Source organism: Lampetra fluviatilis, chromosome 4 (assembly GCF_964198595.1).
Source record: "Lampetra fluviatilis chromosome 4, kcLamFluv1.1, whole genome shotgun sequence".
Classification (NCBI taxonomy): Eukaryota; Metazoa; Chordata; class Hyperoartia; order Petromyzontiformes; family Petromyzontidae; genus Lampetra; species Lampetra fluviatilis.
In genome coordinates this window covers 17,996,701-18,057,648 of record NC_136278.1, presented here as the reverse complement: position 1 = coordinate 18,057,648, position 60,948 = coordinate 17,996,701, and the positions used below count along the sequence as shown (strand labels likewise).

The 60,948-nt window shown below is 53.5% G+C and overlaps 2 protein-coding genes and 1 long non-coding RNA gene across 8 annotated transcripts in view; all 3 read left to right on the top strand.

Annotated features, from left to right (window-relative positions):
- The first annotated feature begins 3,228 nt into the window (after positions 1 to 3,228).
- Positions 3,229 to 39,786, top strand: LOC144931617 (protein FAM110B-like). Of its 6 annotated transcripts, XM_078855695.1 has the most exons (5): positions 3,229 to 3,441; positions 5,351 to 5,445; positions 16,989 to 18,429; positions 28,390 to 28,521; positions 29,839 to 39,786. In XM_078855695.1, the coding sequence occupies exons 3-5, from the start codon at positions 17,164 to 17,166 to the stop codon at positions 30,256 to 30,258; spliced, it is 1,818 nt and encodes a 605-aa protein (XP_078711821.1). In that variant the 5' UTR covers positions 3,229 to 3,441; positions 5,351 to 5,445; positions 16,989 to 17,163; the 3' UTR covers positions 30,259 to 39,786. The 6 variants fall into 6 exon arrangements, with proteins under 6 accessions (XP_078711821.1, XP_078711820.1, XP_078711824.1 ...); XM_078855694.1 differs by lacking the exon at positions 5,351 to 5,445; XM_078855698.1 differs by lacking the exons at positions 3,229 to 3,441; positions 5,351 to 5,445 and adding an exon at positions 5,993 to 6,077.
- Positions 39,787 to 48,601: 8,815 nt separating this feature from the next.
- On the top strand, positions 48,602 to 56,258 carry LOC144931616 (uncharacterized). The gene is made up of 3 exons (XR_013636581.1): positions 48,602 to 48,680; positions 54,417 to 55,804; positions 56,012 to 56,258. It is a non-coding gene; the product is annotated as an uncharacterized LOC144931616 (long non-coding RNA).
- Positions 56,259 to 58,856: 2,598 nt separating this feature from the next.
- Positions 58,857 to 60,948, top strand: part of LOC144931393 (uncharacterized) — a 9,522-nt gene continuing 7,430 nt past the window's right edge. The window contains exons 1-3 of the mRNA XM_078855198.1: positions 58,857 to 58,942; positions 59,372 to 59,565; positions 60,663 to 60,760. Of these exons, the coding sequence (XP_078711324.1) occupies positions 58,857 to 58,942; positions 59,372 to 59,565; positions 60,663 to 60,760 (378 nt within the window). The remainder of the gene's footprint in view (positions 58,943 to 59,371; positions 59,566 to 60,662; positions 60,761 to 60,948) is intronic.

The following is a 60,948-nucleotide window of genomic DNA, read 5'->3' as shown; positions in this document are numbered from 1 at the left end:
CTTCAGCTTGTAGAATGCAGCGACCCCGTCCCTCTCAGGGACCCACCTTATATCCTCCCGGGTCGGGGCGGCTCCGCCCTTGGCCCCGCCCACCTCGAGCGTTCTAGCTCTCTCTCAAGAGAGCTCTCCCCGGACAAGTGATCACCCCCTAGCCCCCCACCTGGGGGCCTCTCTGTGGACACTCCGGATCACGTGTCTACGGGGTCAACCAGAGTGCCATGACCCGGGGCAACCCTGGCCCTGGGCTGACACTCTCCAACTCCCCCTTGTGGGAGCCTGCACTACACGCTGTGCGTGGTGCCCGCGCTATCCCAGCGCACACCATGCCCCGCTGGGGCGGGTGCTACACCTGTCTACGGGGTGTACCCGATGACAGTGCATCGCGCACCATGGCCCTCTCGGGCCGGCACCATACAGTGACATCCCTGATGTCACTACAGATGGATAAAAGAACGAATAATGCACTGTAACATGATAACAAATGTATGTTAATAGCTTCAAAAAGTCAGTTTCCACTTGTTCGCCATCATTGTCAACGCATAGCTGGAATCTTCCCCAGGTGGTCTCCAGAGCCTGGAGGCACATTTCTTCTGGTTTTGTTGCAAATTTCTCTGAAGTGTTTCTTTGAAGCATCCTGTATTAGCTAAACATCGCAACACTGCAAACAAAAAAAATGTCCTTGCAAATCGCTCGCCAGGAATCACAGCAGCAATAGCAACCGCAGCATCGCTCTCCGTCACCTACTGCGATGATAACTCGGCAGGACCCTCCTGAGAGGAGAGGAGAGCCTTGACTCCGTGAGCCTTTCCCCGGGGTACACAAAGCGGCGTTCCGCCTGTAGCCGCGGTGGAATCCGCGGTCCGTGCGCGGCTTGTTTTGGTCTGAAAAACTTCTTCGTAAAGGGGATTTGTAAACGCAATACGTTCGTGATACTTGATTGATGTTGGGAGTTCTTGTTGTATGTATGTATGTTGAACTTCTTTCACACCGTACGCAGCCAACCGTGCTAATCGGAGGTGCGGGGACATGGGGGTAGGAGATACGGAGGGGGCATGGGGGCAGGAGATACGGGGACAGGGAGTCTTTCACAAATACAATTATAATTCTCATTCCCCACATCACTTTTATATAGTTGCTGGCCCAAAACGTAATGCGGCCAGCAACAAACAGCACAATAAAAGTTGTAATTGACACGAGTCAACGTGTGTCTTGGGATAAGAAGCGATGAAAGGGAATTCCCCAGTGGAGCAGTGAGGTTCAAGCAGGAAGAGAAGTGAGGTGATCTCCAGTGTGGTGAGTAGGTGAGTGTGTTGTTGTGACCTGCAGTGTGGTGAGTGGGTGGGTGTGTTGTGACCTGCAGTGTGGTGAGTGGGTGGGTGAGTGTTGTTGTGACCTGCAATGTGGTGAGTGGGTGAGTGGGTGGGTGTGTTGTTTTGACCTGCAGTGTGGTGAGTGGGAGGTGAGTTGTTGCGATCTGCAGTGTGGTGAGTGGGAGGTGAGTGTTGTTGCGATCTGCAGTGTGGTGAGTGGGTGAGTTGTTGTGACCTGCAGTGTAGTGAGTGGGTGGGTGAATTGTTGTGACCTGCAGTGTGGTGAGTGGGTGGGTGAGTATTGTTGTGACCTGCATCGTGGTGAGTCGGTGAGCGAGTGTTATTGTGGCCTGCAGAGTGGTGAGTGGTTGGTGAGTTTTTGTGACCTGCAGTGTGGTGAGTGGGTGAGTGAGTGTTGTGATCTGCAGTGTGGTGAGTGGGTGAGTGTGTTGTGAGTATTGTTGTGACCTGCATCGTGGTGAGTCGGTGAGCGAGTGTTGTGACCTGCAGAGTGGTGAATGAGTGGGTAGACCAAGTCCTCAACACGGCTGATGGAATCGACGAGTGATTCCAAGGGAACGGTAATTAACGAGTGATGATCAATTGAAAAACATACCAAGCACCCGGAGAGAACCCACGCGTGAGAGGGAGCTACCTTCTATCCCGTACAAATGGAATAGTGGAGAGATTCGTCCACAATTTGTGCTCCGCCGGCTTCTCCTGGCACGCCAGGGTATGGCTACCTCCTCGATGCTCACACATGGCAGGGAGTTTCACGACATTGCTGTGATCCACCAACCCTCGCTGCTGCCTCCACATCGCTGAACTGCTCCAGTCGCGTGGCCAACACCGCTATTGCTGAGCGGAGGCTGGGCATATTCCCCATGGCGTGAGAGGACTATTTGTCTTCTCGATTTCGGCCTTCAGAAGCGCCAGGCTTGATATGACACGATGGCGTTATTATTTGCCCGAATGCACGAATGAGTGATTAGCTCGAAAGAATGAGTTATTGGCTGGAGTGAACGGGTGACTTCCTGACGTCAATGCTCATTTGTCTGGAACAAATGAGTTGTTTGACACAAGTGAATAAACTAAGCAATGTTTTACTTTACCAGGTAAGGTTCACAAAGCTATGCAGCTCTTGATTCAAAATCTCAACGAAGTGGCTTATCGCGTAGGAATTCATATTAGCCAAATACTGTTTCTAAATGTGGAGGGGGAAACCGGAAGACCCGGAGAAAAATCCACGCGACCACGGGGAGGACACGCAAACTCCAAATACAGGAATTCCTCAATATACGAACATTCGATTTACGAACTTTCAGAGATACGAACAAATCTGGTCCGTATGTCCGGCTGCCTGTTCGGACCGAGAGTTGTAAGCTCATTCGCCGCGCAATAGATGGCGGTGGTGGCATCTACATCTGCAGAATGTGTTGAACCAGTGGCATCTTTCATCTACAGAACATAAATAACCAGTGGCATCCATATCTACTGGTGGTTATACAACTTTTAAAGCCATTCCCCGTGTTTAGTGTTCACGCCGTACAACACGTTGGGAATCGACAGGAGTTCAAAGTTGGACAAATCGACTTACGAACAGACCTCTGGAACCTAACTCGTTCGTAAGTAGAGTCCCTTTCCACAGGCATAATGGTAGGGGTCAAACCCGCGATGTTAATGACACCAGGCGAGGTAGTTCACATCTCTCCCCACCGTAGAGTTAATGCGTTACCGATGCGAATGAATTACGGGAATGACTTCATTACTGGCGGAGAATTAGCGAAGTTCCTTGACATCGTGAAAAAGTTATTGACACGATGGAATAGAAAAATGAACGAGTCACGTGACAGGGCTCGCAAGCCCCGCTCACCGCTCTCAGGCCCCGCCCACCGCTGTCAGGTCCCGCCCCTCCACTCTCGCGCATGCGCAGTCGCGGCGGACGCGGTGCTCGAACCTTTGAGAGGCGAGGGGGATTTGAGACCCCCCCCGCCCGCGTCAGAGGCGAGGGGAGACCCCGGAGAGACCCCCAGCGTGAGAGGAGAGACCCCCAGCGTGAGAGAGAAGACCCCGGCGAGGGAGGAGAGACCCTGGCGAGACCCCAGCGTGAGAGAAGACCCCGCGCCGAGCGGTGAGTACATCCACAGCGAGGCTCTGCGGTGGCGGTGTGGTGGTGGTGTATGTTGTGTGTTGTGGGTGAGTCGTTGTATTGTGCTTGCAGTATGGAGGAGGCTCGTGAAGGACGCTGCTACTGGGGCAGTTTGAGGCAACAATGGAACGCGGAGGAGCAACGCTCACAGCAACGAGCGAAGCTTGCCGAGCGGATAAAATGTGTCAAGTTGACTAAGTAGTGGGGTCCAGCTGGTGTGGATCTGCCGGTCATTTCAGTCGGTCAACCCATGGCACCTGCTGGGTCAGTCCCGAGACCTTCCTGTCAGCGAGTCTTCGATACTTGATGTGGCCTAAAAGTGCACCTGGCCTGGCACAGGCGTCGTGGTGACATCAACGTCAGTTAGTGGCGAATGGCTGTTGTTGTGGTGTGGGGTGTATGGTTGTAGTGTGGTGTGTGTCTGGTTGTAGGGTAGTGGTTGTGTGTGTGGTGAGTGTGGTTGTAGTGTGTTTTAGATAAAAGGGTAAAAACCTATTACTATATTTTGCTACTGATAAAGGAGGTCTCAGTGTAAATGCTTACCCCGAGCTCTCATACTCTGATGGTGCATTGTCTTTGAGTTGTACGCCTTTTGGCGTCATCTGGTCCAACACCAATGGAGAATAGGCTCTAAGAAAAGCTGTCTCGGGTGTGGACCAATCAACTTCAAGTACAGTGCATATCATTATCAGAGTTGTTTATTTTTGTTTGCATTTGACTGCTTATGGATTGGTGTTGAGAGAGTGGAGTAGTTTCCATACCTGACCAACTCCGGTTTGGCAGCGGTCTCCAAAATCAGTCGAGCCGCGTTATCTGTTTGTCAGCTGCGTAACGCTATGTGGAAGCTACCTGGCCTGTCACTCCAATACGAAGCCGCAGGTCTTCTCGGCCAAAGTTTATTCTCTCCCTCTATGCTTGGGAAACGTGGACCCCCCCCCCCTCTGAAGGAACATTTGCCCCGTTTTGGAACATTCAGACTGGCCTGCCAATGATCCTTTCTGGGCTTAACTAGGCTGGAATGTGTGAGGAGCTCGCAGATCCTTAAAAGTTCTGGACGCAGTCCCATCGGTGAGCTCCTCCAGCAGGCGAGGCTGCTTTGGCTGGTGTCACGTAGCCCACATATCCAGCCACCGCATGCCCCCAAGCAGCTTCTGTTTGGCCGGATAGAGGGGGCTGAATTGGCGCGGCACGGGCCATGATGAGGTACCGGAGGATGTGGAGCTGATTGGACTTGGCAATGACTGGTACCAGGGGTGTCAAGATCGGCCTCTATGAAGGAGGCCCGTGAAGGACGCTGCTACTTGGGCAGTTGAGTTGGAGGCAGTCGCCCTCCAACAACAGAGGAGCGATGCTCGCAACGAGCGGAGCGCCATGCGGCTAAAACACTGCTGTTTGTTTATGAGTGAATTAACGCGGGGCGGTGTTGCTGTGAGTGGACACAGAAGGGTAAGGAGTCCAGCTCCTGTTTGACCGTCTCCTGGCGCCTCGCCTCCCTCTGGGTTTGGAGTCTCACGGCCAGAATGTAATTTTCAGCCGGCTCTTTCCAGAAAGTATTTCCACACCCGGCACACCGCATCCTGTAAACTTCGCGATTTGACTCTCCCTAGACGGTGCAAGTCAATTGCGATCTCGCGGTCGACCAGCGACCCGTAAAATATTCAATGAGAAATCCAGGCCGGCTTAAGAGCACGGTGATCTGTGTGTGATCCACCAACCCAGCCTCTCAAGACACCAGGATTGCAAGCATGTGTGTGCCGTCACACCGCTGCCCTCATCCAGCAGCAGATCGACACGATGTACATTTACAGGCAATGCAACGTTTTACCCGCTCAGGAAGAAAGGAGGGTGATACTTTGGTTATAAGCTAAGTCTATTTACTCTGCGTCTCCAGGGAGACCAGGGAGCCCCGCAAATGAGGAGACGTCACTGAACCACCACGAGGTTACCACGATGGAAACCTCCTTGCCGGCACCTCGTCGACCGTAGGTGGGTGCCTTGCTCGCGCTGTGGCTCCTCATCACACGAGCGCGCGCGGAGAGAAAATGGTGCTCTTAAGTCTTTGTTCAGTTTTTCTCCACGATCGCTGCCGGTGGAGAGATCGGCCGCGCCATGTGCACGCGTTCCACCGATGGTTGTCCTATAAGGTAGGCTCGCTCCCGCCACGGGAACTTGGAATTTCAACCGCTGGGTCAGGGCTGTGAACGAGAGAGGAGCGCCGACGCCTCGGCGCTCGTTTGAGCCCGCCGGTGACCGCGGGAGTCGATTTTAACGTTTGGTAATAAAAAAAAAAGCCCGACGTGCTTCAGGGCCCCGCGCCGCGCGTGCTGCTGCCACTGCTGTCACGGATCGTTCATTGACTTTGATTAATCCTCTGCGGCGCATTAACCGCGGCGCGTGATTAATGCCGATAAACAGACTCGCCTGGACTTGCGCTGCTCGTTAAAAGCCGTAGAGCTAACGAGCTGGCGGATACTTGGCGCGGCCGTGAAAAGGCAAGGGCTCTTCGTGGCGCCCTGTAATGCGTGCGCGGTTCAGTTTCCGTGTGACCTTGGCGGCATTGCCCCACCGAGTGGCGTGGTCATCGTCTTCACGTCGCGAACACCCACACCAACAGCGCGGTGAGAGGAACGATGAGGGGAATGGGGAGGGGGGGTGGTGAGGGGGGTAGTGAGGAGGGCGGCGAGGAGGGCGGCAAGGGAGTGGGTGGTTAGGGCGCCGCGGTAATTATATGTTAACTACCTCGCCTGGTATGCAGAAGGTCGTGGGTTTGATGCTGAACCTGACGTCTGTTGTATATTTGGAGTTTGCGTGCTCTCCCCTTGGTCGCGTGGATTTTTCTCCGGTTCCTCCGGTTTTACTCTCGACATTTAGAATCAACATGTGTTTGGAGTATTTTGGTGCTATACATTTCCACATGATAACTCACTTTTTTGAGCGATCATTTGTGGCCAGGTCACTTCTGAAAAATAGCTATCTAGCTCAGTGGGCCTTTCTTGGTAAAATAAAAAAAATAGTTTAGTTTAGAGGAGGGCGGTGAGAGGGACGGTGAGGAAAGCGGTGAGGGGGGCGGTGAGGGTGGCGCTGAGTGGTGTGGGGCACGGTGTCGGGAGTGATGGACGGACCCTGGCTGATGCTCACGATGAGGCTGCTGCTGCTGTTGACTTGGCCGCACGCTACTGTGCGGCCGTGTCGTGGCGGCGCCGCGGCCGTGTCGTGGCGGCGCCGCGCCGTATTCGCTGCGCCCGCTGCCCTCTTGGCTCCCAGGGGGAAACCACGGATGTGAACGTCTCCAGAACTGGACGTACCTCCCGTGGATATCCCTTGATGCACGAGAGCAGCAATAATTATCGCTAATGATAAACACAATGCTAAATAATCGTTGGCACGCCTTGTGGGAGAATGTTAGTCACAAAATAAATGAACCAAGAATCCTCTGCCTTCCCGTGTCTGTCTCTTAAAATACAATTCTCAGAGTAGTATTTTCTCACATCTCCGCGGTAACACGGCATTCCGGGAGTGTGTCTTTTTTTTAAGCAAGTCTAACTCTGGTGATGAGGCACTGAATGTTGAAACTGGTCCACAGTCTGCTTGCATTGAACCCAGTGCTGCTGAGAAGATGTGCTCCCAGAAGACCGTTTGGCTAACGGGATGTGGAACAAAAATATGCCCACGTTGTTTGTGGAGGGACATTTGTGAAGGGGGCGTGCTGTCCACTTGTTTATTTATGATTACTACAAGCGGTAAAGTATGGTCAAACAGCCCATATCTGTGACCAACACGGCTTCGGGGAGGCTGTCTTCCAGCAGTTTAATTGACAAAAGGGCTGTTGATTATTATTGTTAATTAATTATTGTGCATATAGAGCGGATAGCTCAAGTGCTGAGAGAGGGCAGATGATGGGAGATGGAAAGCAAAGCTTGGCTCAAGGCGAGAACAAAGGCACGGCTCCGAGAAGGAGAGGGCGAGAATGAGAGGAGCGAAATCGCAGGCGAGGGAGGAGGCAGATCCATTGACAGCAAAAACAATGAGGGCAGGAGTCGAATGAATGAAGCGATTGCCAGAGACAAAGAAATCCGAGCAAAAGTCGGTGAGCAAGACAGAGTGCAAAACGCTCGTTTCACGAGAGAGACAAAAGGAGAGGATGAGACCGGAGGGCAGATATAAGCGTGGGTCACGTGCCAGAGCTCTGCGGATATCGCAACATTAACGACGTCCACCGAGGAGCTTTGAAATCGATTCACCTGCCGGCGCAAGGTGAATTATTACATCGTGGGATCGCGCGAGGTGGTCGTGCTGGTGGTGCTGGTGGTGGATTGACCGTGGGAGCTGTGATTGGGTACCACGTGGGAGAGGTAGAGCACCGTGGCCTGTGGAGCAGTCGGCGCGATTGTGCTGGGGCCCACAGCCCTGAGGAGCACTGGGGCCCAGCTACGACAAGGGAGGGCAGATTCCACAGTGGATCCCATTTCATTCCTTGCCCTTGGGGCCCTTGCCAAGCACGCTGCTGTGGGTCTGTGCTTTAGAGGGAGTGTGAATTGGAGGCCGTGAGCCTGTGCTGTAGAGGGAGTGTGGATCAGAGGCCGTAGGTCTGTGCTGCAGAGTGAGTGTGATTCGGAGGTCGTGGGTCTGTGCTGTAGAGGGAGTCATTGCACTTTGTGATCTCACAAAGTGCAAAGAAATACAAACATTGTAACACATTTAACAAACATGCCATGTCGATTTTCGTCCCGTTAAGTGAAGGGCGGGTGGGGATGAATCGGTGGCCGAGCGCGCCATTGACCTGGGTTCGATCCCCGCTCACAGGCAAGCGATATTCTCCCTTGCTGATCATTGACCTCGCCCCGTTCTGCTGCATCAGCCCGCACAGACCGGCGCAGTGAAGTACGATCAACAACAGCTGAGAGGCGTGGGTGGGGGGAGGCCTTCGTCCAGCAGGGGGTTGGCATCGGCTGTTTAACAATGCACGGGCAAATCCATCCATCAAGGCCCCGATTGCCCCACTCCTGCCGCGATATAACAGGTTCAGACTTGAATCCATCACGTGCAATTGAGACTCTGCATCAGCAACGCGTTGCCACACGTTTACTGAACGCAGGGGAACCCCTTTCGTGGTGCTCCGTGGACCAGTTCACGGGCGCACGAACAAACCGGCTGGCTCAGTGGTAGAGGGCGAGGGGCTCGCAATCGGAGGATGTGAGCTCAGCCCATGATTCCTCCATCAGGTTAATTAAAAGTCAAAACGCAAGTCTGTGTGCTGCTGCTGCATCCACACCTCACCTCCCGGGGAGCGTGCAGTCATTCCGCTTGCTCCTACATCGAGCCTCCATGATGTTGATGACGATGGTGATGATAACGGTGACAACGATGATGGTCAGTATGACAATGGAAATGACGATGTTGGTGATGATAGTGATGATAATGACGACGATGGTGACGACATTAATGGGGACGGTGATGATAATGGGTACGATCGTGTTGATGATGATGATGATGGCGACGACGATGGTGATGGTGATGACGATGACGGTGGCCTTAGCACTGAGCTGCAGCGCACAACCAGGAATGCCGCGGACGTTTCCCTCCCCCGACTTGTGTCGAGGATGAAAACGGAAGTGAGGAATCGGGGACAGGATTATCGCGGATGTCTCTGGGCACCTGAAAACAGCCGCAGATACCCGAGCGAGCGCCAGGCAGCCATGCCGCAAGACACACGCCGCGGGCGTTGGCGCGGAGCCGGGTTCGGATTTTTGGGCAGGTGCCACTCCCAGAGGAGTCCACAACTCGTCCTCCGACTCGGCCCCTCGCCCCCTGTCGTGCATCACCGTCTTAAAAAACAAGTTAATACCTCAGTGGGCTTTGTCTGGTAAGATGGGGAGGGTTTAGTTGTATTTGTTTGGGTGATTTGCTTACCTTTATTGTACTTTGCACTCTTATAGTGTTTTTGTACTGTTTGTTGTTGTAACGGTCTTGCCCCGTACCCTTACTGGACATCTGTGAGAAAGAGCTTTATAGCTCATCGGATTGCTCCAGTACGACTAAATATTCTGATTCTGAATAAACGCTCGATTCCCGGCTGGTGTCGGGCTTGCGAAAAGCAAACAGCTTCTAGCTCAGCACTTTTTCCCCCCGCGAGGCTGCCTCCAGATCTGGACTTACGTGGCCGCTACCGAGAATACCAATCGTGACGAGCGGAGAGCGGCTCCTCTGCACCCCCCCCCCAGCCTTCCCCCCCTCCCTTCTCCCTTCCCCCTTCCTCGCCTCTTCATTTCTGACTTCATTCACCCCGGCCAGGCTCCTCGGCTGTAGAGTGAGCACCTCGCAGTTTTAAGGTTGCGAGTTCAAATTCTGGTTGGGGGTTGACTTTGGCCAATCGTCCCTCCAGGGTCGGTACAATCAGTACCACTACGTGGTGGGGGGGGGAAGTCAACAGTGGTTGTCCTACGGAGAGACTCGCCCCTACCATAGGAATGTGTAGTTTACGCAGCGAGCTCAGGGCTGTAGGCAGGGGTCGATCACCAACGGCCGCGCCTTGACCTTCACCAACAGTTGACAGCCCGTGTTGACTCCCGAGAGAAGGCTCGACCCCGTGGGAGCCATGTTGGATGTGCGATTTAGTCTTTTTTTTGCTTCAGCGTTGGGGGGGGGGGGGAAGAAGGCGTGAGGAGCAGCTGCAGTCACGCAAAAGACAAACACCCCCCATATAGCCACATAGGCTGTTAGGGCAAGTGCTGTTAGCGAGTAGCGCCTGTGAAGGGTGGGGAGGGGGGTGATGTGGCCAGCACCACGCCCAACCACACCTTTGTCTCTCCTTTGCTGATGTTCACACACCGCATCTGGTGCTGATTTGAGGCTGAGTCGAACTAGCGGAGGCCCCAGATATCCATCAGTGATGTTAGCCATGACCGGGAATCGAACTCGGGTTGCTGGGTTGGTAGTGCGCTGCGATCACGACTGCGCCTCCGTTCCCCGCACAGAAAGACACACGGACAGGCTCACCCACACGGATCACGGTGCCCTAGCGAGTGCGTTTCCATGACTACGCGATGTAAATTTCCCCCCTTGTGTCGCCGTGGCAATGGGCTCGGCCAGAGCTTCAATTCCATCAGGTTCAGTGACCCGGAACATATTTAGGCACCCAGCACACCACGTCCAGGATACCTTTCGTCGCTGCTGCCGTGGTTGTTGTTACCGCGTCCGGCACACTGCATCTATCATACCACTCAATTTGGCCGTGGCTATGGTGGGGGGTGGGGTTTGTAGGTTGCTTGAAGGTGTCGGTGTGCGCTGGCGGTTTTTCTAATGACATCGGTATTTTTGAGCACATTTCAGATCCCGAGATGTCCAGCCTCCCGAGTCAGCAGTCGCGTGGCGTGCCATTATTTGTTGGACAGTTTATTTTCGGATCCGTTGAGCGTTTTATATCTGGGCCGCGATGTGTGCGTGCGCATAACCCACGGTCGTGAGAGTGGCCGTCGCCCGCGGGCTGCACTGTTCACTCCACGCTGGGGACCCCCCTCGCGTCTCCGCGTGGCCACGGCAGGGGAGGTGTCGGCCGCGAGCTCGCGCGCCACGCGGAGAAGGAGAGCCGCCGTTTCCTCACCGATTCGTTCTCTTAGTTCAACAACGGTCATGATAGCATTCATCGCTTAATTTCTTTAGTTATGGGAAGTCGCACGCAGTTGTTCAATCGTGGCAGGGCTGCGTTGTAGCTTTGAAACCTTGTTTGTTATACCAGTGCCCCAATCGATGGTCCCGGAACACTCGACCCAGCCGCCCCCACGAGGTTACCAAGGACACACCACAGAGAGAGGTCACATGTCCACGCCGCTCATCGACACGTTGTTAGTGAGGCACCTGTTTCATGTTGTGTTTTATTGCTTTCCCACCGCAACGTGGCACCGACGTACCCTGCGCACTTTCAACATTTTCCCTGCACAGTATCCACGCTGCAGCCTGCACTCCCCCACCCACGAAAAGACCCTGGGGGATGGGGCTGGGGGTGCATGACCCGCACGTTAACAACCGCTGCGTTAAAATGACACTGAAGCAGCTGGGTTGAGTTGAACGCCGGGCGAATAACGGTGCACACGGACACACGGACAGGGGCGACGGCACCGCGCGGCAACGCATAAGCAACAACGCCATCAAGCTACGCCGTTGCCCGCGGCGTGAGCGAGTTGACCAGACGAGTGACCGGCTCGGAGCCAGCGCCGTAGTCGAGGGGTCCCGGGCTGCGGACGCGCGCTCAGCTGCGCGTCGCTGAGCGGGCCACGCCATTCCCGCCCACGCCGCGATAGCGCTCGGGCGGTGCTTCGCGGAGGCCAAGGACCGTCCGTGACCCCGGGGCGGCACCTGCTCATTCGACCGCTCGTTCTCCGCGGCGCGAGCGGCGCTCGTTGCGTGACGCTGCGTTCTCACGACGCGCCAGCCATCGGCGATTCGACGAGCATGGTTTGGTCTCTCGGTGCGCTGTGCTGCTTGCTGCCGCTGCCGCCGAGGGTAAAAGTAACAGCTTTTTGTTAATCCCATCTGCCGTTCGACGCGCGCCCAATCCCTTGGCCAATGGGGGGCGGCGACGCCGAACCGCTCAATAAACGACGGTTGGAGCCGTTGGAGAGATAAGGCGGCGGAGGAGGCGGCGGCGTGCGAACCGCGACCGTACTGCGCACGGTGAGGGGCGCCATCAGCTGCTGAACACCGTCTACGCGGAGAGGCTGCCACCTCCTCCTCCTCCTCGAAGTGCGAGCCCAACCGCTGCTGCGTTGGGGGCCCCTCGTCCGGCCCTGCCGGTACTATGCGCGCTGCGTCCTCCACGTCGGGCTCCGCCGCCCGGCGGGGGTCCGAGTGGAGCGGCCCCGGCTCGGCCAGGAGGGCAAACGTCGGCACGGGAGCGCGCGGCCGCCGTCGCCGCTGCCCATTGATTCGTTTTTTGTCGAGGCCGAGACACAAAGGCCTCCGCGCCCTGTCGCCGCTCCCCATTGAGCGAGGTTATTGCCTTCGTCGTACGGAAAATTGCGTGGGGATTTAGAGAATGCGTGGGGATGCGAGAGCACGGAGCACACCCCCCCCCCCTCTGTGTTCCATGAGCTTTGTTCGTGGCCGCGCTCGCCACCGGGAAACCGTGCCGGATTTTTTGTTTTTTTTACAGGATAAAAAAAAATCCCTGCTTTTGCGTTGCGCCGGAGCACTCGCAGGAGGCCGCGTCTTATTATAGCGCGCGCCGCCCGCCCTGTACGGCTATAAATACACTGCCGGGCGCAGGCGCACGGCGGCACACCGCGCCGTCTCGCTCCTCTGCTCCGCGCGCTCGCAGCACAGGCGGTGTCAGCGACGGGCGTCGGTGCCGGCGGAACAGCGAGGCCTGGCTGTAAAATGGTGGGTGCGACGGCAGCCTCCCGCAGGTGTCACAGGAGACTGGCGAGAAAGAGAGATTGTTGTCGTGGCGGCGGTGGCGGCGGTGATGGGTGGGTGGGAGGGGAGCGCTTGAATGAGTGGGTTAGTGAGAGTGTGAGCGAGCGAGTGGGTGAGTAGAATGATGGGCGATTGCGTGAGTGGTGCTGTGCGATACGAGGAGGGATTTTGTCTGAAATGGAGGCGTGAGCTGTTGTGATGCAGATTTCCATGGCAGTGGAGAGGGAAGGTGGTTAGATTATGTACAGTGTGGGATCTGCTCCCAGGGTTAAGGGGTCAGGCGTTAAGCATTGCCTGGTTAAGCCAGAATGAGGCTGCTCCTGGCTGAAGCTTCATCGTGTTAATGGAGGTGGCTTTCAAACATGAAATCAACAGCCATGAGCAAGCCACTGCTGGAAGGAGACGTTTCCAAGCATACACCATCTCTTACAGCTGTGCGATGCAGCAGTCCACTTGGCTCCTGCACATGTGCTAATTTTATCGCTCCATCTGCGTTGACACGTTCGCTAAGCAGAGGGTGCCACGGAAAACCAGGAACCAGGGGAGGAAGCGGCTTGGCAGTGGCCTTTGCCTGCCCGTGTCTGGTTCCTCCCGTCCCTGTCGAGGGCGGGGGGGCTGCACAATGGCCTCATCTCTGGAGGTGGGATCCGGTTTCTTATCCGCACGTTGGCCCTGAGTCAGGTGTCTGGTTCACGGGGACGACGCGGGGGGGGGGGGGAGCCCTGCCCCTTGGATCGGCCTGGACCACGTCGCGTTCGCAGTCGTAGAACCCGAGACGCCAGCGCCATGGTGTAACGGTCGGCACACCGATCCCTGCAATGCCGAGGTCACTGGTTCAATCTTCAATCTACCAGGGGCGGCAGTTAAAGCAAATAGTGCCCCTCCAATTAGCATGGCTACGTTACGGTGCGAAAGAAGTTCAATGTACAAGTTTCACAAATCTCCCCCGCTCCTCCCCCGCGCCTCACCTCCACCCAGCAGTGTAAACGGGTAGTTGCTTGGCAGATCACGTGTGGTGGGGGTAAAGTGTGGGTACTCCTTCCACCTCTTCCGAGGCGCCTGGCTGGCGTCCGCTCTGAGGAGGGCTTCCCCGTGGCTCTTTCGAGGCCACTCCAGCCGCAGTGTCGCCTTGCACCCCACGGCATCGCTTTGAGCTGAGGCCGCGAAAGGCAGAGGAGGCGGAGGTGAGAACGCAGAGGGACGCGAGCAGATCACAGCACAGGAGCGGCAGGAGGAGCAGCAGGGTGCGGCAGCGGCAGCATGGGCAGCAGGAGGAGCAGGGAGCAGCAGGGATAGCAGGAGCAACAGTGTCAGCAGGGAGCAGCAGAGGCAGGAAGGGCAGGAGGGAGCAGAAGGGGCATCAGGAGGATGTGATTGTTGCTCCTGTGCCTTGAACCCGGCGACCCGAGCTCAGTTTCCGCTCACGGCCAACATCGGTGATGAATGATATCTGCACCGGTCCTGGGCCTACCCTGGGTCAACTCGGCATTGGACCGGCAAAAGGGCTGTGTGCTTACGTTTGTTGTATTTGACTGCGTGTTGTGGAATGCCCCAGCTCTTACCTGGTGCCTGATGAAATAATTGAGTGTGCTGCCCGGTGTGTGTGTTTACACTTCTGTCGATTATTAACGGCACAGCAAATATTTGAATTACCCTGGCTACAGACACCGCCTTTGTTGTACACAAGGCCCTATGGTTGTAGTGAACCTCTTGCGTCTGTGTGTGTGTCTATGTGCGTGATCTGGTGAATGCTGCTCACTCAGAGGAGGGACTTTGTAGGATGAACGATGAGATTTATAAGGGGCACGGGGGGACCAATAAGGTCTGAATTGGTCTGTAATAAGGCAGGCACTGATAAGAGGTTGACAGGTATGATGTCGTTCGGGAAGCCTTCCAGGACAGTACTGTACTTGAAGAATGTACATCGGGCACAGATACAATGGGAGGCTGATCGATGCCCTGGTGCGGTCTTCGAGGGATGGCTCCCGATTAGTCAACCACGTTCTGTATGCCGACGATCTGGTGATTGCTGCTCACTCAGAGAAGGAGTTGTAGGCGCTGCTGTTGAATCTCGAGTGTGCCACAAAGAGGTGGGGCCTTACCATCAGCCCCACAAAACTAAGCACCTACTTGGGTATTTTGTCCCACCAAACACTCCACCCCCTCAGCTCCCCATTGGTGATGGAGCAGTTGTGGAGAGAGTGGAGAGTTTCCTATTCCTGGGCAGTGTGCTTATGACCGGCTCCGGTTTGACAGCAGAGGTCTCACTCCGAATCAGTCGGGTGGCATTGTTTTTTCATTCGCTGCGTAACGCTGTGTGGAAACTACATGGCCTGTCGCTCTACTATTCTTGTGAAACGTGGACCCCTCGAATGGAACATCTGCGCCGGTTAGAAACATTCATCCTGGCATGCCTACAATCCATCCTGGGTTTAACCAGGCTGAATTGTGAGCTCACAAAGCCTTGAAATATCTGGCTACAATCTGATCAGTGTGCTTCTCCGGCAGGCAAGGCTGCGCTGGCTGGGTCATGTAGCCCGCATGCCGAGCCACTGTATGCCGAAGCAGCTGCTAAATGGGCACTACCTGGGCTGGAGAAGAGATGCACTGATGTGGAGCTGAGTGGACTTGCCGACGACTAGTACCTGCGGTGTCAAGATCGGCGTCTATGGAGGAGGCTTGTGAAGAACGCTACTAGGTAGTTGCAGGCAGTCGCTCTCCAGCAACAGAGGGCAGAGCAGCGATGCTCACAACAACGATCGGAGTGCCAGGTGGCTAAAATACAGAACGTTGGCACAGTAGGGGGTACAGCTGGTGCATCTACCAGTCATTTCAGTCAGTCCCAAGACCTCCTATTAGCGAGCCTTCGACACTTCACATGGCTTTAAAGTGCACCTGGCCTGGCACAGGCGCCATGGTGGCGTCACCATTACTTTGTGGCGAATTGTGGGTATTGGCTTGTGGGGAGCAGAAGTAACGGTTAGCGCGCTGTGCTACGAACCCGGCGACCCGAGTTCGATTCCAGCTCATGGCCAACACCGCTGACGATTATCTGAACCGGTCTTGGGCCTTCCCTAGGTTGACTCAGCTACAAATGAGTACCTGGTGCAGTGTGTAAACATTGCCATTAGGGAGATAAAGGTGGCCGGGCGTGGTGCTGGCCACCCACCCCCTCGTGTGCCGTGCCGAACTTCATAGGTGATCGCTTAACAGCACTTACCCCAACAGTCTGTTAAGGCTATACGGGAGATATTTGTCTTTATTTATGTGTCTGTGTGACTATGAGTGTTTGTGGAGAGCGGTGGTGTCGCGGTTAGCTTGCCGCGCTACAAACCCAACTGCCCGAGTTCCAATTCCCGTTCACGGCCACCAACTCGTGACGATTATCTGAACCAGTTCTGGGCCTCCTCTAGGAGGCGCAGTGGTTATTTCAGCGCATTATGAAGAACCCAGCGACCCGAATTCGATTCCCGCTCATGGCTAACACCGGTTATGAATATCTAGGGCCTCCACTGGGTCGACTCAGCCTCAAATTAGTATCTAGTGGGGTGTGTAAACGTTGCCACTAGGGAGACCAAGGCGGCCGGGCGTCGTGTTGGCCACCCACGCCCTCGTGCGCCTTACCGGCCTTCATAGGTGCTCGCTAACAGCATATTGAGGATCTTTGGTAGTGATGGAATTGGCTGCGTACTCTATTCAAGAGAGAAATAGATAAGCAGACAATGTCTTTTATCTTCGATACATCTCTCCACATAAACATGAAGGGATATCTTACGCAGCCCACCCCCGCCGTCCCCACGGCTTTCTCGGAGTGCATAATGTAAGCAGCGTTGATTCATTATGGGCAAATTCTCTTGAGGTTTTAATAACGCGTTCACATGAGCAACAGTCAGCATGTCAAAGGTCAAAGTGATTTTCTGCTCAAATGAGTAACGATGCGGTGCTCCTGTCGGTGATGGAAATTCCACATTCATGTGGCGGAGGCAACTTAATCCGTTGGACAACCACCGTTTGTTCACATTGTTATACAAACGCCGCAGCACCGTCGCTTTGGTCTCTTGGTGCGACTTGCTGGGGTCTCTGTTTGTGTGACTCGCTGGTCTCTCCGTTGTGCGCAGGCGCTAGAAGCCACTCGCTAATCGCCACCACCGCTCGCGGAGGAGGAGCAGCCGCCCATGGCCGTGATGGCAGCACGGGGAGCGGTGCGGAATTAGCGCCCCCCCCCCACCGGTCACTCAGCGGCCCCTCAACGACACGGAGCCGGAGAAAAACTCGCGCAAGCTCCCAGGCGCCATGGACCCCGCGCTGCCGTTGCGCATTCTTAACAAGGGGCCCGACTACTTCCGGCGTCCGGCCGACGAGCCGAGCAAAGCGCGCGTGAGCGCCGTGGAGCGGCTGGAGGCCGACAAGGCCAAGTACGTGAAGAGCAAGGAGGTGGTGAGCACCAAGCAGCAGCCCATCAAGCCGTGCGCGCCGGCGCGCCCACCGCTCTGCACGGCCGTGCGCCGCACCCATTCGCCGGCCCGCACCGGCGGGCAGGGACCGTCGACGGCGACTGCGTGCGGCGGCGGCCCTTGCGCCCTCGAGGCCCTCAACAATGCGCTCAACGCCGCGCTGCTGCTGCACCACGCCGACGGCGTGGACGGGGTCGGCTCGCGCGATGCCGCGGAGCGCCGCGCCAGGGACCCGGCCGGAGCGCCGACGTCGTTCCACTACAGCATGTGCGACCTGGCGGACGCATCGCGGGCCGGGCCAGGCCTCGCCGGGTTATCCTCGTCGCCGCGAGGGGGGGCGGCCGCCAGCATGATCGACGTGTTCAGCGCGGCGGCGGCGTGCTCCGGCGCCGGCGACGGGGTGAGGTGGGACGCGTCGATCGGCGCGCGGGCGACGGAACTCGGGCCGCGGTCGCAGCCCGGCGCGGGCCACCACCGCGACGGCGCCGTCGCCAGGCCACTGAGCGAGACGGCCTTCATGGGCCACATGGAGTGGCCGCGCGTGCTCTACGGCGGCGGGCAGCAGGATGCCAAGGACAAGGGTGGGCCGGCGACGCAAGCCGGCGCCGTCGGCGCGCAGGTCGGGTGTTCGCAGGCTGCGGCGGTCGCCCCGTCGCAGTGTCGCGTCACCCAGGCGAGGTCGTCCCAGTCGCACGGCACCGGCCTCACGCAGCGGCCACCTCCTCCCGCGCACGCGGGGCACCAGCCGCAGGCCGCCCACGCCGGTTACCCCGGCCACGGGGCGCCGCCCCCACACCCTCCTGCGTTCCCTTCCTACGCCTCCCCATGCCACGCGCCCCACGGCTACGCCGCGCCGGCGTCGCAGTTCGGCCTCGCGCCGGCACCAGAGCTCGCGGCGCCGGGCCCGGTGAATCAAGGCGGCGCCACGGAGAGAGGCGACGGGGCGCTCGGCGCGAAGCTGTGGGCGCGCGCCGGCGCGCTAGAGGCTTACCGCCGCTGGTGCGCCGAGTCGGTGCGCTCGCACCCCAACGGGGAGCAGCGCGGCGGTGGCGGTGGCGGCAGCCCCCTGGGGGGCGGCATCAACGTGGTACGGCGCCTCTTCCAGGTGAGAGCTTCCCCCACACAGAGGTTCGTAGACTCGCATGGAGACCCACAGAGGGTCACAGTGGCTAGGAGATGTTAACTACCTCGCCCGGTATGCAGGAGGTCGTAGGTTGAACCCGACCCTGACGCCTGCTCTATATTTGGAGTTTGCATGTCTCTCTCCCCACGGTTGCGTGGATTTTTCCCCGAGTCCTCCACATTTAGAATCAACATCACGCGTTTAGAGTATTTGTTGAGCGATCATTTGTGGGCAAGTCGTTTCTGAAAAAGAGCTATATTGTTCTGTTGTATCTATGCCCTGTTTTCCGTTATTAATATTAAGAATAATTAAGAAAAAATATATATATTTTTTTATTATATCTATATATACTTTTTTTAAATTAAATAATGAAAACAACCCACTACAAGCACACCAGGAATCTGTGAAACGGCCATTTAACTGGTAAGAAGTCGGTCACAAAAAGGTCATAGACATCCAGATGGACAAAAAGATGTATAGACTGGCCTCCCAAGACATCTGGAGATGTACAGATAAGGTGCAGAGTAAATAACGGTTGAAACTTCGCGTTTTCTTAACGTTTTCCTTACCGAAAAGTAGAAACTTAACAAAGATAATTAACCAACAAACAATAATATTTTTATTATTAGTATATGTTTCCTACCTACACGACCTTCCTAAAAACTAAAGAGTACGAATTCCAGAAATCTTAAGTGGAAACATAGTTACACTTAACCTCAGGACATTAAAATATAACTCAGAATAAAACACCAATCTCTGGAGAACTAAACTTGGCGAAGCCCCAAATTAATAATGTGATGAGGATCATTACGAATATTCATTAAACATAGACGAATGATAACCACGATACTAAGACCGAAGGAACTCATAAAATATAATTCAAGAATAAATGTAACACACAGGACCACATAAATGTATTACAAACATCTCCTCAGCCACCTTTGTCTTCCAGCGGGGTCTGGCAAGCAAGGAGGGAGCAAAAAGGTCACAAGGGGGGGGGGTTTGTGCTGACATTGTTTGTTTTCTCTCGCAAGAGACGCGGAGAGAGGAGAGGGTGCTCACGTTTTGAGTTAGACACGGCCGTCTTTGTCTCCCCGCAGCACAAACAGATGGCCCATGAATGCTTGGAGGGTTAGGAAAGGTCGCGAGGAGGAGTCGCGGGGGTGTCTGCTTCTTCTCGCTCTGTTTTTAGTTGCCCGCTCGCAAGGAATGCGTAGAGGGGAGTCATGTTTTGAGTTAGGCACGGGCGCAGACAGCGAACAGTCAGTCTGGGTTGAGTCGTGCTCAGTCTCGCAACTCGGCTTGCGACGCGGTGTTGCGACGGGGCTCGCAAGAGAGGTGTGGCAGTCGTGCCTCAAGGAGAGATGGGACGACGAGACGTCGTTAAAGTGACAGTCTGAGAGCAGTCTGGGTCGAGTCGTGCTCGGTCTCGCAACTCGGCTTGCGACGCAGCGTTGCGACAGGGCTCGCAAGAGAGCGGGGGCAGATCGTGCCTCGAGAAGTGATGGAACGAGGAGGGGTCGTTCGAGTCGCAGAAGTCTGAGTTCAACCTGGGTCGGGGCTGGGTTTCAGCCGTGCTCCGGCTGGCGGAGCGTCGTGAGGAAACGAAACACCGATGCCGATAGCAGGTGTCGCTTCTCGCAGAACGAAGTTAAGTGCGAGTGAAGCTGGCAGCTGCACGAACAAGGGAAGCACGGAGCAGAGAGAGTGACGAGCGACGACAAGCAATCAACCTGTAAAAGGGCGGAGATCGCCAAGCGTCGACCAAGCGAGCAAAGCAGAGAGCGCGAAGCAGTGGAGAAAGCCTGGTCAAACGGCTGTGAGGAAGAGGACAGCGCCATCGAATGCGCCGTGTGTCTAATACACACCCAGATCAACCAGCATCAACCAAAACCGACTCGTCATCCCGCAGTGGAGAAAGAGAGTCAAAGTCTTCCGAACGGGCGCCACCGGGCGCCACCGAACGCCACCGGGCGCCACCGAGCGCCACCGGGCGCCACCGGGCGCCACCGGGCGCCACCAAGCGCCACCGAGCGCCACCGGGCGCCACCGAGCGCCACGAGCGTCTTCAAGGACAGCATCGTGCCAACTCGTCATCTAGCAGTAGAGGGAGAGAGAGCGCAAGAGCAGCACGACTCGGACGTCACCGGGCGTCACCGAGCGTCGTGCCAACTCGTCATCTAGCAGTAGAGGGAGAGAGAGCGCAAGAGCAGCACGACTCGGACGTCACCGGGCGTCACCGAGCGTCGTGCCAACTCGTCGTCCAGCAGTGGAGAGAGAGAGAGCGCACAAGCCGAGACACGCCGAGCGAGGGAGCAGCAGGAGCAGAGCGGCGGCCACGCCCAACCCAGAGAAAACTTCTGGCCGCTGTTCGTATCCTCCCACACCACACAAGCTAACGACACAACTCCCGGCTCTAAGAATTATTTAATATTACAGGGGGACAACGCACACACAGCACGCACACGAATAAGAAAAAATTGTCATTGCGTTTCAAAAAGGGTTGCCATTTCGAGGTGGTGCGTTCAATATCAACAGATCGTGCAAAGCAGTTGCTGTCGTCGAGTTACATGAATAAGAAATGTTTTAGTCATTCATTTTCGTTAACTGCATAATCACGCCAATGAAGAAGTATTTTTAGTCATAATCTTGTCCATTAATTTATTGACATATACTTGCTTTCGGATAAGAGAGTGTCATGTGCTTGTTTAGAATAAAATTGCTTAACACCAACTGTTCGAGTGCTTCTTTCCAAGTCCATGCAAAACTATCTTATTCTTGATAACTGTATCCTGCGATGAGATATGAAAATGGAGACCTAAAATATCATAACACACACTAAGATAATCGGTAAACGTTTAATCGATGATAATCGTATTATCCTGATTGATATAACAATGGATAAACGAAGCTAAGCCTAATTATCATAACTGCTCACAGTAACATAATCGCAAGCATCCGCATAAATTACTACGCTTATCTCCGCGATTATCATAATTTATGCATATAATTACACACATCATAATTTATGCATGTTAATACACACATTAACATAATTAATGCGATTTGCGCATTTTTCGGAAAATTATTAATTTTTATTATTTTCATCAAAATTTCATAACCCGACATATACAACATAATGGGTGGCGTCGTCCGGGATCTCTCGCAGACAGTGTTTTGCATGGATGATCGAATGAATCACTACGTGTTAACCAGAATATCGGGATCGAACATTGCATGGGATTGTAAACGGGCGTAAAACAAAAAAAAACGCCCTCTAAGGTTAAAACCCAGAATAGCATGTTGAAACAGAGACAGTGGAATTAAGATAATATCGTATCAAACCGATTGCATCCTGTGATAAATGGTGTTAGAGGTACGCACTCTGAATCGGAAAATTACAGAATAGCTCGAGTCAAACTGACCACACTCTGTGAGATAATTGTTTTATATGCACTCTGAAAGGAAAGGTCAAAGTAACTCCTGCCACTTGAGATGATAGGATTAAGAATAATTTTTGAATGGATTACGGAATACTGGGAGCTCGTATTAAAACGTACCAACCGATCTGTTACAAAGCAGTACAGTCAGAGAGACATATGGGAAGGGAGCTGTATCGATAACACGAACACACCTCGGGGGAAACTAATTGACTGGATAAAATGTAACGAAGGCGAACACGATGCAAAAGCTGCAGAGAAGGCAGGACAGGACTCATTTCTTTTCACACAGGCATACAGACAGGGATTGTGGAATGAAGAAAAATTCGGAAAGGAAACAGAAGAGAAATCGTCTCTAATAAACGAGGAAAAATGTCCTCACACCATCGTAAGGGCGGAGAAATCAGTGCTCGCGACACCAGCGAAACTCACAGACGTTGATCCACAGAATAAATATGGAAGTAACAGTAAATCACACTCTTGGGTACGTGGACAGAGTCCAGGGACTGATCGCAAAAAAATTATGGATATCGAACAAAAAATCCTTGACAAAGGGAAACCCTCACAATTCGAGAGAAGGGAGGGAGAGATACATATGCAAACAAAAACATGTGAGACTGACAACTTCACAGATAGATGGAGGCAAAATGTTAAAGTAAAGTCGACTGGACATGCTCCACTAAGGGCAGAGGCAAAAACTGAAGGGAAATGGCAACACGAGCGACACAGCACTGGGCGCGCACACAAAAAATGCACGCCGCTGAAACACGAGCGACACAGCACAGACCAAAGTGACAGATTGCCTGATGATAACTTGTTTTATGATGACGCTGATGGCGATCAACTTTCGGAATACTTATTCAACAGTAAAACCCTTAAATTGATGGACAAGGCTCTAGTCAGAATTCCCGATTTTGACCCACACAATCAGTCTATGGATATACACACACATATCGCAACAGTAGAAGAGGAGGCAATGATTAGAGGGCTGAGGAGACGGGATGAAAAAGCGAGTTTGTTGAAACGGAGCTTACATAAAGAATCTATCCCATGGGTAAATTCACTACCACACAAGGTTAGAAATGATTTTAAACAACTGAGCCTGGCAGTGATTCGGAAGTTTGGAGAATATTCGACACTCACTGAGGGGTTTTATGCTGTAAAATCGATGACCCAGGGCATGGACCAAGACCCACGTGACTACCTTTTACAATTTAAAAGAGCGTATTACGCAGGCGATGTGAATCAATACCACGAAGGAGATAAAATGTTCAAAATTATGTTTTTTGAATCCTTGAGCCCAGAGATTACCGAAAGGGTGAGAATGGTTTTGAATCCAGAAACCGCATCCTTACGCCGCATAGAGAGCAAGGCGTACATGGCATGGTTATACAGAGCTAAGAATCATAATTCGGGTCCAGAACACAGGGAGAGGGATAAGGAACCCAGCCTCTCAGAGAAAAAAAAATTCACCGAGCAGTCCCACAATGCAGGGAGGAGGAGCAAAGACGCACGCACACATGGCAAAATAACCCAGAGAGAGGGGGGCACGAGAATGAGAGCGGTACAAAGGCGAACATTCAGGAGAATCGCAGGGGGAGGTTCAGAGCAGAACCATATCAACACCCCATGCCACGACACACGCAAGGTCGAAATTACACACAAAGATGGCGAGATAACCATCCAGCGAGAAGGTGGTACACAGACTACAGAGGTACGGAGGCGAACATTCAGGAGAATCGCAGAATGTGGAGACCAAGGGCAGAATCATATCAACACCCCATGCCCCGACATACGCAAGGTCAAAATTTCCCACAAAAATGGCAAAGTAACGATCCAGGAAAAATTTGGCACCCAAATGGGAGTAACACTGGGCCAAAAATGTACAAGAATCGCAGGATGGGAGGTCAAACACAATCGGTCCAATTCCGACCAATTTCTCCACCGGCTATACCAGGAGGGAATAGAGGAATAACACAGAATGCGGTCCAAATACGTGATGAACCACCCACAGTGATTGAGAGCGAGCAGCCCATACGCGCCACGCACGCTGAAGTTTTGTTAAATCCTGGCCTCATTGGGAAATACAAGCAGGCTGCAAGTGACAGGGCGGGCAAATACCACCACAACCGGGAAACATCAAATGCATACGATGCGGTAAGAAACGCGGACAGTGCTCCCGTAAATGACGCGCAAATCGAATGCAAGGACAGGGCTAAATTGAAGTGTGATCGGACAGTAGATAACAGACAGCAGAGACAGAGAGGAAAACCAGAGCGCACAGGGAAAACAGTGCCACGCGTCGCAAAAGAGAGCGATAATAGTGCAGGGAGAGGGAACACAGAGACCCACCCTGGGAAGTACAGGCGTGAGCCCCTGAATGGAAAATATCCAAATGAAACAAAAATTAATGTGGATCGGAGTGCTGAAATGGAGACGAATGTCCATGACGTATCGGGAATGGTGTTGAAATCTAACACACTCGTAAAAACAAAGAGGACAACATTACGAGGCACAGAATTAAATCGACACACTGACTCGGCAAATGTGCATGTAATCGCAGAGAGAGCGAATGCCACGAACCAAGTGTCAAAGTGGGTTGTGTGCGCGAAATCTGATTATGTGCAGCACAATTTTTCACCACACACTCCCACGACGCGAGAGAGTGAGAGATGAAACTACAAAAACGAACCCGAAAACCGTGATCGAATTATCAAAGTGATAAGTGGTAAACCAGGCAACATGAGGAAGGTAACGCATAAATGCGTTCGAAACCGCTACCTAGCGTTTCCCAGGATTTAACAAAAACAAAAATTAATATTCGTCGGAGTTATGATATATGAGAACCTATGTAATTGGGGATATCGATGTCTAACGTGTTGTTATTTTCTTTGCTTAATTCAAATGTAACCATGTTAAGCAAAAACAAAAATGAATATTCGTCGGAGTTATGATGTATGAGAACCATGTAACTAGTGATATTGATGTTTAACGTGTTGTTATTTTCTTTGCTTAATTCAAATGTAACCATGTTAAGCAAAAACAAAAATGAATATTCGTCGGAGTTATGATGTATGAGAACCGATGTAAAGCATTATCGATGTTTAACGTGTTGTTATTTTCTTTGCTTATTTCAAATGTAACCAGGTTAAGATCGTAATACGTGCACGCGCGTCGTAAGAAATAACCGCCGAGAGTAAGGGCGGCTGATGGATTTATAACAAAAAAAAACAGGGCAATTACTTTGTTTAAAAATTTGCCAGTGGCCGAATCAACCACTGATAATTTTTAAAAGGGCGGATTGTTATATCTATGCCCTGTTTTCCGTTATTAATATTAAGAATAATTAAAAAAAAATATTATATCTATATATATATATTTTTTTTTTATTAAATAATGAAAACAACCCACTACAAGCACACCAGGAATCTGTGAAACGGCCATTAAACTGGTAAGAAGTCGGTCACAAGAGAGGTCAGAGACATCCAGATGGACAAAGATCGATGACCTGAACTCCCAAAACATCTTGAGATGCACGGAGGGGGTGCAGAGCAGAGTAAAGGATAATAACGGTTGCCACTCGCGTTTTCTTAACGTTTTCCTAACCGAAAAGTAGAAACTTAACAAATAGAATTAACCAACAAACCATAAGTTTTTTTTAGTAATTATCTTATATTACTCGTATTCACCGCATACATATTATTTAGAATTATATGTTTCCTATCTACATGACATTCCGAAAAACTAAAGAGTACGAATTCCAGGAAGCTTAAGTGGAAACATAGTTACATTTAACCTCAGGACATTAAAATATAACTCAGAATAAAACACCAATCTCTGGAGAACTAAACTTGGCGAAGCCCCAAAATAATAATGTGACGAGGATCATTACGAATATTCATTAAACATAGACGAATGATAACCACGATACTAAGACCGAAGGAACTCATAAAATATAATTCAAGAATAAATGTAACACACAGGACCACATAAATGTATTACAAACATCTCCTCAGCCACCTTTGTCTTCCAGCGGGGTCTGGCAAGCAAGGAGGGAGCAAAAAGGTCACAAGGGGGGGGGGGTTTGTGCTGACATTGCTTGTTTTCTCTCGCAAGAGACGCGGAGAGAGGAGAGGGTGCTCACGTTTTGAGTTAAACACGGCCGTCTTTGTCTCCCCGCAGCACAAACAGATGGCCCATGAATGCTTGGAGGGTTAGGAAAGGTCGCGAGGAGGAGTCGCGGGGGTGTCTGCTTTTTCTCGCTTTGTTTGTGTTTTGTTGCCCGCTCGCAAGAAATGCGCAGAGGGGAGTCACGTTTTGAGTTAGGCACGGGCGCACACAGCGAACAGTCAGTCTGGGTCGAGTCGTGCTCGGTCTCGCAACTCGGCTTGCGACGCAGCGTTGCGACAGGGCTCGCAAGAGAGCGGGGGCAGATTGTGCCTCGAGAAGTGATGGAACGAGGAGGGGTCGTTCGAGTCGCAGAAGTCTGAGTTCAACCTGGGTCGGGGCTGGGTTTCAGCCGTGCTCTGGCTGGCGGAGCATCGTGAGGAAACGAAACACCGATGCCGATAGCAGGTGTCGCTTCTCGCAGAACGAAGTTAAGTGCGAGTGAAGCTGGCAGCTGCACGAACAAGGGAAGCACGGAGCAGAGAGAGTGACGAGCGACGACAAGCAATCAACCTGTAAAAGGGCGGAGATCGCCAAGCGTCGACCAAGCGAGCAAAGCAGAGAGCGCAAAGCAGTGGAGAAAGCCTGGTCAAACGGCTGTGAGGAAGAGGACAGCGCCATCGAATGTGCCGTGTGTCTAATACACACCCAGATCAACCAGCATCAACCAAAACCGACTCGTCATCCCGCAGTGGAGAAAGAGAGTCAAAGTCTTCCGAACGAGCGCCACCGAGCGCCACCGGGCGCCACCGGGCGCCACCGAGCGCCACCGGGCGCCACCGAGCGCCACCGAGCGTCGTGCCAACTCGTCATCCAGCAGTGGAGAGAGAGAGAGCGCAAGAGCAGCACGACTCGGACGTCACCGGGCGTCACCGAGCATCGTGCCAACTCGTCATCCAGCAGTGGAGAGAGAGAGCGCAAGAGCAGCACGACTCGGACGTCACCGAGCGTCACCGAGCGTCGTGCCAACTCGTGATCCAGCAGTGGAGAGAGAGAGAGCGCAAGAGCAGCACGACTCGGACGTCACCGGGCGTCACCGAGCGTCGTGCCAACTCGTCATCTAGCAGTAGAGGTAGAGAGAGCGCAAGAGCAGCACGACTCGGACGTCACCGGGCGTCACCGAGCGTCGTGCCAACTCGTCATCCAGCAGTGGAGGGAGAGAGAGCGCACAAGCAGAGACACGCAGGGGCTCGCGGCGGCCACGCCCAACCCAGAGAAAACTTCTGGCCGCTGTTTGTATCCTCCTACACCACACAAGCTAACGACACAATTAATATTACGAGGGGACAACACACACACAGCACGCACACGAATAAGACTTAAAAAAAAAAATTATCTTTGCGTTTCAAAAAGGGTTGCCTTTTCGAGGTGGTGCGTTCAATATCAACTGATCGTGCAAAGCAGTTGCTGCCGTCGAGTTACGTGAATAAGAAATGTTTTAGTCATTCATTTTCGTTAACTGCATAATTTCGCCAATGAAGAAGTATTTTTAGTCATTCATTTTCGTTAATTGCATAATCTTGCCCATTAATTTATTGACGTATACCTGCTTTCGCATAAGAGAGTGTCATGTGCTTGTTTAGAATTAAAATTGCTTAACACCACCTGTTCGAGTGCTTCTTTCCAAGTCCATGCAAAACTATCTTATTCTTGATAACTGTATCCTGCGATGAGATATGAAAATGGAGACCTAAAATATCATAACGCACACTAAGATAATCGGTAAACGTTTAATCGATGATAATCGTATTATCCTGATTGATATAACAATGGATAAACGAAGCTAAGCCTAATTATCATAACTGCTCACAGTAACATAATCGCAAGCATCCGCATAAATTACTACGCTTATCTCCGCGATTATCATAATTTATGCATATAATTACACACATTATCATAATTTATGCATGTTAATACACACATTAACATAATTAATGCGATTTGCGCATTTTTCGGAAAATTATGAATTTTTATTATTTTCATCAAAATTTCATAACCCGACACATACAACAGTTCAGTGGGCCTGGATTTGATTCCTGATCCGGGCGGTTCTCCGTTTGGGTGATCTTTCCCTTTTCCGCGTGGGTTTCCTCCGGGTTTCCTGCTTTTCTCGTATAGATAAAACGAAAAAAATGCAATGCAAGCATCTCATTGGAGCAGGATCCTCCTGAATAATATTTTTCGGGTAAATAAGTAAAATCACCAAAGCCTGCCTTGTCCAATCCCCACCGACTGTGCTCTGCTGCCATTACCACACCGTCACGCGATTGCCGAACCACTGTGACGACGCGCTCGCCCCGTCTGTGACGCGCTCCCCGCGCCCCCCCCACGTCAGATGCTGGAGACCACGGAGCAGCAGATGTCTGCGGCGGCCAGCATGGCGCGCTTCTCGAACGGGGAGCCGCGCTGCGAGGCGGCGCCGCCCGGCGTGTCCCTCGAAGGCCTCCTGTCACCCGACTCCACGCAGGTACGGGGCACAGAACCAAACGTCGGTTATCGTGGTGCCAACCGACGTGTGGCGGCACGAGCCGCGAGCACGTCGCAGAGCTGTGCGCCACGACCCGCGGCAACCTCCCCAGCGGACATTAGACCCTTGTTTCTAAACTATTTAAACTAAACTATTTTATTGTATTTGTTTACTTAAAACTTTCATGACGGCAGGAATTAATATTCTTTGGTTCTTTCGGTAAAGTCACGTAGATATAAAAATAAAAATAAAGTGAATAAAAAAACATTAATATAGAGTGTAGCCTGGTTATTTACCTTGGTGAGTGTACTGGCAGTCTATAATGTAGACTGTAGCCTGGTTTTTAAGCTTGGTATTGGCATTCTATAATGTACATGTAGCAATGGTTATACAACTGAGTGAGTGTACTGCCAGTCTATAATGTAGACTGTAGCCTGGTTCGTAACCTGAGTGAGCATAACGGCAGTCTATAATGTAGACTTATTCTTGGTTCTTTCCGGAATGAAAAATGTAATTAAAGTAATAATGGTAAAATAATAAGGTAAAAAAAACACGACGTTTCGATCACAACACAAGCGACCGTCTTCAGGAGGAAAGAGGGAGATGGTCGCCTAAGGCAACCGCTGATAAAGGTTTCAAAGATGGGCGTGGCACAAGAGCAAAAGCTCCTGAGCTGCAACGAAGTGGGCGGGGCAGACAGCACCAATGTGAAGCACAATTTAATTTTACCAGGTAAGGCCGCACTGAGCTCCGTAGCTGTTTTCATAAAGCGACCTGACTACAAATGATAGCTCAACGAAATTTATACGAGCCAAATACTCTAAACGCACGTTGATTCTAAATATGAAGGGAAAAACCGGGGGACCCCGAGAAAAATCCAGGCGACCGTGGGGAGAACCTATAGACTCCATATATCGAGGCGTCGGGGTCGATCTCGAACCCATGACCTCCTTGATACCAGCTGAGGTAGTTCACGTCGCGCCACCATGGCACCCTCAATCGGGAGCATAAATAATGGTCAAAATTACCTGGATTGGTGAGATTTTCCTGGATGAATGAGCAACATCATTACAGCTGTACCTTACACTGAGCGTGTCGGTGGTGCATCTGTCGGTTAACCTGGGTCTGTTTCGTGCCCTGCCAGTAACGAGCCTTCCACACTTCACGTGAAGGCCTTGAGGTGCGCCTAGCCTGGCACGAGCAGCACTGCGTTGATATCGCCGCCACTTCTTGGCGAATGGCCAGCCGCTGCCACTGTTGTCATCGTTCCTAATTGTTCGTTTCTGTCCCTGCGTGCGTGTGCGCACCGTCGGCCAGGGCGAGCTGGAGATGAGCACCCATAGCTCTCCGCGCAAGGCCTCCGAGGCGGGCAGCAGCGGGAGCGGCTGGCGCCCGGCGCTGCAGCGCTCCAAGTCGGACCTGAGCTCGCGCCTGGCGCGCACCGGCGCCGACATCGAGCGCTTCTTCAACTACTGCGGCCTGGACCCCGCGCTGCTGGAGGGCGATGGCCTGGAGGGGCTGGCGCGCGCGGGCTCCGACATCCTCTCGCTCAACCTGCAGAGCGCCAGCGTGCAGAGCCTCAGCTCGGCGCCGTCGCACCGCAGCAGCCAGGTGGAGGCGGAGGAGCGGCAGCGAGCAGCCTGCGCCATCTCCGTGGTGGAGCGCAATGCCCGCGTCATCAAATGGCTCTACAGCTGCAGGCAGGCGGTGCTGCACCAGAAGGCCAGCGTCGTGTAGGTCGCCGACCGCCCCCCAACGGGCCCCCGTTGGACCCCGACAGTCCAGCCACCCCCTCCCGCCCGCGCGCGTGGAAGCATGCGGAAATACATTTCGCGAGCGAGCCGAGGGAGGGGACGAGAGAGCCGTGCGAATGCGCCGCCACTCGGCAGGCTCGCCGCACGGCTAAGGGAGTCGTCGTCCTTGTTGTTGTTGGCTTCATGCCCAGGCACAAGCGCCTACGTGCAGCGGATATCAGCCGCGTGCGTTTGTCATTGCTCGTAGCTCAGGTGCATGGCTCTCCCTGTGACCTGTGGGGGTGGGGGGGTGCGACTGTGGCTGAGCGGCGTCACCGCGTGAGACGGCGAGGTGCGCTCCTCGCCGGAGCGGCTTTCGGGTGTGCACAGGCGGCGCAACTGTCCCGGAGACCACTGGCCGAAGGGGGGCGCCCAGGGGGTGGAGGCTAATTTAATTCCCTGCGGCATAGCCCATGGCGACCATGCTATGCCCCTGCTACACACCATGGTTTGAGTTTTAATGATTTAAAGGATTTCACGAGGCCAAGGCGACTGAGAATATGTTCTCAGCGTGTTGACGTTACGGAGCGATGCGCTTGCCGTTGGTCTCGTCCGGTGCAGCCCGGGGGCCTGGCTCTGCTGGGTCCAGCACCACGAGCCGGCTCGCGGACTCAGCCCTGCACCGTTCGCCCTCCTGGCTGGTCTGAATTTAAGCAACAACTTAAAACAAATTCGAACTCAGCGTTTTATTTAATTAGATTAAAAAGGGGGATCTCCGCTCCCAGGGGAGGTCGAGGTTTGTTTCGAGAATGTTGAGATACCGCTCTTCACGAGCACCGTGGTCACGGCGCCCCCTCCGTGCCCCCACGTGCGCGTGTGCCGGCCCCGCACGCGTTGCCAGTACTGGGCGGCTGCGTGTGATGAGTGTGTGTGGACTGCGAAGGGGCGCGCCAAGGAGCCGCACCGGTTTGTCCATCGTGATACGGCCTCGTCGCCGGCGTTGCGCGTCATCCCCGCTGCCGCCGTGCAGCTCTTCGCGCTCGCTTGGGCCCAGCTGCTCGCATGCACCAGGAAGCGTTTGCCGTTGCGCAGCCGCTCGGCTCGCTCGGATCTTGACCGACCGATTGAAAGTGGAGCGAGTCGAGCGAAGGCGACTGGGCTTGACGCGTCCGCCGCTCGAATGACGCTCGTGCCTGTTGGCGGTTACCGGGCCGCCGGTGGGAATTCCACATTGCTACGGTGGAGACCGGCGTCTTCCGTAGAAACAATTTGCCGTTGACTTCCCCGTGGTGCTCAACGCCTCCCTTTTTGATCGCAAGCCAAGGATGCCGTGTCGGCGTTCCTGCCCTAGCAGTTGCCGGCACGGTTGAGCGAGCAGGAGGGGTGGGGGGGTGGGCGAGCAGCGGCGAGAGCGGCGCTGCCGAGAGAGGGCGCTGTCATTGTGTGGATATGAGGCGGTGTTTTTTCATGACTCGTGTTCCGTGTTCTCGACCAACACTAACGGATAGCCTTTACATATCAACACGAGCAAAGTTTATGTTTTACAGGGATACCGTGCATCTAAATTGTGAAGCTCAAAACCTTACCCGCGTGATGTCCTCTAACTTATTTTTGTCGAGGAGAAGAATATAATTTGTGACGATATCAATAATGGTAGCTTTTTATTCTGCCACAACAAAGCTTGGCCCGCGTCCTTCCAAGTTAGAGGCCCGGGGTGTGGAGCTGTAGCTCACCACTCGGCGCCGGCTGCGCGGGAGACGGACAGTGTGCTGCGGTGCCTGGCAACATGGGGCACGTGGGGCGACTCGGCAGAGAGGGAGCGAACAACCGTCGGGGAGAGATTCACGGGTACCGCCGTGTCTTGCGTCGTGTTTCAGCAATACAACGCTGCCGCCGCGGCCACTGCTGCTGCACTTGGGTTTGCTGCTGATGCTGAGCCCGCGAATCACTTGAGACACCGGCGCGGTGTGTTTCCTCGGACCACGTGGCCGCATTTACCCTGTGCCGCACGTAACGGGGGAGAAAGTGGGGCTGTCCCAAAGTGCGGAGTGACGCTGCTGTGAGCCGCATCTCCACGCGCCGCCCGCCCCAGTTAGACCACCCCCCCCCCCCCCCCGCTCTACGGCAGCAACTACGGCGGCACTGCTTTGAGCGATCCAGAATTGGCTTGCGATATTCATTGGTCACAGTCAGTGGTGTTATTTTAATTATTGTGTTTGACATTGCTTTTAACGTGTTTTATATTGGTATTAATAAAGAAAAAAAGCAATAGAAGTAACAGAAGCTGTGAATGGGCTGATTATAATCCCCGTGGAAGGCACCAGGTGTAGTGGGGCAACCCGAACCGCGAGGACGCGCTGATTGCAGCGGTGACTCGCGGCAAGGGTCGTGCTCCTCAGGGTCGACGGCTGTGCAGCGCACGCTGCACGCTGCACACTGTCGTCGTGAGCAGCTGATGTGGGAATCGCCGCAACTCGTCGTGACTCGTCGTGACCACACCGTGCTCCCTTGAGGTGGCGTGGGGAGGCGAGGACGAGCTGTGGGCAGTGGGCGCCGATTCGGAATTCGCTGTGCGGAACGAAAGTCGCCCCCTCGGCGTAGACGAGATAAACCGCCAGCGCTCGTTGAAACTTTGCGCGGATTTCTGTTCCGTGCCCGTCTCGCAGCCAGCTGTGTTACCGACCGACAAGGGGTATTAACGATTGATACGTCAAATTGCAATAACGAGGCCATAGGTACGACCGCGACGGTTCTGGAACCGGCTTGAGTAGACGGATGGAGGGACGAAGCGCCGAGTCAACCCCAAACTGGGATTGGAACTCTCGCAACCTTGCGACCGCGAGCCGCTCGCTCCACCGCCGAGCCGCTACCCTCCTCTGCACTTCACGATGGCGGACGGAGCCCGTGCACCGGCAAGAGCTGCGTGTGCGACATGCCAGCACGGCGGCCGTCTGTTGCCAAGCGAATCCACTCGTGTGCAGTAGGCTTGTTGATCGGTCGCGCTTGGAGTGACATCTCGTTTAAACAACAAATTACGTTGCCTAAAGGAATTATCTAAATTAATGTACCAGCCAGTGTCCTCCACAATGAAGGTTATCCGTAAAGTAATTCGATGCAAGAGAAGTATGTGAAAGCCACCTTCTGCTCTCGTAATAAAGAAGTAAATCAAAGTGATAACTTCCTGCGAATCGCAGGAACACGTTCCCCAAGTGCAGAGACGTCTCTCAGACTGCCACCGCTGCTGATTTCAACTCCACAAGCCCGACAACTGGCAGCGCTTGCAGCCCCCGTAGTCTTGCGTCCGCGCTCGCCCCGGTGTGAGCAACGTGGCCGTGGCGAGCGTGCGAGCTGGCTCGCCGACTTTGAGTTACGCACAGAGGGGCACGGCGGCGGCAGCCAGAGACGGGGAGCGCGGCCTGGGTTGGTGTCGCAGCCTCGTCGCGCCAAGGGGTCGGGTGTGCCCCCGGTGGCGCTCCAGTTTAAGCCGCTCGATCGGAGAGGGAACTTTATGACCTCTTGACCTGTGGGGCGAAGCAGAGTGGAGTAGCGACCGCTTGCCTGATGGGCGTTGACACCCCGTGAAGTCGCTGCTGCTCGTGCCTCGCATTGTTCATAAATTGAGTTGTGCAGTAACAGAGTGTACGACGAGCCGAGTGAGTCGCAATGTCCACCCTCCTAGGCCAACCCCTAGGGGGGGTCCCTCCTGGTAAAGTTCCCCCCCTCCCCCCAACGTGATCCCCTTCACTATCCCTGAGTCGTCTTTCTAGCAATTCGTGGCGAACGCTTGCATTGTTAAGAGACAGTCGCGAGGACATTTCACGTTGTGCTTGAGAGGATTTGATATTCGGTTGAACGTTCGTGATGTGCGTCGCAGAGAGTGCGTGGTGTGTCCCCGCGCCCTGCTCTTGAGACCTAACCTTTTCGACATAACCCCATCAAGCCTCGTCCACTGCGCCGGCCAGTCTGAGGCAAAGGTGATCCCTGCTTCCCGCACAATTCACCTTTGCGCCAGGCTGGTCCTTTGTGCCGTGGCTGCGCCGTGTCTCTGTGGTGGCCAACGCTGCTGTGTGGTGGCTGGTACTGCTGTGTGTGCATGCATGTAGAGAGACAAAGGTGGCCGAGCATGGTGCTTGCCACCCACCCCCTCGTGTGCCATACTAGCCTTCATAGGTGCGAATCGCTAACAGCACTTGCTCCAACAGTCTGTTAAGGATATACGGGGTATCTTTGTCTTAGGTGGCTGGCGCTACTGTGTGTGTGTGGTAGTTGTCACTGCTGTCTGTGTGGTGACTAGAGCTGCTGTGTGTGTGGTGGGTGACGCCGCTGTTTGTGTGGTGGCCGGGCCTCCAGTGAGTGTGTGTAGATCGTGGGGGGTCGCTGTACCCTCTCCGTAGCCGTGCACCGCGCGGTGCCGCTGCTGACCCTGTGTGGTCGCACGACGAGAATCTGCGTCGCTCCCTTTCCCTCTGAAGATGTCCGGAGCAAAGAGGGCCCACGTTGGGCTTGTTAAAGAAACTTTTTTTTATTTACCATTGCGTCGGTTAATTTGGGTTTGCGCGCCATTCTCACTATCGAGGCTGTCATCCAGGCAGACGCGCTATGTGTCGCGGACGGGTGCAGCCTGCGGTAGGTTCGCAGGATGCGGCAGTCGTCGCCTCGCGTAATCCCAATCGAAATTTGAAAAACGAACGTCACTGACACCGGCACAACGTGGCCCACGACGCTTTTTAAAATCGAATCGTGGAATCTTTCCGCGTCCACTGTGGAGCAGACAGCCGCGTCACATTCGCCCTCAACACCCCCCCCCCCGGTATTAACCGGGGCGGCCGCGAGGCTCGAACCGCACACCTGTGCAACAGCCGGGAAATGCGCTCCCCACTCGGCCACGTCGCCGCCCTGAAGTTACCAGCAGCGCACGCTGCCGCAGAGCCCAACCGAGCAGGAACGAGGAGGGGCTGCGTGACCGCCGGTAGCCATGCCGGCGTTGCCGGCGTTGGCGGCGCTGGAGTGCGAGGGCCGGGTTGGGCGTGCGAGGGCACGACGATCTGAGGCCACGTCCCGTCTTGGGGGTCGCGCCGCAATTTTTGTTTGGTACGATGTACGACGTTTCGCTCCGCGTGCTGCCGAGAGCTTATTCGGTTCCACGCGTCGAACGTGAGGCCGGAGGGACATGCGGTACGACGCGGGCAGAGAGCCACGCAGCAGCAGCACAACCACGAAGCCGTTCGTTGGTTCACACCCAGCGCTTAATCGTTCTTAATTAACGACAAGATAATTATTTAACGACTAATTAATTAACTTGTCATACATATTTAGTGTCCACTGACAAATCGTATATTTTATAACATCCATCCTGTCCTACCCAGGAAAAGGTCAAATTCAGCGAACGCAGTTCTGTTCGCGCCCAGTCGTATGCACGTGTGTTCATGTTGAACTTCTTTCGCAGTCCCCTACGTGTGAATGCCTGTGACGCACGGACACGTGCACAAGGAGATTCACGATTGAGCTGAAGGTGCCAGGGATTGGTTCTGCAGCGTCGCAGGTGACAATAGGGCAGGGTGCCCGCACCACACTTGCTCGCATCGCAGCATTCAAAAGCAATGCTGCTGGATTTTTGCCACAGAGGTGGCCTGGTTGTTTCGTGCAATGTACGGCCCTTTGTCGATCCACTTCTGGATGAGGGCCTGGTAGGTCGGTGGCGAGATGTTAACTACCTCGCCTGGTATACAATAGGTCGTGGGTTCAATCCCGACCCCGATGCCTGTTGTATATTTGGAGTTTGCGTGTTCTCCCCGTGGTCATGTGGATTTTTCTCCTGGTCCTCCGGCTTTTCCCTCCACATTTCGAATCAACATCACGCGTTTCGAGTATTTGGCTGTTATAAATGTCTACGTGATAAGCCACTTCGTTGAGCTATCATTTGTGGCCAGGTCGCTTGTGAAAAATAACTACTATATAGCTCAGTGGGCCTTACCTGGTAAAATAAAAATAGTTGATCATTTTTGTACTTTACCACGCTGGTCAGTGCAGGTTAGCGAAGGAAGGAGGAGTGGGGGGGGTAACAATGACCGCTTCAGATGTCGCTCGCCATTGACGTTAGCCCTGGTTGGTAAAGGAAGCTCCGGAAGTGGCGCGCGACTCGCCACCGCGCCGCTGCTCCGAGCGGGCGACCATCGATTCGGGGCACGGCTGGAAGTTGCGGCCATGAGTCGCCGGCAGAGTGCAGTCGGTGGCAAGGAACCAGCAATTCCAGCAGCCATAACGAGAAGTATTCTGGACATGGTGTGCCGGGGGAGGGGGGGGGTCAGATTGATTTTCCGTTTCACCGACCCGGCTAAAATTAAGCCATGTGCATAGATATGAATTCATTGCCATCCTTATTATAAAATATCACAAAGGAACAAGGCATAATCGCCATACGCGCGGAGACAAATGCCACTTGTTCATCGGGCTTGTGCATACATTGTTTGCACTTGACGCTGTGAGTCTCTTCTTGCACTTTTGTAAACGCGGTGCCGTAGCTCCGTGGAGGGACGAACCCGTGGCGTCCCGATGGCGACGCTCGCCACACGAGCGCTTCCACAGCGGCACGCACGAGGCCTGGTGCTCCCCTGGGGTCCCGTCCCTCATGGCTGCCTCATCCAGAGCTTGAGCTCTCACCAAGAATATACTGGGTGTGGTGTGCCGCGTGCGGAAACATCTTTCGCGTCGCTGGTGTGGCAGATAATTATTACTGTCGTGCAGTAAGGGGGGGGGCGATGTTGCAGCTGTGTGCAATCCCATTTGAGTAATTTGCAGGTGATTTATTTCAGCATTGGGATGGTTAGCCAATACCAGTTACATTTTTTTTCCGTAGCCACAGAAATCCACAGCCATAGCGGGGGGACACACACCCAGCCGATATTGAACCCGGTTCTTATTCGGCGCTGAGCTCGGCGTCGAACCCCCGCTCTGTCTTTTCCTCTGAGTGTCGTCCCCCGTGGTCATCTCTTGCACCACACTCGTTACGTTTCCTCTTGGCTCTGCCACCAGGCCCCTGCACGTTTTATACACAGAGCCTATAATGTTGCTGTCGCGTCGCAGTTGGCGGTCCGTCGATCGAGTGAGCGCGCTTCTGCAAGGCCCCTCTCCGCCGACCTGAGTTGCCACCGCTGCCCGTCTCGCTGCTCACGTGCCGCCTCGTCGCGTGCGCGTGTGTGGTGGCGTCGTGGCGCAGAGGGGAGAACGGGCCGCGTATCCCCGCCTAGGCGGACCCGGGCTTGAGTTTAGGGGCCGCGCCCTCATGCCGTGGCCGAGTGCCGTGAAGGGGACCGTGGCGCTCCGTTACTCGCGGCCCGCTCGCGCAAGGGCCAGGTCACGGCGTGCGTGACGGCGTCTGGCCTCGCCGTCCATTCTCGCCGCTCCCTGGGCTTCCGTACAACTCTGCGGGAGCGCACGGACAGACGCTGTCTATACCATTACGACAAAAATGCTTCACCAACCCGCACTGACCAGCGTGATGAAGTACGGTCAAAGAATCTCCCGTGACCGACGGGCCTGGGGGGAGGCCTTCGTTCAGTAGTGGATCGACAAAGCGCCGTTAATTATCTCGTGATAATTACAGAAGTCACGACCGCAGATCGCGAATAACGCCACGCCAAAAAACAACTCCGCCGGTGACGTCGTTGAATGCAAAAACCAAGCCGAGCGTAGGATTGTGGAGCGTGGCGACGAAAGCGCCCCCGCCATGCCCCTGCGGAGCGGGGGGGGGCAGCCTCGTGTGTGACCTGTCCCCGAACCCCCCCGGGGCGATTTGTCAGGTGCCCGCCGCCCTCCATAGCAAACGAGTCCGCTCTCAATCAACCAGACTTGACCTGGATAGAACGGAAACTTTATTGTTTCCCCGTGCAGTGTTGGTTTCTCGATTCGGCGCGTGCACGTGGTGTTATTTGTTGGTGAAGGGAGGCGTCCGCCCTTCCCTGCGCCGTGTCCAAGAAATCGGTGTCGTCAGTGGCGGTGTGGTGGTGTAGTGGTTAGCGCGCTTCGCTACGAACCTGGCGACCCGAGTTCGATTTCCGCTCGTGGCCAAAACACCAGTGACGATCACTTGAGCAACCGGTCCTGGGCCTCCCCTCAGTCGACTCGGCCTCAAATGAGTACCTGGTGTGGTGTGTAAACATCGCCACTGGGGAGACAAAGGAGGCTGGGCGTGGTGCTTGCCACCCACCCCCACCGTGTACCGTTCCGGCCTTCATAGGTGCTCGCTAAAAGCACTTGCCCAAACAGTCTGTTAAGGCTACGCGGGGGATCTTTGTCTTTGTTGTTGGCTGCACCCGGACTGCTCTGTAATGCGTTTCCACCCCAGAAGTTTTAACGATCCCAGCGATGTCTCGTTCAGTTTCCATCGCAGCGTCGTCGTTATTATTATTATGGTGATTGTTACTCTGACTTTGCGGTTCTTGTCCTGATGATGCTTGACGGCGTCTCGAGCGAAACGCCGCATACCTCATGGCTGCTACATTTAGTTGTGAGCGTCGATTTTTCAACTCGTCCATGAGTTTAGTAACAAATATTACTACTACTACTACGCTGCTTAACCTTTATTCGGTTGACCCTTCGTGTTTCTGGCTCTGCCATTCGTGCATAATCGTCAAGGTTCTGTGCATTATCATTTAACGCAAAGTGCACCACCGCTGCGTCGATGATGAAGCCCGGCCACAGTTGGCAACGCGACGACCAGGACGGCCGTTTTGCACCGGATTGGCCGAGTAGCGAGAGCGGTCGTCGTACGGGAGGATGTGGAGCGGCACCTTCACTGATAAATGCCGTTGGGCCACCGCGGGTCCAGCCCCGCTCCGTGCCGTGCCGGACGCTGCCCCGTGCCGGACAACATACGCCAGACCTTCCACCCGCAAAAGCATCTCTGGGGTAGTCTGAACACATACTCTTTGGTTTTTTCGATAAAGTCACGTAGTTAAAAAAGAAAAGAAAAATAAATTAAATCACGACGTTTTGGAGGCAACACAAGTTTCCGTCTTCAGGTGGCACCGTCACAGCAAAATTGATACAGTGACTTTACCGAAAAAAACAAAGAGTATGGACCCTTGCAGTCACGAAAACTTCAAATCTAGAAGTCTGAACTCGTAAGTGGCATTTGGAAAGATCCGCACGACGACTCGCACGGTGACCGGAGTAACTTGGAAAATCGTGGGAACGCCAAAGCTTTTTCTTTTGTTCGAGTCGGTCATCAGCTTGAGGCCAGGCCGACTCGGGGTGGCGGGGGGTGGGAGTCTACTCTGGCCGGCGATCTTCTGGTGCGAGCGGCCCCGAGGTGGGACACGCGAGCGGGGTGGCTCCCGCGTCCGAGCGACGCACGCGCAGGTTGAGAGAGGCACGCGCAGGTTGAGAGACACACGCGCGGTTTTCAAAATGTAACTTGTCGTTGTTGCTGCTGCCGCCGCCTTGGGTGGCCGGTACGCAAGAACAAATAATAGAAACTCGACACTGTGCACCGATAACACGCTGCCCTGAGAGCAAAAGTAAAAAAAAACAACATGCGACGTTCTGGCCAGTGGCTCTTCAGAGGAATGGCCCAGCAGAGGCCCCGGTGGTTCCTCCCTCGTGTCTCTGTTGCGGAGGACGGCCATTCATGTTGAGGGCCAGGTGTTCTTGACAAATGGGGTTTTATGTTCGGACGACGTCCTGTAACGTTAATCATAACAGCATGATTACAGCGCCGATTTCAATCTTAAACGTCGTAAAATCGTCGTCGTCTTTGTTTCCCGGCTGTCGCCTGTCGCATCACGAACCGACGAGCGCCCAAGGGCCGTGGTCCTCGATGCGACGCCGGTGGTGGTCGGGACCCCCATGTGGCTCAGGGCGGTGGCGTTTTTGCCAATGGCGCGAGTTGTGCCGAGTGGCATCGCCGCGGTGTATGAAGTCCCACCTTGCTGACGGGACTCAGTCACCGTGGAAGCCAGTGGAAGGTGGCATTGTTTAAACGGAAACTTCGAGAAGCGTGTTCGGAAGATGAAGAAAAAAACCAACCCCCGTAGTTCGATGCTTTAAATGTCATTTAATTTTGCCGATAAAACCGACCCCCCCTGATCGGCTCGCGATCGTGTTCATACTTGACGTGCAATGAGGGTAGGCGCAGCCAAATCTGAAGCGAGGCGGGGGGGGGTGTCGCTGGGAAAGGGGGCGGGGACCCCCGTTACCCCCACCGGGGTCTGGCGCGGCGTGCCAGACCCCAGTGGCTGTCTGCATCGGCCGCATGGGAGGTGTTGCGTGTGTGTGTTGTGTGCGTGTGCTACCCATGGGTACGCGTTGCCAACGGATTTATGGGAAACTTTAGTGTGCATCCAGGAGCGACGTGAGCCTCTGTAAAGCAATGGTGATGAAGCAAAGCGTCGAGCTCGATGAGTGTCTGGGAGACGGCGGTGGTGGCGATGCCTCGGCTGTTGCTGCTACTGCTCGTGAACGCGCCGAGGGCAGCGGATCCCCTCTGCCGGGCTGCCGCACGCTGCTGCCTGTCGCTCGGCTGCCCGTCGCTCTGCCTTTCAGAGCGGTGTGCGCACGCGCGCGTGTGTGAGTATGTGTGCTTGTGCACGTGTGTACGTGTACGTGTGTGTGTGCGTGTGCACATCTTGCACCTATGAAGGCCAGAACTTCACATGAGGAGGTGTTTGACCCACACCACACCCAGCCGCATATTGTCTCCCCAATGTTGATGTGTGAACGCCGCACCATTTAAGGTTGGGTCGACCTAGGGAAGGCCCAGGATCGGTGCAGATATTCGTGAGACCATAATAGGTCGTGAGCAGGATTCGAATGGTGCGGTGTGTAAACATCGTGTGGTCCTGGCCACACAACCCCCTCGTGTGCCATGTTGGCCTTCACAGGTGCTTGTGAACAGCACTTGCCCCAACAGTACGTTTATGCCGCACGGGGGATCTTTGTCTTTGTGCGAGTGCGTGCTCTTTGCGCGTCCTCTGAAATGCGGTTTCCCAGGTCAGGCTGTTTGCGCCGCTTCCCCGTCTCAAGGCTTTCGCCACGCACGACGACTGCGGGCGTGCTGGAGGGTGCTGGGATATGCCCCCCGTGGCCAGTCGCCGCGTGGCGCAAGCCCCAGGGGGAGGTGGCGTGGCTTGGCACCAGTGTCGGATGAAGCTAGTGCGGGGCCTGTAGCGGATGTTATAAAGGGGCCCTAAATGAAAGAACAAACACGTAAATATTAAAACACAAATATTTAACTTGCACAGTAAAGTAATTGTATTTTTTCATTTGCCATACAACCAGATAATACGACAAATCGCTAACCTTAAACACCCAGTCGTTATAGTACTATAGTCATAGAGCAAGTGCAGAATCACTGAACCGGAATTGATAGCTTAAAAGCATTTAGCGCGGGGCCCTTGAAAGTGCGGGGCCCGTAGAATATGTAGCTACCTCTGCTTCTAGGATCATCCGGCACTGCTCGGCATGCAGCCCCGACCTGGGGACGGCGCACTTGGGTCGCCATGCGGACGACGTCCGTCGTTTTACCGAGCGCGGGCTTTGCGAAGGAACTCGATGGAGCTGCTGCTCACTTGAAGAAAAAGGCCGAGGCAACGATGTCAGTACTTGAATTGCTGGTGTTAAAGCAGCAGCCGCACATTCCACAGAACAGAAAACTGACCGGAGGTTTATATAGATTTAAACAAAACAAAAATGGTGAATCGTTGAGCTTTTTTTTGTAACGTTGAAAAACACTGGATGAGCGGCGGATCGGGCTCTCGTGGTTGCGTTTGTACTCGTCGCGTGGAATATTTTGTGACTAGAGAACGTAGAAGCGTTGGTTGAAGGTGGCGTGCGGTGAGCGTGCCGGGGGCATCGGGGTCAGTGGTTGGTGGCCAGCGGTGGCGTCGCTCTCCTCGCTGGACCCGGGGAGTGTAGGCACAGGCGCTGCCATCGGTTCGTGCAGTCGGTGTTCGTGGTTCTGTGATGCAACCCTGCCCAATAAACTCTTCTGCTGTCCGTGAGATCCCGGTGGTGGCGTCGTTCATTTGCAATCCCGCCATTCTCTCTTCTGCCCAGATCCATCTATCCGCGCGCTTGGCTTCGTAACGGTGCGGACGAAGTTCAGCGTACGCACGGCAGGGCGCGGCCGTCGCCGTTGTGGAAAGAAACTAAAGGATGCAATGATTGGATTTTTCAGAAGCAGAATCTTTACTTATCCGGCAGAAATCCGATGAGCTATGAAGCTCTTTTTCACACAGATGTGCAGTAGGGGCACAGGGTCAAAGTTACAACGACAAACACACACACAAAAAAAAGCATTTTCTCTTGCTCCACGTGTAATTCCGGTGGATGAGATCAATGCAGAAGTGGAATCAGCAGGAAGGAATCTTCCCACGTAACCAGGCTGAGATGACGCCCCATGAGGTCACCGAAGTAATTGAAAACAGAAAGTGACGATGACGAACAGCACACGATCCGGAGTGCAAAGTTGAGGAAGGGAAAGCATTTCTCGCGGTGCCACGGCGACGACTCTTGGTGGCACGGAGCGGCCACGGAAGCCGACTGACTCCACAGGAGCCTCCGACTTTGGTCTTGTGGGGGCTGGGCCCCGTGTTGGGGCGCCCCTTCCCGCAAGCTCGTGCCATCCCTCCGCTGTGGGCACCATCAGACGTTGGAGATGCTCACTTGATAAGTGAGCATTGATAAGTGAGCACCTCGGCCAGGTGCCCTGGTGGTTGCCAGTGGCTGCGAAACCCTCGCACAGCGACCTCCGAGAGAGACCTTCGAGTTGACCACTGCTCCAACACGGTAGGGGGCCTGCGGTGTTTCGTCCACGTGGCAGCCAAGCCGATATCTCTTTCATCTCTCGTGCAACGCGTACGCAAGTGATGTTACAGGGCCGCGTTTACTGGCACGGTTTGTGGCAACGCGTACCCATCGGTAGCACACACAAAACACAACACACGACAACTACGACAACCACCATTCGCCACTAAGTGGCGGTGACGTCAACACGACGCTTGTGCCAGGCTAGATGTACGTTGAGGCCACGTGAAGTGTCGAACGCCCGCTGGCAGGTCACGGGGCAGACCCAGGTGTCACGGGTCGACTGAGATGACTGGCTGATGATGCACCACCTGTGCCCCCTACTGTGCTAACTTACTGTGCTTTAGCCACCCGGCGCTCCGCTCGTTTTTGTGAGCGTCCCTCCTCCGCCCTCCGTTGTTGTTGGAGGGCGACTGCCTTCAACTGCCCAGTAGCGTCCTTCATGAGCCTCCTCCACAGAGGCCGATCTTGACACCGCTGGTACCAGTCATCGGCAAGTCCACTCAGCTCCACATCCTCCTGTACCACATCACTCTATCTCTTCTCTTGCCCGTGCTGCGCCCGTTTAGCCCTCTCGATCCGGCCGAACAAAAGCTGTTTAGGCATGCAGTGCCTGGGCATGCAGGCTACATGACCCAGCCAACGCAACCTTGCCTGCCGGAGGAGCTCACCGATGGGACTTTGTCCAGATCTTTCAAAGATATGTGAGCTCCTCACGCAATCCAGCCTGGTTTAAACCAAGATGGATGGTAGGTAGGCCAGCTTAAATGTTTCTAACCGGCGAAGATGTTCCTTTAGGGGGGTCCACGTTTCGCAAGCATAGGGAAGGGAGGGAATGACTGTGGCCGAGAAGACCTGAAGCTTTGTGCGGAGCGACAGACCAAGTAACTTCCACACAGCGTTACGCGACCAATGAAAAGATAATGCCGCTTGACTGATTCGGTTTGAGACCTCTGCTGTCAAACTGGAGCCGGTCATGAGCACACTGCCCAGGTATGGGAATCTCTCCACTCTCCTCAACTGCGCTATCAACAATTGGGAGTTATGGGGGTAGAGTGTCCGATAGTACAAAATACCCAGGCAGGTGCTTAGTTTTGGTGGGGCTGACGGAATGGCCCCACCTCTTAGTGGCAAGCTCTAGTTTCAGCAGCAGCACGTCCAATATCTCTGAGTGAGCAGAAATTACCATATCATCGGCATACATAAGATGTTTAAGCAATAGGGAGCCATCTCTTGACTGCTCCCGGGCATCGATCAGCCTCCCATTGTATCTGTACCCGATGGAAATTACTCCGGTACATCTATTGATGGCTTCACGAACTACGTGATCGAAATAGATGTAAAATAATGTGGGAGCCAGAGGACATCTCTGTCGCACCCCAAAGTGAACAGGGAATGGCTTCAACTCCCAGCCACGTAGTTTTACCCGGGCCCGCTCACCATCATGAAGGTCCTTAAGGATCGTGAGCAGCGGGTCAGGGACTCCGAAAGCACGAAGAAGAACCCAGAGCCCAGGCCTACTGATGGTATCATAGGCCTTGACCAGGTCAATAAAGCAGAGATGTAGGTCTTGTTGGAATTCCCTACACCTCTGCTGTAGCATACGGACAGAAAATATGGCATCTGTGCAGGACCGCCCTTTTCTGAAACCACATTGGGGCTCTGCAAACCTCTCGTCAGCGTGCCTGACAAGGCGATTCCCGGCACACTGAGGAGTGAGATGCCCCTGTAGTTGTTACAGTCTGTGCGATCCCCCTTCTTAAAGAGGGGGACCACCAGGGCATCCTTCCAATCCTGCGGAACCCGTCCAGTGGTCCAGACTGTTGTTATGATGTCATATAGGGCAGTCTGTGCACAAACGCCACCCTCCCTCAGCATTTTGCTTGGGAGATCATCTCTGTCTGCTGCCTTTCCTGGTCTCAGGCTCTGGATCGCCTTCAATACTTCCTCAACAGATGGCACCTCAGCCAGCCACTCACAGGGGGTGACTTCCTCTTCCAATATTTAGATTGGCCTTTCCCTTCATGGCATTTGCAACCACCACAGCGGCCAAATGGGGGCTCTGGACGGGTGTGAGAGGCTGGTAACCCCTCCACCTTCAATTAACTACCACTAAACTACGATGTAAAAAACACACACGACACACAAGACCTCACGTGCGGCCGACGCAGACGGCCGTAGCCGGGATCGCTCGTACGCTGCTCCATTCCCAACGGGGGTCCCCACTCCCTTCCCACTCCCTCCCCCCTGGGCCCTGCTCCAGATTTGGCTGCGCCTACTCTTATTGCACGTCAAGTATGAACACGATCGTGAGCCGATCGGGGGGGGGGGGGGCCGTCGGTTCTATCGCCAAAATTAAATGACATATGAAGCATCGACCTACGGGGGATTGTTGAGTTGTTGTTTTCTTCTTCCGAACACGCTTCTCCAAGTTTTCGTTTAAACAATGCCACCTTCCACTGGCTTGCACGGTAACTGAGTCCCGTCAGCAAGGTGGGACTTCATACACCGCAGCGATGCCACTCGGCACAACTCGCGCCGTTGGCAAAAGCCACCGCCCTGAGCCATGTGGGGGGTCCCGGGACCACAGGTAGACAGTGCCGGATGAAGCTCGCGCGGGGCCTGTAGCATATGGTGTTATAAAGGGGCCCTAAATAAGAAAAAACCTAATTATTAATCGTATTTTTTCATTTGCTATACAGCCAGATAATGCGACAACTCGCTAACCTTAAACACCCAGTCCTTCAAAAAAGTTGAAGGCGGTATAGTACTATACAGAGGCGTAGCTAGGATATTTTGCGCCCGGGGACAAACTATAAAATTGGTGCCCCCCCCCCCCCCCCCCGTTTAATCACATTTTCCTATTACATCGAATAAGGAATAACAATACAAATTTTTACGAAACATCGTAGACTGGTTGAAATAGTTTACAAAAGATACATTTTTCTTGATTTCACTGTCGCAAACTGGTCAATCACGTAATCAAAATCTGTTTTTTCCAATGTTTCTCTTTCAATGCTAAGAAGAGCAAGATCGCTGAGACGATCTTGTCGCATTGAAGCACGCAAATACGACAAAATAAGTTTCAATTTGCTGAACGACCGCTCACAGCTTGCAATTGAAACTGCTATTGTTAATACAATTTGCAGTGAAATTCGCAAATTCGGAAATATGTCGTCTCCATAAAACACAATAAAACCAAGAAGATCCAAAGGAGTTTTTGGTAGAACTTCATTCCGGTTACTGAGCAGCATTTTGCAATCTCCAATTTCCGTGAAAAGTTCGTGGCCATTGATGTCGGTGTCATAGAAATTTCCAAAATCTGTGCAATTTCGACGAATTGCATCGACATCTGTGTCGGATAGAAGAGTTTTGACGTCCAGCAGAAATCCAAATTTTGTGTTCAGGTCTTTTAGTCGTAAAAACCATGTTGACATCTCCTGTTGAAGTCGATAAAATACGCTCTTCATAACGCGCACAATTTCTTCTTCTGCTGAAAGTCCTGCATCTCTTGCCAGTTCTCCTGGCATCTTCCGACGTCGCCTAATTCTTCTGTCCACATCGATCCCCCATGCCGTGCATCTTGTTTTGGCGTTTTCCACAGCAACTTGGCTCAAATCATCACGAAGCTTGAAAAATTCATGCTCCAAAAATTCAAGATCAGTTGCTGCTTCCTTGAAATTCATAGTAGGATCCTGTAAGCGCTTCTGAACACGATCAATTTTTCCAAGAATGACATTCCAGAAATGTAATAAAACTATGAAGTTAAATTTAATACGCATGCCTGTAACTGTTCTGCATCACTTCTGGTTTCAGGTGTCATAGTTACGTCCTCCGATAATTTGTCTAGCAGCCCTACTAGTTCATCCAGTCCTTCATAGATAGTTTTAACAGCTTCTGATCGTGCACTCCAGCGTGTTTCAGACTCCTGCTTTACTGTGATGGGCACAGCTTTTTTAACTCTTCCCAACGAATTGTTGAACGAGAGAAAAACAAATATATACTTTCAACTGTTCCAAAAAATGTGACAAGTGGATCCTGTTTAGCTGAGTGTACTCCTGCTAAGTTTAAGCTGTGGTTGTCACAGTTGACAAACAATGCTCTGTGATTTTTGTCACATATTCGTTGTAAAAGGCCGGATACATGCCCAGTCATCACAGCAGCATTGTCATAACAGTGTGCCCGACAGTCGGCTAAGAGGTATGTTGTCAGATTTATGTCTCTCGACGATGACTCTTTCTAGGCTTGCTGCATCTTTTGCATGTATCTCGATATAACCTAAAAATGATTCTTTGATAGTTACTTTTTTAGTTTGAAAATCCACATCCACAAATCTTATGACCTGAGAAAGCTGTTCCCGATGTCCTAGATCAGGAGTTGAGTCAAGTAAGATACCGTAGTACTTTTTTTCCTGATATCACTCAACAATTGGTTCTTTACAGTCGACGCAAGTATGTGGATAAATTCATTCTGGATTTCCGGTGACAAATAAGAAACTGATCCCGGATTTTCTCCTGCGTGCTGTACGTGTTTTGCTAACAATGGGTCATACTGAGCAACGAGTTTGATCAGCGCGAGAAAGTTTCCAACATTTTTATCCTCATCCGCATTCAAATTTTCCGCGCACCAAAATGTAATTACATGACATGTAGGCGGTGTGTGGCGGGATATATAAACTTTTAGGTTGAGGTGTAGATTTGTGCAGTAGTTTCAGGCTGCCGCGCCCGCCGCAACAAGTTATAATGTAACGTTGTAAGCCTCATTTTGGCGCCCCTTTACCTTGGCGCCCGGGGACACATGTACCCCCCTGCCCCCCCCTAGCTACGCCTCTGGTACTATAGTAATAGAGCAAGTGCAGAATCACTGAACCGGAATTGATCGCTTGACAGCGTTGAGCGCGGGGCCCTTGAAAATGCGAGGCCCGTAGCATTATGCAGCTACTTGTGCTACTGGGATCATCCGGCACTGAGCGGTAGCGAAAAGGCGCCGAGGGCGTCGACTCGCTTCGGCTGCAAGTGCTGTCAGCGAGCGCTACCTATGAAGGCCGGCACGGCACACGAGGGGGTGGGTCGGCTAGCAACCACGCACGGCTGCCTCTGGCGCCCAAGTTGGCCGATGTTTTTTACGCACCGTACCAGGTACTCATTTGAGGCTGAGTCGACCCAGGGGAGGCTCAGGACCGGTTCAGATAATCGTCACCGCTGTTGGCCGTGAGCGAAAATAGAACTCGGGTCGCCAGGTTTGTTGCGCAGCGCGGCGCTAACCACTGCACCACCGCTCCGCCACCAGCGTCACAGCCTCCTGCTGCTGTGGGCGTTGTGATGAACTCGGACAGCTCGCCTTCACCACCCCGCAGCGGGCGTGGTGGAGTATGGTTCAGTAACCCTCACGGCTCGCACGACGTGGTGGGTTGGCGGCGGCATCATCCAGCGGTGGATTGAGCAGGGGGCGCTGTCCGCGTTGCGGGCGCTCAGCGCCCCTGCTGTGCAGACACCCGGGTGGGTGGGGTGATGGGAGCAGAGCGGGGCACGGAGCTCACGGCACGGCACACGTGGGGGGGCCAGCACCACGCCCGCCCGCCGAGTCCACTCCTCCTGAAGCACTGCCTCACTGCGGACCCAGGTGCTCATTACTCATGCGCGGCACGCATCACCGGCTCAGATCTCCCTTCGCGGGCAGTGGGGGTGGGAGGATAGAGGGGGGACGGGGGGAGGATTCAGGCCACGGGGCCTCCCTCAGTACCGGCCTCTGCGTCAAAAAATTTGCGCAGTCTGTGAAGTCACTGCGGCTCCTGCCTGGAGCCACGTGGAGGACAAGGAGGGTGGGAGGGGGAAGGGGGGTTACCGGGGGTGCCACATGGAGGAGGGGGAGCCCGTGGTTCTTTGTCCGACGCCACTAAGCACTGGGCACTCGCAGGTGAACTCCCCTGGTGAAACAAACGCAACCGATGAGCCGGCGTTTCGCTTCCCTCGCCCAACCCGTCCCTCTACGTGAGGGGTGGGGAACGTCCGGCCTGCGGGCCGTATGAGGCCCGCGAAATCATTTGGTGTGGCCCTGCCAAGGCAACCGCAGGCGGGACTCGAGATTCAATAAATCTCGGAGCAAACCTGGAAAAGCAGTTGCGAGTAGCAGCAACATCATCAATACCTTCTAGATTTGAAGCTTTTGTGACTGCAATGATTCATACTCTTAGGTTTTTTCGGAAAAGGCACATAGGTAAAAATGATAATAAAATTAAAATTAATAAAAGTAATAATAAAAATAAAATTATAAATCACGACGTTTCGGAGGCAAAACAAGTCTCCGTCATCAGGTGGGACCGTCACAGCTAGATTTACTGTATCAAGTGATACAGTAAAACACGTGTGCCACTCCCAGCGTGGAGGGCACCGACCTCCATTCTATAATAATTATAACATCGACACACGGCCCTCTGTCGCTCCGCAGCTGGATGAAGGACTCTCCCGCTGTCCAGGTTGTTTGACCATACTTCACCACGTTCAGTTGCGGTAACGCTCCCCAGTGAAGTCATCCGTGGCTGGGAATTGAACCCTGGTGGTTCAAGGGTAGGGGTCGGCAACCAAACATAACAAGGAGAGAGGTTGTTACCTTTTTTGGAATTCGGTAAAATAAAAATAAACCCCTCTCAATATTTCAAGAGGCGCAATCGCATGTGAATGACTTCACGAATCAGCCCTTATAGAGGCACGTGCGGCTACAGAGCCCGCGGGTCGCAGGCGCTCGGGCGAGATTCTCCCCTCCGCAATAATTCGAAAGTATGAATCACTGTAATGTATGTGTGTGTTGTGCGTTAGACACGTGTAGTGGGTTGAATAACTAGAAGATAACTTGAGGCAACACAGTTTTTATTTAAAATTAACACTTAACACGGCTCCTCACACCCGATAACACGCCTCTCACTGGCTAATCTACAAGTCCTCCTTGAGTGAAGCTTGGATCTTCATTGGTATATAAGCAGGAGCCGACCCTTGCCAGGGTTACGGCTCTGCCTTCGGGCTCTTCCCTTCAATCTTCACTGGTATAGCTGAGAGCCGACCCTTGCCAGGGGTACGGCTCTGCCCTCGGGCTCTTCAATCTTTACTGGTATAGCTTAGAGCCGACCCTTGCCAGCGGTACGGCTCTGACCTTGGGGCTCTTCAGTCTACAGGAGGCTTCTTGTCTTCAGCTGGACGACGACTGACTCGGACCGTTCAGGGGTCCGGCTTTTATGCAGGGCCGTGGCTCGCCCCGCCCCAGCCACGCCTTCCTTCCCGAACCTTTGAGAAGGATCTGGGGGTGATGTCATCCCCCAGCCCCCCTCCTGGGGTCTTGGGTCTGTCCCTTTAACATACCGTTCCATAGGGTAACCGTTGGGCCCTATGGCCGATAGTCTCTCAGCACTGGGCTCAGCCCCTCCGTTGCCCCCTATTGGCATGTGGCCGGTACTGCCGGCAACTGCATGGGAATGGCGCATCTAACACCATTACACACGTGTAATGCGAGCAAGGACAGAGTGGGCGCTGCCTCCGCACCACTCACGTGGGCCGGAGTATAGGGGAGGTGGAGCCTGGTCGTCGGGGTGAGTGGGGGCGGAGTCAGGGTCACGTGAGGAGGAGGAGGAGTCAGGGTCACGTGAGGAGGAGGATATAGGGGGAGAACCGGAAGGGGATCGGGAGTCGAGAGAGAGTGAAGATAGGAGAAGCCACGCGGGGTGCTGGCGGAGGAGTGGCACCATTTGCCACGTGGTCGGAGTCACGGCACCGTCGGCCAGCGGTGTACGTGGAGCAGCGGAGTGGCTGCAGAGTGTGCGGGGCACACGGAGCAGCGGAGTGGCTGTAGAGTGTGCGGAGTCACACGGAGCAGAGGGGTGGCTGCAGAGTGTGCGGGGCACACGGGCAGCGGTGTGGCTGCAGAGAGAGCGGAGGACTCGAACGGCGTGCGGGGGCACGCGACGGAAGAGGTACGGGTCCGACCGGGGACATCGCGGGGTGCGAGACAAGAACCCAATAAAGGACAGACGGAGACCTACATCGCCTAAGAGTCCTTTATTACATTGGAGTCAGAAGTGAGACGGCATGTCGAAACAGCTCAGGAAAAAGAACATACCTGCACCATTTTCTGCACCATCTTCTGAAGACGACGACGATCTTTCTCCGGCGGTGGCGCTACCGACGATGGAAGGCGGAGGCGACGCAGGGACGGGCGACGCGCCGGGAGTGCAAGATGCTACCGGCTCAGCAGGACCGTCTGCGTTGGTGGGCGCCGAGGAGGGATGGCGACACGTGGCGGCCCAACTTGAGTCACTGAGGGCTGTTTTGACGCAGTTGTGCACCCTGGTGACGCCGACGACGAGTCCGGGGAGGCCAAGCGGGGAGCATCCGAGTGGGGCCTTGCCGACGCTTCCCGCCCTCTCCAACACGCGGCACGAAGCCGCCATCTTGGGCGTGGTCGGGGAAGAACGGCGGGAAGCCGCCATCTTGCTGCCTCCACTGCGGGAATCCGCCATCTTGGGCGTGGTCGGGGACGAACGACGGGGAGCCGCCATTTTGAACACGTTGCAGAGTGACGCCATCTTGTTGCTGCCGCATGGATCACCATCGGCCGATGACGGCGGCGTGGGGACCCGCAGCCATCGTCTAACGACTGTGAAAGAGTTCTTCATTGGCGGAGATTGGAGCGCATTCGCCTGCCGTTTTCAAGCGGCGGTACGATCCGCAAAATGGACGGATGCGAAAGCCTTGGAGGTCTTGCCAACGCTCCTTGACGACGAGTCTGCCAGGTTCTTCCGCTCCATCAAGGCCGCGAAGAAGACGACGCTAAAGGGGGTGTTTGAAGAAATGGCGGAGGCTTATGAGCCCCCGGACGATGCACATCGCAGGTTCGTGCAGCGGCAACGGGCACCTGAAGAATCGCCGGTGGCATTCCGGGGCGCTGTGATGGAGCTAGCTATGGCCGCGTATCCGGAGACGGAGCCCGACTTGCTGGAGCCCCTGATATTGGCTAAAATGTTGGAGTTAACCAGGGATCTGGGCATCCCCATGCCGGTGTGCGTCCACGATAAGTTGACGTCCTGGATGGCAGCTAAGTGCCTGGATGCCCAATTCAACCTTCGCCGGTGGAAACAGGTGGCGACTTGGACGGGGAGCCCCACCGTCGAAGGCGGTGCAACAGGGTGGGACCTGAAGAAGGCCGTCTATGTTCGGGACGAGAGGGGTCCTGAGGAGTTGACGGTGGCATCGACCCAGTGGCCTGCTCGAGGGGGAGCGGGGTTGCGCTCCGGCCCGCCGGCGCGGGAGCGCCAAGACAGAGGGGGTGCTGCACGGCGAGCTGACTTGGCGTGTTTCCGCTGCGGCCGTAAGGGCCACTTCGCCAGAGAATGTTGGGCTCGCATTCAGCAGCCGCCCCAGCAGGAGGCCTCGGTCACGGACGCGACGCGGCAGGACCACCCACGACAGGCAAGTCGGCAGAGGTGTGGACTCGAGTCATGTGACTTGGACTCGAGTCAGACTCGAGTCATGAATTTGATGACTTCAGACTCGACTCGACAAAATGTACAAAGACTTGAAACTCGACTTGGACTTTAACATCAATGACTCGTGACTTCACTTGGACTTGCGCCTTTTGACTCGAGAAGACTTGCTACTTCCCATGAAAACTGGGGGAAAATTTTTTCACACGGCCGCGCCGCTCTCAGTTTATCTGCATCTGTGAAAAAAATGTGCACCACCTGTATGCATGCAGAGAGCACGCGCGCTGCCTGCACGACATCCAATCACTGTAGTCCCACGTTGTTTTGATTGGACAGCATTTAAGCAGGCACATTGCAAGACAACCAATGAAGCGCAACAAGCAACAACGCGCCAGTTGGCAAAATGATACCGAAGATAGTTTCGTTTGGCTATAAAAATTACGATGTAGTCGACAAAAAACGAGTAACAATTTGCAAAACATGCGGGTCGAAGATTACAGACGGTGCTGCCACAACGTCTAACTTTGTTCGACACCTGAAGTTGCACAAAGAAAGGTAAGTTTTGAACGAATGCTAAGCACCTTATCGGATGTACCGTAACTTACTAGCTGCTGCATATTTACTGTATCAACGAGACAGTAAACGCACGTCTCCCTTGCTGGTTAATGCTTACAAAAATAGGGATTTTTGAACCCCGATTATATGAGGTACATGAGTGTAGCACACTCAGATGGAAAACCTCTTCAACATCATGTCAACGTCCGTTTTAAAGTATCATTTCTACCTTGCTGCTAGACGGATAAACACAAATGTATATCTCAGTCTCTCCAACACACATGAGACAAAAACAGGCTTTCCAGTTTTACTCTTTCAATCGTTCAGTTTCAGAGTGGCTGGTGTGCTGCCTCATTGAGGTCGTTTATGTAATTTTGGCTAATCACAACTAAGCTGAACTGTCGCTGAAGACATAAACTATCACAATTAAACAATGAATGAGGCAGCAGTAGACCTGCAATTGCTGTGTGATGCAGCAAGGCACCATGGAATCTGGTGTGCAGGAGAGAGTGAACTATAAAGCAGGGGTTCCCAAACTTTACCATGACAAGGCCCCCCATATACCAGTAGATTCCAGCCAAGGCCCCCCTGACATGGGCCGTGCCACACTCTTTTTTCTGTGCACCTCCTTTCACAACTCGATGGAGTTGGTGCATCCCTAAACCCATCCAAGTACAACAGGAAACATAGTAAGACATATACACTGTAAAGAGGAAAATGATGACACAGTCACAGAAGATCCACCATTAGCCTTCCCTTTTCATATCATGCCCAAACAGCAGGCAGCGCATGGACATAGCGTGCTACCGTAGTCTAGGTCTGTGAGGCAGCGCACCACTGGGATATATACAGTATATAATAAAATAATAACGATTATAGTAGTAATGTTCAGAGATGCAATAGATTATTATAGTGCAGTTCTTAACTAATGGGGATATTGTTTAGCTTATTTTTGGTTTAATTTGGTTTATTTTACTTATTTAATTTATTCAATTATTTTGTTTTGCTATACTTTTCATGCCAACTTGCCATGGCCCCCCTAGCACCCCCTCGCGGCACCCAGGGGTCCCCGTCCCCACTTTGAAAACCACTGCTATAAAGCATATGACTTCAGTTTCTTGAGGGAAAGGGCTTTCTTATGACTTTTGAAGCAGTGAAAATATTCTTAATATTGCATACACTGAAACTGAAATGTATTATCGTATACCGTAGTGTACAATAGACAATGAATATTAACACAACAACATTGATATGAGTAAAGAGTAGTTTCAAATACAACATGTGTGGCTATAAGGGATTTTCTGACATCTGTTTCATATTCTTTTCTGTTACAGGTATCAAGAATACCAGATGAATAAAAGCATCGTAGATGAACCACAACAGCCTTCAATCTCACAATTCCTGGACACTCGTGTAGGGCGTTACAGCATGAGCCACCCACAGCAGAAGGCCATCTCCAATGCGATACTGTCTGACTTGATTATTGATTGCAATTTTCCTCTATCTATTGTGGAAAATAAGAGCTTTCGTCACTTTCTGGCTGTGCTGGACAGCAAGTATACCCCAGTCTGTCGCCGAACGCTGACCACAAAAACAGAGAGCATTGCTGAGGAGAGACGTTCAAAGTTAAAAACTCAATTGAGCAACACTGACCATGTTTCAGTCACTGTGGACATTTGGTCTGATCGAAAGATGAGGGGATTTCTTGGTGTCACTGTGCACTGGATGGAGAGAGATGCAGAGAGGGTACAGCTAAAGACAAATCTCTTGGCCTGCAACCGCTTCAAAGGCTCTCACACAGCGGAGCGCATCTGTGACCAATTTGAGGCAATATGTGATGAATACAACATCAAAGCTAAATTGGACTATATCATTAGTGACAATGCTGCTAACATGCGCAAGGCATTTACGGTCTGCTTCCCCAGCGAACAGGAGGAAGATGATGATGCTGGAGATAATCTTGATGATCCTGAGCTATGGCATGACTTAACCCTAGAAGACCAGCAAACCGTCGATGCTGCTATGGCAAAGAAACAGCGCCTGCAGTGTTTTGCACACACATTGCAGCTGGTGGTGGGAGACGGTTTGAAAGAAACAAAAGCGGCATGTCCTTCTCTCTCCAAGTTATCAAAACTTAGCTCTCTGCTCCACACAAGCACAACGTTTAAAGACATATTCGATGGTGAATTTGGGGAGCACAGAGGCATCCCTGCTGCAGTGAGCACGAGGTGGAATTCTACACTGCGGCAGGTGAAAGCAGTCCTTCATTGTGATCAGCAAAAGCTCTGCGCAGTTCTTGAGAAGGCCGGGCATAAAGAACTGTCATTCACACTACGAGAGTGGAATCTGCTGAAGGAGTTGGTGGACATCTTGAAACCGTTCGGAGAAGCAACTGATTTGACACAGGGGGAGAAAGTCATTACAATCAGTGCAGTTGTTCCATCCGTCTTGTCCCTCAATCACCATCTTGAGAAGCTGAAGCCTCAAGTTCGTTTCCTGAGCGGCCTGGTCAGAGGTCTGCAGGCATCCCTGGAAAAAATATTTCTTGGGATCTTCATGAATGTGAAAATGGCCCAGTCTCAAGAAGGGATCACTGCCCCCTTTTCAGACACAGTCTACCTGAAAGCAGCTGCCTTGGATCCAGCCTTTTGTCTGCTGTGGATTGAGCCCCATGTGCTGGTCAACCATGACATCAAGGCAGAGGTGGCACAACGAGTTAAAGGTAAATCTTATTGACTTGCAATGCAACTTAAATGCAACGTAAAATAATTTGATCTTAATCTGATCTAGGATCTAATGTGATATTAATCTGACTTTAACAATAATAACAATTTTCAGTCTTGCACAGTATCATCAGCATCAGTAATGGTAATAAGAGCTCTATTGTTTCTGCTGTTGTGACACGTTTTTTTTTAATTGATCCTGAAAGATGCTGCAGAGACGGAGCAACCTGTGCCTGTGCCGGTGCCTGCTGAAGAAGAACTAGAGGACATGGAAGGAGAAGGGCTGTTTGCTGCATACCATAAGAGGCAGAAAAGGGATGTTGGGACCCCACCAGCAGTACAGCTAAGTCACTACATTGACATGGCAGAAGGACAGAATGCCCTTTTGTTCTGGGCACTGAACAGTAAGACTCTTCCTTCACTCTTTCAAGTAGCCATCCGAGTCTTGGCAGTGCCTGCTTCTAATGCTCCAGTGGAGCGAGTTTTCAGCCATGGTGGCATCATTCTGCGTCCCCATCGTGCACAAATGACTGACAGACTTTTGGCCAATTTGATCTTTTGCAAATGCAATGCAGTGTAGGGGCCTCCCTCCACCTGTCCACAGCACGCATGCGCACACACACTCACTCTCTGCTCATCACCTGTCCACACAGCTCTCTCTCTCTCTCTAATACACACCAGTCTCTATGGAGGCATTCCAATTATATTATCAGGTTGGTCCAGTTTTTCAGAAGTGATAATTTTGAGGAGTGAGGATTTTATTGATGACATGTTTAAAAAAGTTTAGGCTAAAAGAACCCATGTCTATTTGAAAGTTAAACTGTTTTGCAATATGAGGTCAATGCAATACAGGACTGAAGCTGCTGTGCATTGTTCTAGTGCAATATGCTGTTGAAATAAGAGCATTTTTTGTGAAAATTAAATTTTCTGTTTTTTACTGTGTTTGATTAATGTCATTGTATAAAAAGAGGTTTAAATAAATACAAATCTTACAGACATACATGATTTGTATAAATTTTATTTCTGTGGTAAGAGAACTTGAAATGACTGGAAACTAAAATGGTAGGACTTTGGACTCGACTTGAGACTTGCAGGCTTTGACTTCTGACTCGACTTGGGACTTGCCTCATCTTTGACTCGACTTGACTCGGGACTCGAGAGCAAAGACTTGAGACTTACTTGTGACTTGCATAACAATGACTTTGTCCCACCTCTGCAAGTCGGTACGCATCAGACACCCGGCAAGGCCTGTCATCTCATGCATCACCATCGCCATGCGGGCCGGGTGACATTACTAACGGGGAGGCGTTCAGTAATCCGCGTCGCTCTCTGATGCAGTGGCGGAAATTGGCACGACGGGTGGTTGCGGCCGCAACTGGGTCGTCGACCGTGCCGGGTTCGATCCAAGGGCTCGACGTACGCATTTTGGTGGACTCGGGTGCGTCCGCGACTATTATCTCCGACGTAATATTCCATCTCTTGTCCATTCCGCCGGGGCGGGTGCGGCCGGTTTATGACTCTTGCATAGCGGCGAACGGGGGTAGTATGGGCATTGTGGGTCAGGTAGATGCCAGTATATCGGTTGGGGGTGTTTCGGCTTCAGGGACCGTGTTGATTTCCAGGTCCCTCGCGGTGCCCTGTTTGTTGGGGACCGATTTCCTGGCCAAGATGCCCATTCAAATAAGGGTGGATCACAATTGTATCGAATTGCCAGGGGGTTGGCAAATTTCATTCTTGCCATCACCCTGGGGCCAGTCAGCTCCTGACCGTCAGGTACAGGCGCTGTCCGAGGTATCGGTGGATATTCTGCCTGGCTCGCAGATGCTTATTCCGCTGCGGTATCGGAAACCGGTGCCTGGAATCGAGGGTGCGGCGGGTGTTTTGTTATCACCGTCCACTGCTATAACGGGTGGGTTGACGCTGGTCGGGGCACAGACGATTGTCCGGCCGGGTCAACCTCCGTTTTTACAAGTGTTGAATGGGAGCGCGGATAATGTTGTTGTACCTGCTGGAACGGTTTTGGCTCACGCTACGACTGCTTTCACGAGCCATGACGATCAGGGCCGCCGGGGCCTTGTAGGGGGGGTATCGGCCTCCATGTCACAGGACGATCGATGGATTGCCGAGTTGTGCCGGGAAAATGCGTCTTTGACTGGGGACCAGCGGTCCGCGCTTCGCGCACTGTTGGGGAGGTATTCCGACGTCTTTAGTGCGGACGATTTCGATTTGGGTCGCACCTCCTTGCTTTCCCACCACATTGATACAGGGGATGCCGTTCCGATTCGGATGAACCCGCATCGGTTGAGTCTGCCGGAGCGGGATCACATTCGCGGCGCAGTCGAGGAGATGCTGGCCGCTGACATCATTTCCCCGTCCAACAGTCAGTGGGGCGCGCCGGTGGTCCTTGTGAAAAAAAAGGATGGGAAGTTGCGGTTTTGTGTTGATTTTCGCAAATTAAATAAGGTGTCGGTTGCGGACGCATACCCCCTACCGCATATGGATGATTCCCTTGATGCCTTGTCTGGGGCGAATTTTTTTTCTATTCTTGATCTCTCATCGGGATTCCGGCAACTTCCCCTGGATGAGTCCTCGAGGGAAAAGACGGCTTTCCGGATGCCGCAGGGATTGTTTCAGTTTAATTGTCTTCCCATGGGCTTGAACGCCGCCCCCACGACATTCCAGCGGTTGATGGAGCTCGTGTTAACGGGTCTGTAGTGGGAGACGTGCTTGATATAATTAGACGATGTCATCGTCTTCAGCCGCACGTTTGAGCAACATCTGCGGAGGTTGGACGCGGTGTTTGCTAGAATGCGTTCCGCCAATTTGAAATTTAAGCCCAAAAAGTATCACCTGTTGCAACAATCCGTGTGCTATTTGGGCCACATTGTCAGTTCGGAAGGGGTCGCCACGGACCCGGAGAAGACGGCGTGCGTCCGTAACTGGCCGACTCCGGCCTCAGTGGGGGACGTGCGTCGGTTCGTTGGGTTCGCTTCATATTACCGCAGGTTCATTCCAAACTTTGCCACGATCGCTAGGCCGTTGCACCTCCTTATGGCTAAAGGCCGGAGATTCAGCTGGGGACCGACGGAAGAGGCGGCGCTACAAGGCCTGCGCGATCGTTTGGCGTCGGCACCGACGTTAGACTATCCAGATTTCACCCGACCTTTTATTCTGGATACTGACGATAGTGACACCGGGATTGGGGCTGTTCTGTCCCAGTCTAGGGATGGCGTCGAACGTGTGGTAGCTTACGGTAGCCGCGTGTTGTCTCCGGCGGAGACCCATTACTGCGTTACTCGCCGCAAACTTTTAGCTATTGTACATTTTCTTCGCCAATATCGGCCGTATTTGTACGGCCGTACGTTTATTGTGCGCACAGACCATGCGGCTTTGCAATATGCCCTGAGAGTTGACCAACCGTCTGGCCAATTGGCACGATGGTTGGAAACCCTGCAGGAATTTTCGTTCGAAATTCAGTATCGGAAGGGGTCGCGTCACGCGAACGCGGACGCACTCTCCAGATTGCCGCAGGGGTCCCCTTGTGTTTGCGCGTCGGGCACAAATAGGTGTACGCGGGTTCCGCAACCCCCTCGGCCTGTTGTGTCCGCTGTCGAGGTGCTCGAGGCTCCCGTATGCCAGGGACCGGCTGATGGGGTTTTGAACCTGCCGCGTTCGGTTTGGGTTCACGAGCAATTGCTCGATGAGTCGCTGGGGGCCTTGCAGGGTCAGGCTGCGAAGGGGACGGGGGGACCGCTGTCCGGTGGGACGCCGGGAGCCGCTCTCCGGGATGGGTTGCTGATGTGGAGGGAAAGGTTGCACGATCGTTGGCTTCTGGTGGTGCCGTCGTCGTTACGGTACGAGTTGGTTCGGACTCTGCACTCCGAGACGTTGTTACATCTCGTGGTGCAGAAAACCTTGTTGACGTTGCAGCGGGACTACTTCTGGCACGGCATGATGACTGATGTCGTCGGGCACATTCGGGCGTGTCCCGACTATGCCCAGCGGAAGCTGCCTAAACACCCATATGTTCCGCCAGTGCAGTCCATACAGGTTTCTCGGATTAACGAGTTCGTGGCGTTGGATATTTTGGGGCCCTTCCCACCGTCCGCTCGGGGGAATACATTTTTGCTGGTCGGGGTGGAATATCTTTCCCGCTGGGCGATGGCTTGGCCCTTACCCGACCAGTCGGCGGCGTCTATCATGGACGCGTTCCTGTTCGGATATGTAATGGACAAAGGGGCGCCGGAAAGGTTGCTCACGGACCAAGGGCGAAATTTTTCTTCAAAATTATTGGCCGAGGTGTGTGCTGCACTGGGGACCAAAAAGGTTCAGACGTCTCCCTACCACCCGCAAACAGATGGGATGGTGGAACGGCTTAATCGAACCCTGTCGGCCATGCTCTGTCACACGGTTAGCGAAAAGCAGGCTGATTGGGATTTGCATATCCCTGGGGTGCTCTCCGCATACCGGATGACGCCTCATGCGTCAACGGGGTACTCACCTTTTTTTTTAATGTACGGCCGCGAGAATGTGCCGCAGGTGGACGTGCAGCTGGGTACGGGGGCGAAGGGTCCTGTTAAGCCTCTCCCGGAGTACATTCGGGACGCTGTTCGTCGCGTGGCAGAGGCACGGGAGGGGGCCCGATTGGCTACGGCCAAGACCCAGGCCCGGAACGAACGTTGCGCTCGGCACTCGGATGGGGAATCCCCCTGGCGAGTGGAGGACATGGCCTGGCTGCACTGCCCGCAGGTGCGGGTGGGGACCTCCACTAAGTTGCACAAACCATGGCAGGGGCCGGTTGTGCTTATTGAGGTTCCTAGTCCGCAGTCCTCACGATGTGGCCCAAATACCGCACAGAGGTTTGCAACAGGTGGCACTTCGCTGGTTTCAACTTAAGATTGGCCGACTGTCCCCTGGACAACATGGAACTCAACCATTGCAAGTGCTCCTCAAAGGTGCGGCCAAACACAATAATATCGTCTAGGTAAATGAGACAAGAGTCCCATTGCAACCCCGCTAGGACGAATTCCATCAATCTCTGAAAGGTGACCGGGGCAGAATGTAAGCCCATGGGAAGGCAGTTAAAATGGTACAACTCTTTGTGCGTTGTGAATGCCATCTTCGATTTGGACGACTCATCCAA

Coding starts and splice junctions, on each gene's coding strand:
- LOC144931617 (XM_078855694.1), top strand. CDS start 17,164: ATGGACCCCGCGCTGCCGTTGCGCATTCTTAACAAGGGGCCCGACTAC. Junction 18,430..28,389: donor TGGTACGGCGCCTCTTCCAG/GTGAGAGCTTCC, acceptor CCCCCACGTCAG/ATGCTGGAGACCACGGAGCA. Junction 28,522..29,838: donor TGTCACCCGACTCCACGCAG/GTACGGGGCACA, acceptor ACCGTCGGCCAG/GGCGAGCTGGAGATGAGCAC.